This window comes from Apteryx mantelli, chromosome 1 (assembly GCF_036417845.1).
Source record: "Apteryx mantelli isolate bAptMan1 chromosome 1, bAptMan1.hap1, whole genome shotgun sequence".
In the NCBI taxonomy this organism is placed as follows: Eukaryota; Metazoa; Chordata; class Aves; order Apterygiformes; family Apterygidae; genus Apteryx; species Apteryx mantelli.
The window spans coordinates 20,368,651-20,440,739 of NC_089978.1; the positions used below are offsets into that span (position 1 = coordinate 20,368,651).

A 72,089-nucleotide genomic window follows, 5' to 3' on the forward strand; every position below is an offset into this window, starting at 1 on the left:
CTGGGCTGCCAAGAGCAGTCACCTCATCTCTGTGCTGGTCACTGGTCACTGGCACGGCCCTGGCCAGCCTCAGACTAGCTGCTTTGCAATCCAGCCCCTGCTGTGGCCACGTGCAAAGACCACTGGTGAAATGAGTGAAAAGACCCTTGCTGAACTGCCATGAGGACCAGGAGAAGACACTGAATTTGGGAGCTTGCTCCAGGCCTGCCACCGAGTGTGACAATAGTCTGGATTTGAGAGATGGGGAATACAATGAAGTAAAATATCACTTTTGATAAAAAGTTGTTTTCAACCTTACTGACCAGGCGTGGCTGTTTCACGATGGTTGAGCAGACGTATGATTGAATTCTTGGTTTCCTTCCTTGCAGTACAGCATTTTTGATTATACAACTCTCAAAAATTCCCCTACAAAGATACTTCAGCCAGAACTTTAGCTATGAATAATTCCTAATCTGCTATTTCAGCAGTAATACAAACCTCACCAGGGTAAAATCCTGACCCCACTGGAGTGATTGACAAACCTTCACTACAGGCAGGATTTTTACCTCCATGGAAGAATTTGTATTTTTCAGCCATGAGGGTTTACAAAAGCCTGCTACTGACAGGAAGGAGGTGATTTTCCAGGGACAGACTCTCCCAGCAGCCTGCTCAGGAGGTCTCTACACCTTTCCCATCTACTGGTGGCCATCAGCAGTGGATGTGAACGTGTTCGCTCTAGCTAATGAGCTGCTGATCTGATCTGTTATAACTACTTCTGAGCTACTGCATTTTAAACAAAGCTATGATCAGCAGTAAGAAGCTTTCATTATGTTGAAATCTCTTTTGTTCAAGTTTCTTTTTTAAATCAAGCTGTTAAAATATATCATACTTCACCTAGCTCAGTTCCCACCCTGCAGCCCAACCACCAGAGAACTTGAACACTGACAACAGAAGCCAAAAACCATTGTGGGCACCCATCAGCAGAGGCAATATAACAGTAGATAAAATCCTTGGGAACATTTTGCAGTTGTACTGAAGATGTATTTGCATGAAAGTGTTCTATTACCTTTTACTGTTTGAAACTTGAAGTAAACAACTTCTTAGGGAAGGCTGCTTGAAGCTACAGCTGTTGAAGAAATGCTTTACTGTAAGTCTGGTGAAAGATAAATTCACGGAGAACAGAAAGCAGAGGTTCAACAAGAATCATCCATCACACTGTGCTATGCACATGTATTATTACCCCCATCACCACACACACACGCACCCTTCACTCTTTTGCACCCACCTGTTGCTGGGGCTCACGCGCAGGAAAGAGCAGTGGCATCCTATAGTTGAGAAGATCAGGTACCACAGGAAATAATAAAAATTCTGCCGTTATTGCTGATAATACAGACTCAGACTATGAGCGTAAGGGAAAGCTGGGAGAACTGCAAGCTGCTTGAATGGCAGAGCATTGCAAAGAGCTGCAGCGGAGCAGCCAGGGGTAGCAGCCCTGAACACGGTGTAGTGACACAAGAGTTGTTACACCTGGGTTTGAGCAGTGCTCACTCGCATAACGTTTACCAGCCACTCGCAAACACAATACTCCTTTAATTCAGGTTTCACTGTCAAAGTGACCCCCCTCCTCCCTCTTCTGACCACCGCTTCTGACACAACCTAGGTTTTGTAGCTGATCCCAATAAGGCCTTTGCTTCTCTCAGCTTGGCTGCTACAATGCCTTGGGCCCTGGAAGAGTCCCCAAAACCCACACGGGCACAGGGAAGGGGCCGCTTCTCTTAAGGAAAATGAACAAAACTCTCAAAGCAACTCTCAGCGCTGAGCAAGCAGGTCGCGAACCCCTGTGCTGGCCTAACCTGAACCCCTGGTTTCCCATTGCCCGAGATCCAGGGCCCGACCCATGTCCCCCCAGGGCTGAGCAGGGCCCTGCCGAAACAGCCGCTGGGGCCCCAGCGCAGGGGCTGCTGCCTGCAGCGGGGCTCCCTCTGCCCCACTGCCCCAGCCAGCACAGCGCGCTGTAACCCCAGCGGATGCTATTTCAGCCTGGCAGTACTTCAGGTGTCCGTCTGTCTACTCCATTACCAGGTCCCATCCTTCCCTTCAGGAGCCATTTACTTTTCTGAGTTCCAGTTTCATATCGCTCATCTGATCACAGCGTAAGACATAGACATGGAAACACCACTTTTTTTGGAACTACAGAATGAATTATAATTTTCAGAGAAATGAAAAAAATGGTACAGTCTAACAGTGAGAAATGCTGGTCATCAAATGAACAGTGATTCTTTGGATTAACGTTAAAACTGATTTATTTAGGCTTTTGTGCTTGGTGCACAATTCAATGCAATTATGTATACACAGTATGCACATTCTAATAGCATACAAAAAGGCAAGTAGCAATAGTTTCTTACACTGCAAATATATATACAGACATATTAAATTGGTGGTTTTACATAGAAAAATTATCTGATACCATTCATATATCATCAAGGCTATTAGAAACTGTGTATAAAACCAATAAAACTTGGAAAGTATGTATTCTTATTTCCTCTAACCCAGGCTGGATATAGTCAGGCTTCCTATACAACAGCAGTTGTGGTCAAAGCCTCAAAGATCCCCAAATGTTTTGAAGGATCATGTCACTGTTCACTCTAACACATTCCATTACACATTTTAAATTAAAATTAGTAATTCCTGGTTTTGGGGAGGAGAACAACAGCTTAAATAGTTCTAAAAGCTAATTTTCTCCTGGGAAAAGGCAACAAAGAAAAGCTTTAGAGAGACCACGAGAAAACTAAACATTAATGAAAAGAAATGTTCTAACAGCACTTTGGTCCAGAAAGTTCTTGATGGACCAAGAAGCACCTAATTTAAAGCGCTGTAAACTGTCCAGATTGACAGAAGCACAAAAGCAGGCCTTGGTAGACCCCAGGTCCTCTGCTGATCTTTACCATGTTTCTATCCTAAGGGCTGCAAGAGATCGTATTTTTGTAACCTGCACAAAAAGACACAGAAAAACCAAGCAGATTTAGCAAAAGATACTAAACAAACATAATAATTAGAACTATGAAGCAAAGCCATACAAAGAGCCATAATCCACTCCCTGTAGTTATTTTGAGGTATCAAACTCCTGAACTTATTTTCTGATTGAACTGTGTTTTCAAAACGTCATCAGAGTGAGGTAGTGTCAGAAAAGAGTGATTTAAAAAATAAGTTATTCTTGGAGCCAAGGATCCTACAGATAGTGAGAACCTGCCTTCCCTGAATTTCAGCCATGCTTGAAAAACAGGTCTAAATCTGTGTAACAGCTCTTCTATGCCCGAGTCAGATCATCTTTTCCACATATCAGTAAATTTTTCATGGCAGATTTTAGCATTGTAAAAAGTACCTAAAATCCACCTGGGGAATAGTTTTAAAAGACAAATTTGCTAATGCAAATTACACAAACCACAGCTGAGTGCGGCATAGGTAAGATAGTGTTAAAAGTGCTTTCAAATGTGGCTGAAATAGGATGCATTGTGCGTAAACACACTGAATATGGGACATATTTGTAGAACATTCAATCACAGCCAGTATTATTTCAGACGACTCTTCTTTTTAGCATAGCATGTGTGCTGTTCGCTGTACAAGCTCTTTGTTTGAGTTTTTTCAGTTCATTACCTCGCACGAGCCCTTTGGAGAAAATGTTTAGTATTGTTGAGCGTAACAGAACCTCTCTCAAACTTACTTCTCTCCAAAAGTTTGAAGTTCTCTGATGCAAACGTTACCATGAGCCAAAATTTGTTGTTTTCTGCTGTGTTTTCAGAGGGAAGATATATTTGATTGAAAAACATATTTTCAATTTTGATTTTTGTGAAAATTCCTTGTTGAAACTGCTTTAAATTGTTTTCCTTTTCAACATTTTCTTAAATATATACTGAATATGCAAAGAATAGGAATGCTGAATTTAAAATATTGATTAGAATGCTAATGTCTCATTCTGATATTTATTAAGAAATGGTTCATCAGTAAGTATTAATAGATTCAATTTTTATTCAAAAGGAACCAAGAATATTTTAATTACCAGATTCTCTTCATCATTCAGTAAGCGTGGGGCATAAGTTATTATTTAAATGTACAAAACCCTCAATAGCACTTTTTCATGTTTACTAGTGCAGCCATAGGTTACAGCACGTAGGAATGTCACATCAAAGTTTATACAACAGCCTGTTTCCCATACAGATCATTTTTTGGCATAGAAAGTCAGTGGGAACTTCCAGGGCTAGAGCATACGGAAATAAAATGCAACGGTGATGCTTTTACTCCAAATGATACAATGCTTTATCCATTAGTTCACATGAATTCTAAATGAAGGACTCAACACAAATCTGGTTGGGCAAAACGTCCAAATAAAATTCTGACCAGAAATGGAAGAAGCGTGAACTCTGTTCCCAGAATCAAGTCAGAAATGGGTGATTAAGACTTAGAGGTAGTAAAAACACAGTGCTGGTTTAAAAAAAAATCTTAGAGGAATTCCTGGCAGGGAGGGGGAAGAGATTTCTGGCACTTTTCCTCTGGAGCCAAGCGAGTGACACTCTAGATTATGAAGGTAGCACTGAAACCAATAAAAAGTTTCCTGGCAGTAATAGATGCCCAGAAACAACTGGCTTTTGCAGAAGGATAAAAATAAAACATCGAGATAGACATATCTGATTTTGATATCAAGGATAAAATTGAACCATATACACTCTGCATGATGTAATATTTTTTAAAATATGACTTAAGCACAGTTAGGAATAGCTTTAAAAAGCTTATTTTCTACCACATATATTACTAAACCTATTCAAGATCAAAATTTATATAAAAAAGTAAGTAGCAACTTTTTTGTGTAGCTCACCTTGATGCAGTCACTATAAGGCTTGATGCCACATATCATATTAGAAATCTCCACTTTAACCATACTATATATATTTTATATGTGTGTGAATGTGTATATATATACACATGCACACATATACATATATATATATGCATATGTGTATATATAAAATCAAGCTCAGTTAAATGCAAAGCAAATGACAGTACATGCCCCTCAGAAAATACTTTCCTTTCATCCATTAGGCTCCAGATTGCAAAACAAGTTTTAGTGTCATTGGCAAATATAACTTTACAAAACCACTGGGGAGGAAAAAGGCATTTTTATCCTTAAATTGATTGAATAAGCCACAATAGAACTAATGAAAGGAGATATGACTAAATAAAGAGAAAAACGTGGTATTATTTTCTCCAATGCTCTTTAAATAATCCAGCAAGTGACAAATAAATTAAAAAAAAAAAGGGAAAAAAAGAGAGAGACTGGTGAATATTAATAAAGCACTTTGCTATCATAAATTTAGTTTGAGAAAACAAGGTTTACCTTGCTATATGCAGCGGCTTGTCTCCAGTCATTTCACATTAGCTGACTAACAAACTACAACATATTTCTTTGGGTGAGTCTTAAGGCTTAAACTTTCTTTTCTCCACAGTTTGTTTTTAAACTAATAATTATGCGGCACCTTCCCTGTCTTAATTTGCATCCTCATACTAAAACAAAATTATTCAATTGTATTAAAGTTACTGATGATCTAAACTGAAATTATACATCAGATGTAATAAATGGCATGATGCACTAGCAAGGGGAAAAAAACATCACCAGTAGAACCAGGTGAGAAGTGGGGATCAGTTCAAAGACTAGGAGAAAGTTGTATAAAAAGAGCCACCCAAAGCCTAGAGAATTCCCCCTCCCCCCATACTTGTTACTGCTTCTTAAAGTCAGGATGGGCTGAAGAGCCATAGGATAACTCCTTAAAGATACCAGCACTTAAGCCATAGACGACTTCAGCTTTTGCCAGGGTGACCTGCAGAAGAGTTTCAAAGCCAGGCAGGAGCTTAATTAACCTTGACTCTTACAGAAGAGTCCACAGGAAAAAAACCAACTATGTCATGTCTCTTCTTTTTAGTGTTTTTACAGCCATGTTGTGCTGAAGCGCAAAGCCACAGCACCATGCAAGTGTGCCTGCCTGCCTGCCCTCCTGTCCGAGCAGGCATAACCATCGTGTCCCAGTTCCTTCTCTGGCACAGTCTAGCCATGCAGTTAGGCTAGGCAGTGAAATTAGGGAATTTTTCTTTCCCACATGCTCCCTTTTATGCATGACTAGGGGTAGGCTCAAAGTTGAACCTCATGGGTGTAAACACTGTGATTCATATCTTCCCCAGTTTTCTGCATACATTAACAGACTTGTTTTCTGAGCTTGTCTGATCTCCAGAATGCTACTAGCAATTATTAACTAACCAATATTGCTATCATCTCTTCTATATGGTGTCATATACCAGTTTGCCATGCATGCTTGATAAGGGAACATGTAGCCAAAATTAATCCAGAGATTGTTCCAAGAAGTAGCAGTAACAGTCCTAAATTTAAATCTGAGTTAGTCTATTTTGTTGAAAACAACAATGTAAGATCCCAAACGCAAAAGAAAAACCAGGAAGAGTTGTGTGTTTTCAAATGGTACAGAGAAGCAAAACAACTGCCATCCATCTGAGCAGCAAGAGAGAGATGCCTGAAACAGTGTTCACAAAAGAGGAGATCCAATAATTCCAGACTGAAGAAAACTATAAAGAACAGGAAAAATACAGCAGAAGTGCAGATTCCTGATATAAAGACAGACTTCTTACTATTGTTTTTAGATTTTTTTTTTTTTTTAATATGAACAAGCTTGCTATCCCTTCTCAAATGCCTAAACACTGAGTCTGCTAACTCAAACATAAATGAATTTGTACTCAATAATAAGCAAGAAGGCAGGATTGACTGGTCTGTGTGTTCTGGATGTCGCCTATGCATTCTAAACTTATTTCGTTGGAGATTGAAGTGCATGTCACAGAAAACTTTTCAGCTTCAGTTCAGATGCAAATGAACCTTTTTCTGGGAATACGACTGCAATTACCATATTCATTGAGATCATTCATTAATCAGAAGTGTCATTTAAATACAAGCAAAGCTAGACTATTTCAACCCATCAAGATAAAGTATTTCAAGAAAACATCTAACATAGTAGCCAACCATTTACATACTACTGGAAGCTAAGTTTAGTAGAAAATCGTAAAAATTGCAGATTAAGAAGTTAAATAATGTATCAAACAAATATAATGAAGAAGAAATCAGGCGTTAATAATAAGTGTGAAAGCTGAGGCCACAGAGAGCTGTAGACTTGATATGAGATCCAGCAGAGTTCTGCATATGTGGTCACTGAGCCTGTCGTGAGATTACTGTTTCACATGGGTACACATGGGTTTCACATTGCTCGAACAAGCAATGGGATAGCTAGAACTATGCTTGTACACAGCTCCTATCTTGCAAAGGCAGAAATGCCCTAAGGCAAAATCACCAGACTTCAGGTGTATTTTGCTGAAATTCAACAAGCTATAGGATAGAGGTCAGTCTAGGTGCTCATGACCTTAAGCTCCAAGATTTCCTGGTGTTAGGCAGCAAGCTTTCTAAAAGCCTTCATCTAAAAATTCAGATTATAGCAAGTTCTCTGGTGTTAATAGGATAGCAGAAAAAAAAAAAAAAAAAAAGCAGCAATGTAGTTGTCCTACCTCTGAACTTGATCTCTTTTCATCTGATCCATTCATCCAGGGCAGAAGGGACACTAACTCTTTTGCACACATGCTTTAGGAATATTCACACCAACCAGGCCTCTTTTGATGTAAATTTCCATTTCCCCTCATTTCTTCTGTGGCCTACAATCTACTGCTGTGAACAGAAACACTCTGACATATTATTTACAAAAGCTAATATAAACATCTAAAGGAATGCCAACAACTCAAAATGTTCCATTTCCCTTTGCTAACTTTGTCTTTCCTTACACTGTGAGCTATGTGGGCATAAATCTATCCCTTCCTGAATATCTAGAAAATTGCTGGCACTGCCACAAACGATACAGACTCTTATTCTTATATTAAATGTAATGGTTTGAGGACTAGAGTTTGGGGGGTGGGGTGTGAGTCATCTTCATCCACATTAAATGAAACATCGACATTTGATACTTCAGCAATCTCTGCTCAGGGAAGGGAGAAAAAGCAAAACAAGTCAAAGGCAGTTTCTCTAACTTCACTCCAAAGGAGCAATTTATCAACTCAGAATCTGCAAATAGCAGAACGAACACAAGTGATAGACTCCATCAATCCAAACAAAAATCAGGCAGCCGGTCCACACCGACAGATGAGGAAAAGTATTTCTGGGCTCAGCTCTATGAAATAAAAGCCCAGCTCCCTCTAATGAATCAGCTGCTGAATTTGTTAAACATATAACTTCTGGCTGTTGCATGAATTCACAGATAAGAGGTCCTCAACTTAAGTAAGTGAACAAATGGGCTGAATAAGGATTCTAGCTTAACACATAATAATTCTTTTCTAATATTCCCCTATCGTTACTCTTCATGATTATGCTGTCCCTTCCGTCCCCTAGCCCCTTGCTGCTGACTGCTTCCCCAAACGGGGAAAGGGACCGGCTGTGTAAACCTCGCATGCTTGCAAGCTAGGGAAAGAAAAGGGAAGACGCTTGGCAAGTGCGGGACCAGGGCAGGGGCACACAGTGCCCAGCAGGTGCCAACGGCCGCCAGCTAGAGACATCTCTGCCATCCCTGCGGCTGACCAGCTATCATGGACATTTTGTCCGGGAGGCAGGTACTCTCCATCTCTAAGCAGCAGAAACAGAATATGCTCTGAAGGGTCAGAAATTATCCTAGTTTATATGCTGATCCAGTGACAATTATTACATTTTTCAGGAAAATCTTATCACCAAGTCAGATACATTAAGCAATGGATATGGGACAATTTCTAACAACAAATGAGCTTTGCATTAGGCCCTTTTGTAAGAAAGGTTTCGATTTTATGTTGATATTTTTCTGCAGAACTTGCTCTTTATGAAGACTAGCATCAACTACCTCATTTCACTCAGTTTATCATCTTTGGTAAAAATCCTCTACTCTTGAAACTAATCCAGTGTCTAGGGGAGAACAAGACTTTTTAGGATGACCATGGAAAAATGCTTGCATGAAAGTTTTTTCAAAAGTAAGAAGTTTTAATTTATTTTAATCTCTATATTGCCTTTATTAAAGAGAAAGAAAATATATTTGAGGTACTTTCTCTGCAGAAGTTTAAAATATTTCATTTAGAAAAGACTTCGTTTTTCCTCAGAAATGCCTAAGCAAGTAACTTGAACAGCCCTAGAGAACATATTCTAAGAAAAAGGGAAAAGCACAATAATGCTTTCCAAACTGGTTGGGTTTAAATAGGCAGATATTTAGGCCACAGTCTGACAAGAGTTTTGTTCCGTTTTGGATAAGCTAAGCAAGAGTATGTAAGAAACATGTACTTAAATAAGATAGAACCAACAGAAAATACAGGTTTTTATGTGCAGAGAGAACTGCTTTCAAAAAACTGAATCTCTTCCTTCACACAAAGGCAGTCTAAGTGATTGTATTAGTCTGTCCTACAAAGTATGGCACTATTTTCTATCCTTTTCTCTCCACCTCAACAGCATATATATTAAAAAAAAGCACCCTTCAAAGCACTTACCTCCCCTTTCAAGCACAATATTCTGAAATCACATACATATGCAGAACCTCTCTAATAAATGAGACACTGGAATCTAACACTTCAGCAGGAGGGGCTCTGAGAAGAGGGAAGAATAAAACTAAAAACATGCACACTAAGGATATCAAGTACATGTGTTTTAATTCATCTTAGGCAATTCTGCCACATGGAGTAACAAAAAGAAAGATTATGTGCTTGCCCTTGAGTGCAAGGCCAAACAAATAAAGAGATAGAATGGCATGTCAACTGAGAGGAGACCTAATTTATGTGAAAACTGCTTAGCACATTAATTTGTATACCTATTTATATGGGACTGTTCCTGTCTTCTTCGAGTGCACTAGATAGGTTTAAAAAAAAAAAAAAAAGCTTGCTATTATATAAAATATGTATTTGAGAGCACTGTTCACTATAATGTGTAGTATCAAAAAGTTAAACAAATGCCAAGATTTCTTAATGTTTAAGACAAGCCAATGACCTATTGAACTAAATTTCACTTATCCTAAGGCTATGCAATGTGTAGGCAGTGATTGAAAGTTCCTTCATTACCCTTACAGCTCTTACATGGCCAAATTACCCTCTGTTCTCAACAGAGCCAATTTGCTCTGATGATTCATATCCTGTTTTGAATCGACAATCACCAGTGCTTCTTCCCAACTGTATGTGGTTATTTCTTTGGCAGAGTACTATTCTCTAGGGATATAATTTTTTTTTTTTTTGACCACAGTGTGAAACAAAGACTGATGATCAAGATTTGTTCACAGCTCTGGAAAAAGGCTATTACAATGCATTTAGCAGATCTGTCAGAAAAAAAGTGCATTAAATAACAACAACGGACCTCAGAAATTAACTGTATCTCTTTATTGTTAACCAATGAATGTTATCCAAAATAGTAGATGTAATTGTAGCTTAATTGTACAACACAAAAAATGATGCTAAAGGAAAAAGCATGTGGAAAATTACTTCACCAAGTAATCATTAAATGTATTCTTAGTATTTCTGCACCAGTAATTGTTCCCAACTGCTGGTGACAGCAGTTATTACCACTTTGTTCATTGTGAAAATCCATATTACAAATGGTTGTTCCTGGTTGTTTAGAAAAAAAAAAAATCACACAGCTTTATAAATGGATCTAATCCATTTAGCCCTACTCTATATACTGTAGATTTATGAACAGCAAACTTTACTGGTACTTTTCCCCAACACTGAAACTGATGTATCAATGTTAGTGCACACTTTCCAGGGAAAAATGTAAGGACTCATTGGAAGCACAGTATTTCACCTGCTATGGCAAGCTGTTCAAATACTTCAGAAATTTGCTCATGCTTCGGTGTATGAAGCCTGTGAAACAGTGTTCTCACAATGCACTGCAAGTAGAAACACCAACTTCCACCAAGCAGCATTTTGAAGTGTGTGCACACCATTTGCACATCAGTCTTCAAGGTTAACCAGATATGTATAGCCCCACAAACCAAAAATATATTAATGTATCTTTATTTTATTTTCATGATGTGACCCCACATAGCCAACCTCTAACTCTGCAAAAAAAAACCCCACCCTTAGTTGGACTGTTCATAAGAAATTTAAACCTGTTGTGCATGAAAAAATGCTTAATAAAATGGCAAATTTTAATAGATAAGTGTAAATTTATGAGTGCATAATATCAAACAGAAGAGAGCTGAACCATCCTCAGAGAAAGCAGGGCTCTTCCCTTATAGATATTTACCAGGGTACTATAAAAGAAGGAATAATTGCAGTCCACATTAACTGCAAAGTTATTTCCCAAAACTCAATTTCTAAGCTGAGTCCTCAAAAAAAAAAAAAAAAAAAATTGCAAGTCTCCTTTTCAAGACGGGAAGTACTTAACAACAGTGATCTGACATCAGATACAACAATTACAATACTAGCTTCACTGTGAACTGAAGCTACAAATGCTTTTTCCTCCAATTATGTGAACTTTCATTTGGAAACCCCAAAACAAGCTAACACACACACATTCCACACCCCTCGCAGAAGATAGTATACCAGTGACAGGTTACAGCTTTAACAAACACAAGATGCTTTTACAATTTAAACTCAACAAAAAGGCAGTTAAACAGTATTTAGCACTATAAACCCATCTTGAAGTAAAACAAAACCTTAGGAGTAAGGACTCCTAGCTTCCTGTGGTATCACTGTACAGTGATAATCAATTTAAATAGTTTTTTCATGGTGTTTGAAGGACCAGTCATCATGTATTTAGAAGTGAGGTAGGATACTGTCCCCTCCCTGGGACTGATGTTTTCATATGCTCCCTTGCCAGAAAGGTCCAGGTTTCCCTACTGCAAATAAAATAATTACAAGCAAACAGCATACAGAGCTTTGTGGGTTTTTTTCTTTGCTGCATTAGAACATTTTGTGCATCTAAAATAATCATCTATGAAAAGCAATATTTATTCAAGCCTATCAGCAGACATGCTGCCCACAGGTAGCGTTCCATTTAAACAACATCTCCTGGAACTACCACCTGCAATCCAGACCTTTGTGAACAGGTAGGCAAAGAAAACCATCAATGATGACAGGACATGAAACACCAAAGAATTTCACTTATGAGGAAAAAACAAAAACAAAAAACACTAAAAGTCAGTAATATCAAACTCCTAATGGTGTGGTTACATTGAAAAATGTAAATCCAAACTTCATCATACCACAATAGTACCTATTCATTTTAGGTTCAGCTCCATTACTCTTTCTATTTCTTAAAGTTTAAATAATACGTACACTTGTCAGTCATTATATACTTCACATCAGTTTTCAAAGAAAAAAAATGAAACAATGAAAATGAAAACATAATAGGGAAAAAAATTGACATCATTCTCCACACCCTCCCTCCAAAAAAGCCAGGGATGACAGACTGCCTTATTGTTGAATGGCTTCCCCAAATTTTTCTTTAAACCATCGCAGTCAAACTGGTATTAAGTGCTTTGGCAAAGTGGGGTGCAATCCATCAAATCTGCAAAGGCCTGCTTTTTTCTCTGTTGGTGGTTCAGCTTTACGAGGAACATATATGCAAAATAACAGCTCTCACATTGCTTCAAACTCATCAATACGTTGTTTTGTATTGCCTTGTCGGATTTGTCGAAGAGTCTTGTACTTATCACGGCCTGCTTTAACATTCTCAGCATGAAGAACATCATTTTGTGTTTTCTTGGTTTCATCTCTGGCTTGAGCCAACTCAGAACTTAAAGCCTGTTGAATAAAATATTTGTATTTAAGTGTTTTGACTACTCTTTTTGTGATTTTGGAATTTCTGATAATATATGTTCTGCAATATGGATAGGGATTTCTTGAATGCCACCCTATGAAATGCTTTTTGTGCTGTTCAGCAACTCAAAAGACCTGGCTGTACTGAAGTTGTGAAGTTGTGAGGCCTATCACAAGGATCGCAGAGGGGAGGGAGGAGACTGTAGAATTCTTTCCTTCTAGCAGTGCAGGTATCAAGCTACCAAGAAAGGCCCCATACCCTAATATCCAAGACCAGAAGGATAAAGCAGGAGAATGACCGTATTTCAATTTCTACTTGACTAAAAAGACATCACACTTATCTCTCTGCTTCTGTTCAGTGACTGGCAAAGCAGAAGAAATGAATATGTTACACACACACACTTACTACCAAGATATTGCTGCCAGAAAAGTACATGACATTCCATTTCTTTCATTTCTTTCCCAAATACACATTGTGTAACACAGTAAAAGGCTACCACTAACATTAGATTATCACGCTTTGAGTGGCAAGGCTCTTGGTAGACATAATCTGTTTCATGGAAGTAAGATTCATCCTAAATGGGTATCTTTCTATTTTTGCATTTACAAAGTTTGCAAATAACTACAAATAAACCCAAATACTATTAAACAATCATCTGTTTATGCCATACAATACATTTCAGTATTCAAAAAGGAAAGCATTGTGTTTTAACATTCAGTATCCTGGACATTACATAATTACTAGAAATGTTTACTGGCCAATGTGACAACATACTAACATTTTTTTAATCTATAAAGTATAACCTAACATCCAGTGTTTTTATTTTGCTTCTAGAACACCATGAATAATATCAGTTGGTAAATTAGTAACACATCTAGTAAGTGATAAGAAAGTTGTTTCCTTGGCATACTATAATTTCACTGAGATTTTTGACAAATAAAGAATGAAAATCTAAAGCCTTAATTATGTTGATAAAACTGTAAGTCTTCATTACCTGGAGCTGTTTCTTAACACGTTCATTTTTCTGTGTTTCTGTTACCCGTTCTTCCTCACTCCTGTGATTCATGACACCATCAGAAGACAGTTCTGCACTGGCTTCAGCATTGTTCTCATCATGTTCGTCATGTTCATTCTCTGTTGGAGGAATAACTGGTGGGGGAGGAGGTGGAGGAGGAGCAGACATTACAGATTTCAATTCTTCTTTGGTCTTTTCCAAGTCCTCCTGGGCTGCAAAAGCCTAAATATAATAAACAATACTCAGATACTCAGCATTTTAAAATTGATGTACAAATAATGAGAGAATTTGAAACAAATATTTGAGATGTTTTAGACACAAGGAAACTATCCTCTCTATAAATGAACCAGGATTAGCTTAGAGGCTGAGAACTGTTGAACAGAAATACAGGGTAAAAGGCCTATGAATGTAAGAACAGCTGTACCAGCTGTCCATCCAGTCCCCCTATTTTCAGCAGTAGCCAAGAATAACAACAGAACAGAGCAATCAATGATTGTTCTCCAACTTTTCTATCCTCCAGAGATTTGAGGCTCAGGGACTACCTGAACCAAAGGTGAGGTCTTTGAATTTAATATCCAACCAGGACTTTTTATATGCATTTGTTCAATCATTTTTTGAACCTATGGAAAGAATTAGTATTAACATCCCATAGCTAACTATATTTTCTGTGAATAAATGTCATTTTGCTTTAAGTGACCACATTTAGTTTCATTTGATGTGCCTTAGTTCCTGTTTATCTCTTCACCACCACTCATGATTTCATGCATCTTTATTATATGGCTCCTGAGGTGTTTATTTTCCAGCATGAAGCTCCCATCTATTTCATCACTGTACATACAGAAGCCATTTTAGATCTTTGACCATACCTTTGTGATGAGAATTTTTTCCTTTATGTCAATCTACAATTTAGAAACAAATTAAGTAGAAATATAGCTTGGCATTAGAAGACTAGGGGACTAAAACATCTAAGAAAGGCTTCTCTGAAGCCTAAGGGAGTAAGATTCAAACTCATGGAATTCCAGTGGGATTTCTGCACTCATCTCCCTTAGCTTCTTTGAAGTTTGGACTTCGCACAACATGAGGTCATTACTTTGTGCTGCCATTCTGAGGCTTCCTCTTCTTTCTTTTTCTTGGCCTCCTCTAGAAGTGCAATCTTGGCAGTGAATTCAGCAAGTTCTGCTGCCTGAAACAGAAAATGAAGTAGAAATTTTAATTTGATACCATTTTGGCTCTGCAATGGAAGAGAGGAGAGCCTTTTGCTGTGATCTGACTTGGAAAGACTCAGTTATCATCCATCATTTCTGCTTATTAAAAATAGAAATTTAAAATAGGATAGAGGGACAGAATCAGTACTCTGCCTGATAGGAATAAGTCAAGAGAAAAATCTGTCTTCTGCACTTCCAAAGCTTGCGGCAGGGGGGGAGCTGCAGATACAAATCAACATTTGGGTCTGTTTCAATTTAATACAGCTTTAATAACTCCACCAATATGTTGATGATTCTGGACCATAATCTCAGTACCATAAGACTAAATCTCACCTTCAGCATTGTCTGTCATGCTGAGGTTGCAGAAGACCAAAAGCTGTTCTGTAGTCAAGAAATTCTTTCCTAGACAGTTATGGTGCCCTTCTCAGTACGTTTAAGTCTTGAATTAGAATTGGTTTAGCACAGAATGCAAGAAAGCACTGTATATGTAGGAGATGGAAAAATCACAGTAATAGTCACCAACTCCCTCCCACCCCAAAACACACCTTCAAGCTTCAGAATGGAATTGCTGCAACAGAGAACAGGCTTCCCAGTGGACTGCAGAAGGAAGCATTTCTCATTCTCAACTGGATAAACTTGACACTATTAGAAAAAGAACTTAACAGGTGTGGTCAGCCTGAAATGTCTCCTCCATCATGTTTCCTACACATCTCAAAAGGTGTTTTTTGTTTGTTTTTTGCATGTAGTGGCAAATGTAATGTTTTCTAATAAAGCGCCACAACAATCTGTAACATATGATAGTTCACATACTTGTACCTGTGTTTTAACACACTTGTTCATCTGACAAAATAGATGTAACCAAACCCCAAAGCTATAATTTTCAGCCATATTTTTCAATTTGTTTCAAAACAAGGTTAAGGCTTCTTACTAGTTGCTCCTGGTTCTTCATTTGATCAGCTGCCTGCTTGGCTAGAGCAGCTTTAGCTTCTTCAGCTGCTCGACGTTCCTTTTCCAGGCGCTCTGCTTCCTCCTTTGCACGCTTCCGTTCTTGATCCAGTTCTAGAGCTCTTCTAGTCTGTTCTTCTAGCTCTGCCCAAAGGAAAATTTGCAGATAAGATATCACTACCTACCTCCTACTCACACATAACACAGAAATTACAGCTATAACATGCTCGAAATAATGTGACCTGGAAAACTGACCAAGATTCACTAGGCTGGCTCAAGTTAGCCTGACTTAAGCCAAGAAGAGCTGTCGAGCATGTGGTCTGAAGCTACACCCCTCCTCTGTGGTTTTTGGTTTTTTTTCCCCCCTCCTCCTCCTCTCTAAGACATATTTTGGATATTCTTCACCTCACCTGGCAGTTGACTGATGGCCTAGCATTACAGAAAACGATCACCTCACCAAAAAAAGTACACAAATATACATATATAAACATGCATACACACCCTCTCTTAACGTATATAAAATCTCTTTAGAAGTCAGTCATACTCTCTTATGGTAAAGAAGCCAAAAACTCTTATACTGTATTGAAGTGCCTGACAAAGATTCCTTAATCACAACTGACTTCAGTTTTGCCTCTAGCAAAATGACCTAAGACCCACTGAAAGGTTCAGAAACTTTCTCCAGAGAACAGAGCCAACTTCTAAAGGGTACAAACAGGACAACTTGAAATCAAGGGAGGGATAAGAGTTGTCTAGCTGCCTGGTTAGCAAAATATTGCAATCCACAGGACAAGTCAGATACGAGTGAAATAGGAAGAAACAATCCACCAGTAAGGTAAGATTTGAATAGGCAAAATATTTCTCTGATGTGCAAAAAGAAAGCAACTATGACAAAGTCTTTCTGTAGCTCCTTCCTGGTTCTAAGGAGAAATGTTCTTGTACATTTTTTGCCTAGGCATTAACAAAAATATTTTTTCATTTTTCATTTTACAGGAAGGAAAACAAAGTGAATCGTTTTAAAATGTCCATAAAACTTGTTGGACACCTTATTCAAATGGGTAAGACAGACTGTTAAACTATTAGCAATGTCTCTTGTAATTGCACAGACAAGGGAATTGGTAAATACAAGAATTTATTTCTGTTCACAAAATAAGTGGCTGCCAGTTAGCAAAACATACAAAGACACACCTGTGGAAGCAAAGAGTAAAAGCGTAAGTGAGAAGCAGAGTGCCCTTTGGATCAGATTTGCCATTATTCTCTGACTTAACATGTAAGTGAACAGCACAGGACTTGTATAAAATACAATGAATAAATTTATTTTTAAGTGTTAGACTCCAAGTAAAGATTCTCTTGTTTAGTAGGATTATTTTTGGTAATCCAAATTTGGAGGACAAAAGCAGGGACAGATCATTACAGGCATGTGGATTTACTTGTAGAAACGCAGTACTTATAAAATTAAGTAAAATGAATAAATATTTAAAAACACTATTCAAACACGAAAAAAACTTCATAGGAAGATGGAGAACACTTATGTCAGCTACAAAGCACAGACACCATATATATAAACGCTGTTTTATATGTGAACAATAGAAGGCTACAACATGGGAACATGTTGTTTCATATATTGTGTCAGAAATTAGACTATATTGTTTATAAGAGCCACTGGAAGATGAAAAATCTGTTGGGAGTTGAGCATTTGTTTTCTTTCCATTTTGCTAATTTTTGATGGTTTTATATTTTTCTTTCCTTTAGAACAGATTTCTTAGAGTATATGTAGTATGTCAACTTATAAGAAACAGTTATAAACAAGACTTCTATCACAAAGTAATTCATGCTTTAGAAAAAGATACTTCATTATGAAATACAGATGCACTCAGAATAAGTTACCAGCTGTGTCACCACACAAAACTTAAGAACACTAAAATATAATTCCTGTCAATTTCTCCAACATTTAATTTCTATGACATAGTTAACATTCATCCTGTTCCCTAATCTTTAGAAATGCATCAACAGGAACACTATCACCAAATTAGAGTAGCTTTGGAGACACTGCTTATTTTTAAATTCCCTGACATCTCTGTATATTCAGGTGCTTATACTTCCACAAAAAGGTTTGAACTGACTTTCTTCCTAGTGAGTGTTCTGCCTTAGATTGCTTTTTTGTTCATTTATTTAAAATAGCTTACTTGTTTGGGCCAGAATTTAAAACAGGAAACTTGTTCACCCGATTTTTTAAAAAACCCAAAACACAACAACCCACAGAAGAAAAATGCTTTAATCTTTTCTCAGAGAAGCTTTAGCATACCCACGATTTTAAGCAAGGGCTGGAATTTGCAGAGAAGTTTGTGTCAAGAAAGTGTCTTTTCCACTGTCTGACAAAATATTGCCCAAGTTCAGTCAAATTACAACCATATACACATCTTTCAAAGGCTTGTGCGAGATCTGCTAGTGATTCACTGTTGCTTCCAGAAAACGCACCTGTGTTTTGCCTGTCCTAGCCCAGAGCTGGGGAAGCAGAGCCTTCCCTAACAGCCGATCTGACCTGTGCAGCTGCCTTAGGCAAGGAGATGCAGGAATGTGATAGTCAGGGGAACTGCTCACAGTGCTCTTGACAGCTACTTCTATGGCATCAAGTGAAACAGCACCAGGAGAAGCTCCTGAGCACTGGAGCTCCCTGTCCACACCATTAAACCTCTAGAATCACGCCAGCACTGCTTTGGCCCAGGCCAAATAACTCTCCCTTACCGAATTCCAAGGTTTGGGAGTCAGCTGTCTGGCTGCGTTCAACCTGTTATGGGTGGTAAGATTTTAAAAGTATGAAGGTAGAGCTAGAAATCTGTCCCAGGTTTATGCAATTTATTTAGCACAAATATAGTCAAGGATTCTCTATATCACGCCTGAAGCCAAGAATTATGAACAAAACAGAGGAACTGAACTTTCAAGAATGTGAACCAATACTCAAGCGAAGAAAAAAAACACAACAATAAAAAACACATGGACAGGAGGGACTGGGTACAGCAGTGGAGGCTCAACAGGGTGGTCCAACACAAAAATAGAACTGTGTTTTGGGAATAGACAGGAGCCCGTGGCCAAATTTGACAAGCAAGCAAAATGAAGGGAAAGAGTCTGGGACAAGGAACTTGCAACAGAAAAGCTAAATTCAATAAAATCCTAGAGGAAATACTTTGAATCTTTTTCTCCAACTCCAGGTTTTCAGCACTTCAAGCATTTCATAATATTGAGTTAAATAGCATACTCATTAATTTCCATTTTATTAAAGAAAATTAAAGCTCTTGCCATATTAGAATTTGTTAAAATATATATACCATCTATTATCTCTCAATTAAACACTACTTTAATTAAGTCATAAATATGTCATTTTTTTTGTTATTTTTAAATAAAAAAAATCCCTCTTCCTCCTCCCCCAAAAACATGAGAAAATTGTGGATCTGAACCAGCCAAGTGAACAAACCATTGTCACCACATATAACACCACCAGAAATAGCAAGAACTCACCTTTCTGAGCTTTCATTGTTTGTTCTTCAATTTGTCTTAAGCGTTCCATTAATTCTTCCTTTTCACGCTCTATTCTTTCCTTTTCCTTTTCTGCTATCTCCCTTTTTTTCTTCTCATTTTCTAATTGTGCCCTAAAAATAAAAGTTTTTAGGCCTCAAATGGATTAAATTTTGCTCTCTCAGGATTCTGACAGTCCATTTCTCAGTTTAACTTGGTTAGTAAAGAAGCTAAATGTTTCAATTCAGTTTACAATGCAAATTAAAGAACCAAATTTCTGGATTTCAAAATATTGTACAAAAAAATTTATGACTGGGATTGTAACAGACAAGCAGCCTTGGTTATAGTTTAACCAAGTCAAATCCACAATTATAGTTGCATTTCAGAAAAGGTTTACATTTTATCTAGGCTAGAAAAAGCACCTGTATTTTTTAATATACAAAAGATAAATTATGTTATTCTTCACTGAATTTGTTTTAAAGGTTCTCGGGTAGATTGTACAAGTTCTTAGGAATCAGGTAACAGAGAATTAAGACTATTTAACAAAAGCACCTTAATGAGAAACAACTGTACAGGTATCATTAGTATTGCTGAAAGCTCAAAACAGATACGGCTTTCTATTAAGACAGTTTAGTCACGCCAGTCTACAAACCTGCTTACAGATTACAGAAAGAAAAGGAGACTTCTCTTTTCTAGAATGCTAGAATGTTTAACATACTATGATTTTGTTTTCTCAAAGGGTAGAAGAATTTTTTTTTCTGTTTCATGAAAGTTTGTTATTTACCTTTCCAATTGTTTCTGATGTTTCTCCTCTCTAGCCTGGGCCTTCATCTGTTGCACTTCAATTGTATCAGGTTTTCTCCTCCTCATGTACAATTCATGATTTCCCATACACAGTGCCAAAATTCGCTTATTAATTCTCAGACGGGGTGCATAAAAAACAAAATCCTAGCAAAAATAATTGCAGCATATCCATTAATCTAAAAAATGCAGTTGTGATAACACTCAAAGCATTACTGCATGCTTGCATTTGTTAAATTTATTCTTACAAATATTTTAACCTTCTTTCTCTGACCAATCCAATACCACAAATCCATAAATGCAGTTATTGGAAAGAACTTGCAGAACAAATTCAAAATCACATCTGGATTCCTCTGTGTAGAGGTTAGCTATTCTGCACAAGTTTACTTAAACTTCCAAAAAAGCGAGACTATATTCCACTCTATTTCAATACATAAGCTAATTCAGTGTTCTGCCCCAGAAAGTCTCATGAAAAATGCTGTAGTACAAACAAAAGAGAACAAAAGTGGAAAAAGATCTAACATATTATACCACAGCTTTTCAACTCATCACAAAATATTAGTTGACTGTTTAAAATAATAAAAAAGGAAAAAAAAACCTTAACAGAATATCAACCAGAATGAGAAGTTGAACATACCATACTTGAAAATAAATATTTCTTTTTGAATACTGGCTATTCTACCAATATGAAAAATTAGTGGCACAAAATATTTACTTGTGCCATAGTGCAAGAGCAGGTCCCTTCATGTTTAAAACTTTTCATACAGAGGCATACTATCCTACAGACTACTTACAGGGGCCTTTTTGTCAATTGGCTTTATGACAAATTTTTTGTCATTAAAAGAGATGTTTCTTATTTCACTCCAAGGAAAACCAATCTTGGGTGTCAACCTTCAAAGAGAAAAAGTTCTCATTAGAAGAAGCACAAATATGTGTATTTTAAGTCCAATAATCATAAGTCTACCAATTTTGCACCATTTTCACTATCGCACTTTAAAGTTACATTTACTAAACATGACAACAGTTCAAGTATATTTTAGTAGGCAACTTTTATGCATTAATACAGGCTCAGCAAATGAATAAATTACATATGACAATGGCACTACAATAGAAGGCATTAAGAGATTTCAATCTGTGACTTACCTACTCATTAAGTATATACTAAACATCACGATCATGTACTGATTCTTTATAAGCAACTGATAATTGTAACTTTAGTGAAAAGGATGGCTATTTCAATGAGTATATAATTTGAAAAAAGTCTGTCATTTGAAAAACTGAAATTAAATTAACCTTTAGTAATGCTGTATTATGGTTTAACTTAACAGTAAAATACATATTCCTGCATTCCTAAAGTTTAAGTTAAATTTCATTCCCATTGCATTTTAAGCTGAATAAATTAAGATCAGAAACAATTAAAGTTACGCACCAACTGCATAATTGTAAGTATTTTTTTTTCCATAGGCCTAGCAAGTTTTTCTATTTACATTATCTTAAGTATGAGCATTAGAAAAATATTTTAAGTATTTGATTGCTAACTATCAGGAATGAAGGAATACCAAAAAGACGTAGTTCTTTAGGTCTGATTCTCTGAATATTTCCTCCATCTTTTAAGAGTTATATTGCCATCTAATGGCAATTAAAGCTTACAGAATTTTGTTAGGGAGTATAAACATAAGTAGAGAGCATGAAATTTCAGTTCAGTTAATAACAGCTATCTGGTGTTTGACTTGTGTTTAACTTCATCACTGTGAAAGTACTGTTAACATCAAATACTAATAACAGAGGTGTCTGGAAAGAAACAAAACAGCAAGTCTGTTCTTCTGTTTTTATGATTCTTCAAACTTTGCACATTTCAGCTCTATCACTTCTCAAGTAGGACAGATTCTTTGATCTCTTTACCAGGACACAAGAACCATCAATTTTCTTTGATGTCTAAAAGGTTTAGTTTTTGGTTACCAAAGTTTTTCATGCTCTAACAGCTATAATTCTAATTGCTGCTCTTAAAATATGTTTCTCATTAAATATGTTGCCCAGCTTCTCAATGTCCTTTTCATCCTGACTAAAGAGGAGGTCTTAAGGGAGTGAAAAGTACAAAAAGAAATCACACAAGAAATGGTTTAACTATCAAACATCCATATTTAGCAATGCAAATTTAAATTCATATAGAACTGCTCTTCCATTCCCCTACTTTGCATCCCTATTTAACCTTTAAAATTCAAATATTCTAGTATTTAACTTCTATCACTTTTTCCTGTCTTTTATGTAGATTAGAAGGTCTTTGAGAACTTGTTTTGCTAGATGTTATAGAAACATGCAATAAGGTGGGTTTTGTACAAATCTTGGATAGGGTCTCCTAGGACAGAATTCCAACAGAAATATTAGCCACTTACTTATCATCATGCTCATAAATATTCAGACCCAAAGCATCAACTCCTAGCCACAATTCAGTTCCTTTTTTATTCTTTATTTCAAAATAGTTGACTCCATACATCTCCAAATCTTGTGCAATCTTAAGGTATTCCATCATAGAATCTTCCCTGATGAAAGAAAATAACATAATTAAGTCAAATCAAAAGTAAATTGTATGAGTAAGGGAATCACAGAATAACTAATTGACACATCATCTAGTTAGGAATGTAACCTCTTCGTTGAAATTCATTTGTACATTGATTCAGATACTTATATAGCTCATTATGTTAATAACCAAATTCAGTTCAAACATTACATTTTGTCTTTTCACCCTGGGACCTAAGGAAATATTAAATATATTTTAGAGGTAGGTAGGCAAATACAAAAAAAGGCAGATGACAAGCTTGCCTAAAAATGACACAGGTAACCAATAACTGAACTGGAAACTCATCAACCCTCACCTCTTGTTTCACAGAAGATTGGTAACTCTCTACCCTGGCCTGAATAAAAAAAGAAAGCATTTTCCAAACAAAAATAACCCCTCCTCACGAAATTCCTACTAAACCCAAAAGTTCCAAACCCCCAAAAATGTAAAGATCATGAAATGTTTTCTACACAATTACCTTAACATCCCCCTGTGTTCTTCATGCCAGTTCTGTATTCTTTCTTCCCACTGTTCTTTTGTCAGTTTGTGCTGTTCTAACACACTGTTAACAGAAGAAGCTACTATTAAATGAAAGTGACAAAAAATTTAATCTGAAGTTATAAAAATAAGTTTGGTATGCAGCATAACTTGCTTTAGTGGGAGAGGTTTAAACACGACTTCTTATAAACTGCTCACCTTTTTAACCCAGACACAGTAAAAACTGAATTTCAACAAATACATTTTGGAACATTGTGAAACCTTCTTTTTTCATGGTATTTTATACACTTAGTATAGTAAAAGCCATGCCATGCCATATCTCAACTCTCAGTAAAGTCAAAAAATGTAATGTTTGAAAATGCCTAAAAATGGAGACCTATAAAGTCCTCACACAAAAATCTTGTAAATTAATCTCTGTCTCTACAGATACATTCAAGTTTTCATTTTGCTGTAATTTGGAAGAATATGTAACACATTAAGACAAGTTAGCAGACTATGCTTCCCCCCCCCCCCCCCCATTTTTTTTTTAATAAACCAGTAATTAAGCAGCTTAAGAAAACTGGTTTGGGCTTACTTATACTGGCCTGCAATGATGGACATATGTTTTGACCTATTTAGAACTGTCAATGTATTACAGCAGTTAGAGGAGTCAGATGCATAAGATAACTTTATTATGCTTTTTTCCATGTATTTTCCATTTCAAGCATTCCTAGAGAAAGCATTTTAGAGAGCAATTAAACAAAGATAAGACCGTGAGAGGAAATTATACTGAAGAAATCATCTCAGATGCCTTTCCTTTCTTTCCCTTTACTCAGGAAAAGAAGGATTTTCCATTCAGCCTAGTATTTTTCTGCTATATATTTTATTTGCAACACTTTTCATAATGAATTTCAGGAAGTTATTATCATTTACCCAAAGTGTAGGAAAATATCAAGAACTGAAGAAAAAGAATGGGTATTAAGGAAACTTACTGGCTTAGAAGATTTTGATTTTAATTCAACAGAGGGAAAACTGCAGAAATATCAGATCATTTTATGTATTTTGTAATGCAAAACATGCATTCCTTTGAGAAAACGACCATTAAATGCACATTAGCACTTAATACTTCAATTATAAGAAGTGCACTGCAATCAAGTTTATATATAGCAGATGATGCAAAAGCACGCGTAGTCTCACTCACCGTTGAGGGAGAAGTCTGTCATTGGCTAGGTAACCTAGTTTATGTATCTCTTTATTGTAATCTCCATACTTGGACTGAACAGCATAAGAAGCCAGAAGAACTGCAGTTTCTGGTGGACAATATATTTCATCATTTAGTATAGCTTCCTTCACTTGCAGGAAGAAAAGTCTCTGAGTTATTTCCTGAATTAATTCCTCTGATACATCCTCTGGAAAAAACTTGGCCCTGAACTTAAACTGCAAAGGATTTTCTTTCCTTACATCTTGCTGTGTTACCTGAGGGAGAGCAATATAGAAATAAAAATTAAAAGGAGCACTAAATAGTATATTAAATACAGTTAGTTTAATAGTAATAATCTCTTCAGCCACTGCACTGAAATCCAATGCTCCCTGACAAGTCCCCTTTGAAACTGACTCATGATTCACATGGCACTGAATCAAGTACACCAATTTAGATAAATCAGATGATTTTGCTGTACTACTTAAAGACCCATTTAAGTTTCTTGTAGTCTTGCGTGAATTTGTATTTATCACAGTAAAATCTGAAAAAAAAGTTGTGAAACAAAAAACAAAGCTATACTCGAGGATGAATTACAGGAAGTAAAAAAATAAGGTATTTAAAAAGGTTTCTTTAGCAAGAACTATTTCTTTAACACAGCTGGAAAGCTGGATTCTTTTTAAAGTCTTTGAACTATTGCACTAAATACACGTGATTTTTTCCTGTGTAAAAAGTTAACTTAGTTCTAGTAAACACAATATTTTTCTATAATGGATAAGCATTATCATCATAATTTCCTGTGTAAATTTTCTGAGATTAACGCGGCCATTTTGCAAGTTTTAAACAGCTGTCTACTCAGACTTTCAAAAGTTTATTTTATTTCATTTGGGCTCAACTTTCAGCCCTGATTGTCTGGGAGCAAAAACATCCAAAAATTAAACTCATTTTAACATCAAATAATAGTGATTGGCAGAAGGTACATTCAGAATAAAAAACAACCACTCTCATAGACTCCAATGCTACAAGCACTTTTGTATAGATTTTTGATTTTACGTGCATGAACAGTCTATCTAAAACTTCAAGTGCTGCATGAAGTCATGCATCTGTTTGCTTGACTGGTAAGAAGTATCAAAAATCACAAATATAATGCAACCATTTAATCATATACCCAGGGCACCATGATTACTATAGTCAACATTTCCAGTGTGAATTTTAATAAATATTTGCTCATTTTCATTATTGTCCACCTGCTTCCGATTTACATATTCCATATTTCACTTTAACCTCACCAGTGAACCAGTGAAATGGTTCAGATGGTGGGGGGGGGGTGTTTGTTTTTGTTTTTTTTTGGGGGGGGGGGATAATGATGATTTGTATTCTTGCCATAATAAAGCTGTATTTTCTGCATCTATTCTATGATTTTATCAATCCTAACTGTATTTGATACAAATGTTTAAATAGTAACTTACAAGTTAAACCCAGTTTATGTTGTTTTGTATTTAAGAACCATTGTTATCTTATAACCTTTTTCTAAATAAACAAACATTTTTTGGATATCAAGAACTGCCTTAATCAAAGTTAAGGAAATTAGCATACGCTTGCTGGTCCTCAACTCTATAAGCAACTTAATTTGCTAAAGGCTTTATAAAGCAACTTTTATATATTTCTGCCAAATGATGTACCCAATCCTGTATTCAGAAGTCCTACAAACTACCTATTAGATACCTAAATAAAAGGTTAGGACCCTATTAACAGATAACTTGTTCAAAAATCTATGGCTACATACAGGCAAATTTCTGAATCTCTACTAATACTACTTTTTTTTTTTTTTTGAAACTCTTATTCTATCATATTTTACTACATGAAAACAGGATCATATGAATTGAAGTTTTATTAATGCACACATTACCAGAGTATTGGAAATACAGAACCTATGTCTCTTTCGCAGTCAAATTAAATGTTGATGCAACTTTGCAACGCGATTATGCTCCTTTACAGTTAACCAAGCTGAAGACTGTATTTTGTCATTTGAAACAGACAATAAGAAGCAACTTTTCAACTGAATTTGAAATCAGACACATCTCACCTATAACATTAAAGTAGCAAGCCTTATGTATTTTTAAAACATACACTTTTCTAAATGTAAGGGAATCATTACCTTTTTATTTAGCTTTAGCCAAGTTGAGTAGCCTTTGCTGTCCACATACTGCAGCCCAAAAAACCAGACTTCACGAAGACCAACAGTTTTCACCACCTAAAAATAAACAATCCACAGTTACCTGTAATCACTAAACAGAATCTTTTATGATAGTTAACTTACAGAAACCATCTCAAACTGAAATAAGAATAATGTTTTAGAACAAAAAAATATAAAATAGTAACATCAGGTCCAGGGGAGAATTCACCTAAAAGTTCTAAATAAATTCAAACACAGTATTGCCAAACTTTCAATTGGATGTGCAACTTACTGCATAAATCAAACTCAGCACCTGAGGAATACGAGGTAAGAAGCATGATGTTGATCTTTAAAATTAGGTCCGGGAACTGTCTGAAGACCTACAGACAAGTAAGTCCACTTTAACAAAAGACAACCAGTAAAGCTATAATGAAGGATAATATTTGTGGACTCATGGATAAATATGATGCAATGAGGAAGAATCACCTCCTTCAAATATTTTAGACTTCTTCTAAGAGTTAGTGATAAAAAGGATAAGGATGATCCAGCTGATAAATTGTACAAGGATTTCCTACGGAATTACTGGTCAGGTCCATCACCAAAGGCTTTTAACAAAACAAAATTGTCCTTGAATAGAGATAGAGTCTTTTTTTATGGATAAACCAGTTAAAAAGCAAGAAAATAGGAGAACACGTTTCTCACAACAGAGTGGTTACCTGCAGTGTAACCACTAGGGAAGTCCCACAGGACTTCATAAATGCTCTGGAAAAAAAGGATGAAACTGATGTGACAAAATCTACTGTAGAAAACCTTTCAGAAAGATCTCTGAATGAACAATAAAAAGGAAGATTAACTTCAATAAAAGATGAAATTTGCTAAAAACAAAATACTGTACTTAACAGAAAAAAATCTTAATTATGTAAACAGAAAGACCTTGTAGTAGAGGAAAAAAGTAACAATGCTGTTGTATTACTGTACAAATCTATGGTATTCCCAGATCTCTAACACTACACACAGACTGGCCATATCACCTTAAAAGGATGCTGTAGCACTGGAAGTGGTTGAGAAATGTTAAAAAGAATGATCAGCAGTATAAAACATCTTCTGCATAGATAAGACCAGAATTAAGGCTACTGACAGAAATGAAGAGGGAAAAACATGATATAGAGCTACAAAACCTGCATGTCATATTCAAGGAAAATAGAGAATGATTAATCATTATTTCTCAAAATGTAAGTATTAAGAGAATCAATTGAAATCATTAGACAGCAAGTTCAAAACAAGCAGTTTTACGACACAGAATATAATGAAACTGTGGAACTATCTTATAAGACCTTTGCATAGTAAAAGTACATGTGGATTCAATAAGCAATTAATCAGAAAGGTCCAATGAGGATTATTAAACAATTGTAAATTTTGGCTCTGAAAGATCCAGTACGGCAGTACTTACGTATGGGCTCAGGTTGAACCATGCTGGCAAGCTGGTTATTCAGATGCATGTGAGGTAAATAGAATTTTACACATAGATCCTCCTCCACTTTAAAGTAGTACTATCGGGTTGCAAAATTAAGATTTTGAAAATTAGAAAATGTCACAATTAAGAAAGCTCTGCAAACTTATTTCTGATCCCTTGCGTATGTGTATTATGTCTTAACAATCACACAGGCACACCTTTTTCTCCTCCTCTCCCCTTTCACTCACAGCTTTAGTAGCCGATTCTGAGAATGCTCTCTACTTTGTGGTTGTACAAGTCGAGCCCTGGTACTTAACCAGCACTCCGAGCTGCAGCTGAAGTCAGTTAGAACTGCAGATGCTCAGCTGCTCTGTCCATAAGGCATAACTTGAAATAAAGGAGAGAACCCTCACATTTTTCCAGAATGGGAACTACACCAAACCAGGAGTTCTGACGCTCACTGCTAAGACCTTGTCAAAAACAAACAACCCCCGCCCCCTCCAAATTGTGGTAAAATACCATCACGGGATTCTTTCCCCCTCCTAGGAAAGAGTTATAGATGAGAAACCGGTCGACTAAAAGAGCAAAGATCCCCACTCACACATTCTGATCAACAACAGGATGGACCAAGGGGACTAATGACAGATATGTTAAAAGACACCCTCTAAAATAAAAGGAGTCATTTAAAAAAAAAAAAATGGTTTTGTGCAATAAACAAGAACTTTATCAAGTTTCACAATGGAAGAGAAAACAAAGCCACAGACATCAGAAGTATGTCTTGTCTGCTAGGAGATGAAAAGGATGAAAACACACTCTGACCAGGAAACAAATCAACTTCAGAAAATATCAGTTAAAAGCTGAAAACACCCATTGACTGCAAAAAGGAAGAACTGTTCGCAAAACAGTAGAGAAACACTAGATAACAGCTAAAATAATGGAGAGGTTATTTTCTGTAAGCAATAACTAACAACGTACTGTCATGTCCACCATCTCTGCACTAACCTTGAAGACCAACGCACTCAGTAACAGTGCTATTCAACTTTCTTACCATAGAGAAATGGTATAACTTTTGTCTGAAAATTTCATGCTGGTTTTGCAATACAGTTCAGCTCTTAATGTTAGTCTATGGAACTCGCGCACAGATTTAAGGTCAGGCTGAAAATGTTTCTCCCCTCACACACGACTATGCTGGCTGATTTTGTCTGACCTAATAACTTTTCAGTTTAAATCTTTCAGAAGTTGATTACAAGAGCTGCTGAGATGTCAAAAGCCACATAGTGAATTGAGGAACATAGGCGAAGAGAGCATGAAACATGCCAGGACACAGAAAGAATTCAAAACTGTATCTTTATTCCCTGTTTGTGAAAGCCCCGGTTTGGATGAAACTGATTACTTGGGCACAAGACATCACACAGCAGAATGTCACCCCACCCAAGACTGCATGGATAAAGATAGCAAAGGTTGGCAAGAGAGAAGTAACAGCTCGAGGCTTTGATGCCACAGAATACATGCTTTTTACCTGATGGTGCCATTGGTTAGACAAAAAGCAGGACCATTGCCCTGTTCCCCCAAATTGTCCACATTACTACACTTCAAAGCTATCTGCTCCCCTTTCTTCAAGAAGTCTTTGTAGTAGTCACGAAGGATCAACACATCACTATGCATCCACCTGTAAGTGACAGCCTCTACTCCTATGTAGAGGCTGAAGACATACTGCTACTGATGTGGGTGGGTAGGGGTACAAATCAGACAGTCATTTCCAAAAAAAATTTGGAAATGAGGTTTCTTTCCTCTAAAAGAAAAAGCTCAGTGTTACAAAAAACAAGGGAAGAGATTATCTCTTTCAGCTTACATACTAAAGGCATTTAAATGACCCATTAAAGTCTCTTTAAGTATGTCATCTTCTTTAAATATTCAGCATTACATACTTTGAGGATCTACAGCAGGGTGGACAAATGACAGTTCTACACAAAAGAATTGTTGATGATATAGTTAAACTGTTTTTGAAGAGTAGTTTGGAATACTTCCACATTTTTAACTAAATACATGCATCTCAGACCTATATAATATTAAGTATTTATTAGTTATTTGAGGAAAAGAGAAATGGCACATTGACAAGCCTTTGCCCTTTACCTTTTCTAGAACACTGCACAACCTGGATCAAATAAAATTATTTCAAGATTCTGATTTCTAATATCACATGGAATTAATTGGAAAACAACCTTTTACAAGAAATTACTCATTCAGCCCATTTAAGTGAAGTAAGATGAAGACACCGCCAAGTGAGAACATGTAGCTCTGATAGGTCTGCAACCCATAAGCACATTAAAATACATAATTTTCACTTTTTCCCTCTGGAATTTAACTAAAAAAAAAAAAGATCCTAGCACAACATTACTTTTCAAATATTTAGGAATAGAAGTAATATCTGTGGTTTCTATTCTTGGACAAAGAAGATAGCAGCTCTCTTCACTGAATTTTCTGCCTTACATTCGTTATTTGACAATACTGAAGGCTACAGGAATTTCTCATACATGCACTTCTTACAGTTATGTTGCAGTTAAGTACACTGTGATTAGACATAAAAAAACAAAACAAAACATTACTTTCAAAGCAGTTCCACACACGATTCAACTGGAACCTCACTGTTCATCTTTCTACACAGAGTTGTTATTGAGTTTAACACATTCCATTAGAATTAATGATGAAGTTCAAACAAAATGACTGCATACTCAGATAATGTAATGGAAACAATGGAAATCTAGACATGAGAAGCCTTCTACTTTATCAGACTATGCCTTAATGCCCATAATAGGTTTGTATGTGTATACATATAAATATACACATATATAAAAACTATATTGCACACACACAAGTTACCTGATCAAAGAGCTGCTTGCCTGTTGTATTGGGCTGGATGGCAAATTCCAACTCTGCATCCATTGTGGTAACTCTCACATTGATCTACAAAAAATAAAAAAATATTTAGATCATACTGTTACAGTGTAATCCCTTCATATATTGTGATTATCTTGTAAGAAACAATATATGATAGGTAACTTCAACTGTGATGGTCTTGAACATGTAGAGAAGACAACAGATATAAAAAGAAATGTGAATCTGTAAAAAAAAAAAAATCATTTCTTCTATTTAGTAGTATAGAAGTATATTCAGAATAACATTTAACATTAGTTTTGAAAGTCAAGCCATGAAACAAAGCTTAGAATTGATTTAATGGGCTGGCTAACATGACTACTGAAGACTCAAAGAACATCACAGTGTTCAGCTACTGGGCACTATAGTTGGATGTGCTTCCCAAACCTGTGTAAAAGGAAAGTTGAAGTCACATGCATTATCATTTCAAGGTATTTATACTTGGCAATAAAAAAGCCAAACAGCCTGTTGCCCTGGCATTTCCAAGATTTGGAGGTCCAGCTTTCTTGAAGGAAATGGGACAGAGCCTATAGACCTTGGGACAGACTAACAGCAGATTTTCACCATTGGAGAGACTACAGAAGTTAGCTCCACTTATACTGATCCCATTCAATTCCTTTACTACAAGGCCGGAAAAGTCACTGTCATTCAATGGACTTACCCACTCTTGTGAAATAAAGAATCATTTTCCAGATGATTCCCGATAGTCACGGTTTCTGTTTGTTCCAAAACAAGCAGTCAGATGCTCCAAGTGGTATCTGGAGGCCTACCTTACTGTTCCAAAATTGCTACAATTGGTACACACAGAAGTGAGAATTGTGATGAAAGAGAACCAAGTACTAAATACATAATACTGCCTTCTCACTTCTAGAATGGTCCTCCATTCCTATTGCCGGGCTATCATATTTTATTTATCTTTAGTGAAGAAGAATATAAAGTATTAAACATCAAATTTACTTTGCTGTAAATGCAAAATCAGAAACATGAAACTTAAGCAAATTTAAGGCACATGCAAATATACTGTAAGTTCTCTGTGTACCATAAAATATGGAACGGGAATAAATTAGGACTTGGATTAAAAGTACTTCTACCACTTCACCTGCTTCTCTATAAACCATTTCCATTAACTATTCCCTAATTTTTCTACTTAGTGAAATACTTTGAGAAGCAAGCCTGGAAAAGTCTCAGTAAGACAGAATACAGATCAAAGGTGTGAAAGACAAAACCGGATGAAAGTTTGTGCCTGTATAACAGTTAAAGCTTGTTCACTCCTTTATTTAGTGTCAAAGTAAACAACTTTGGGCATGAGCTGGATATATGAGACAAGAGTAGCAGGAGCTGGAGGACCTCTGGGTTATAGACCTGCAAACAAGGATGACAGTGGGGGTTTAGCAAACTGTTTTTGTGTGCAAATGTGTGCGCAAATACTGATAAAGAACAAGAGTTTAAGCCTTTGGAGGAAAAGATAGTGAACTTCTATTGGAAAGAAAAATTTAAAGGGTATGTGTCAGGAGGATGGAAAGGAGCTGTTTTCTTTAGATTCACCCCCTTCCCTTTCAAGGGATAAAATTGCTTATTCTCTAATGCAACAGCTCATTTAAAATTTTAAGTCTAATTCATTGAGCTGGACTGGTTTAGAGGGCAGTTGTCCTTTAATTACAAATTTTTAAGCAGTTTTTCAATATTTAACTTTAATAAAATCTGCCTTACAACAGCTACAGATAAGTTAAAAAGGAGTAAGGCTAAAATGTAACTTTACTAAATGCCAAAGCACTCTTATGTAACAACAGCATTGCCAAAGCACAGCAAGTGCCACAGAGGCACTATAAAGCACAACAAGTTAAACTAGTAGCAACAGACTTTTTAAGGTTGCAGCAAAGATTTTACATAGAAAACCTAATTTCAAATGTCATCTTCTAGAAATGAACTAAGAACTAAAATACTCAAATGAATAATAAAATAATAGATGTAATACGGAGGCAAAACTAAACACAGCCTCTAGATTCTGTCAGCTTCTGGATGTTCCTGGTTCAAATACAGGCAGAGTGCTCTAACAGCTACAACTGGGACAGATACAAACACATACTAAGAGTACCTGGTCACTTGCATGCATTACAGTAACTGCTAAAGACTTCAGCTATTTTGTCTTTGAACTTCTGAAAATGTAAATGCTAATTAGTAGTTGGGTGATTATTAATCAGTTCTACTAAGAAAGTCTCAAATAAAGGGATAACATCAAAATGTTACCCTTTATGATAAGACTTTTTTAAGAAAAGACTCAAAAAGGTAAAACTGCTCTTGATTAAAATATATCATTTACCTCCTGAAGATATTTGGACAGATTTAGATTGTGACATACCAATACTGAGCTTTTAAAGCTTTATAACATATTGTTATAAAGCTTCAGTTATTTCTGGGCATGAAAAATGAGAAAGTTACTTTTGACAGAACCTGGGATTGAACCCAGAAGGTTTACTTATCTAACCCAAATCTTGCTCTCACAGTTCTCAAACCTATGTTCTCAGTTACATTGTCTGCAAAATAAAGCTAACAATATGCTTTAAGGAAAGTGATGGGGGATGCACTGAGTTGTCTAGAAAACAGTCACACAAGAAGCTCCTGCATAGTAAATAAGGCAGGGAATTGAGAAAGTGCAGGAAGAGAAAGATGGCCCACATGGGCAGTGGACAGAAACTAGTGTAATCTGCTGCTGGGCATCCAGCTACTTTCAACAGCCCTCCTAACACAGTACTGGTGGCAGGGGGAAATCATCTGAACCAGAAATTACAAAGACTGACACTGATCTGGACCTACTTACTCTGTGCTAACTATACCACATAAATACGGAAACAGGAAGGATCCCTCTTATAATGGTGACAAAACAAAAGTATGAATGTTTCCTCTAGCAAATATTGGAAGGCTACCACCACTCATACCACAAGACTCATGTCAACTTTTCAATCTTACCCTTCCTTCAGTCTTCAGAAGTTACCACGAAACATTAAATAAGACTTAGTCAACTACTGCAGCTCCTCAGCCACTTGACAAATCCAGCTCAGCTGCACACAGGCTCAGGGTAAGAGCTGCAACAAGGCACATTCATACATAACTTTGATCCCAGACACTTTGATCCCAGAGCAGATGCCTTCTAAGGATCGTACTCTGGTAAGCTAATCAACTCTCTAGGAGGTTCTACAAATTCATGAGTATGTCTGAGCAAATATTATTTTTTAACCTTTAAAAAAACTGACCATACCCAAACAATATTTTTGGTTCCACAATCAAATAATTTATTGCATTTATTACTGATCTAGAAATCAGTGTCATGGCGGTTGCGGCTGGGGAATACCTAAAAATGCTATAGGTTTAGAAACTGGGCAACTTTGACCTTGCCAGATGATTCACAAAGACAACATGGTGAGAAACCCCCTTCTCCATCACAGAACAGTCAATGTCATACTTGAATCACAGCTCAGCAACGGCAGACAGAATTGGGACCTGGCAATATGAAACCTTCTAGACTAGCCCTTGCATCTCTAAAATAGTAAATTGCTAACTTGGGTCCCTTACTTTACAGAGTAAAGTCCAGTGCTGTTAAAACCCATGCAGCTATATATAATTTTAATGTAAGGATAAGAGAGCATCTCGGCTCTCACTTTAGACATACAGCTAGACCGATCTTCATCATGTAGAAACAGGGTGTGAACTGCAGTCTTGTGCTAAAGATAGGGTGGCATAAAAAAAACGAACCAACAAAAAAAAAAAAGAAAAAAAGAAAAGCCACCACACCACACCAATCCATAGCCAATATGTCAGCCTCTTTCAGGGCTTATCTCTTTTTGGCAGAATTTCATCTCAGATGTACTGCCTCTATGTAATTATATGTTAAATCATATGAACAAATCATTTAGAAATGCATGGGCTGCATTAAAAGGCCATGATGAAGAAGATAAAAGGGGGAATAAATGAGTTATTCTACACAATTTTAAAAAAAGTCTATATTCTAACAGAAAGAAAATCCTTAGCACTATAAATTTTCTTTAGCTGGCTACTTTTAAGAGTCAATTTTATAAACAAGGTACTGTAAGAATGTATAAAGCATACAATGAAGCTTAGTATAGCATAAATTCTGCTGGACATTTAGGAAAATGATATTGCAAAGCTCTGTGTTAGAACACTAAATCTATGTAGCTCATGGTTTTTAAAGTAACCAATCAGCTTGGCTCATTTGCCTATCCTTAATAGCAACACTATATAAACAAGCGACCGGGGACAAGAACCTCTCTCCCTCACTCACACACACACACACACACACACACACACACACACACACACAGAATCACAAGAATTTTTGTGAAGAATTGCTACAGCAAGTAATTTTGCCTTATTCTGACAAGACTGCTTTGTCCCAATTTCTGGATACATTTTTTTTTAAATCTATTTATTATAAACTCTTCCCAAATAACAGTGGTTTACCTTTCAAATGCATGAAACCCTTGCCTGATAGTTATATTTTGCCTCTTAGCATCAGAAATAGTGGTCTGAGTCTATCTTTGTTCTACCAAACCTGCTTGAGAATGAGCAGAAGGGGAGAATGTGTATATACATATATGTTGATTATTCTTTGTGAAGGAAACAACTGATGTTTTGATGACAGAGGCTGATGATGGGATATAAGGAGGTTTGCCACAGCTCACAAAATATTTACTCCAAATATTTATAAATTGCTTAGATGGATTGCTTTTATCAAAAACAATGAAGAATAAGGCAGAGCAGGTTGATGAACATACCTGGAACAGTAACTTCCATACACACTTATTAAAACATATTTATACAGCAATTGTATTTTTGTTGTATATTTTCAGTGCTTTAGGGACTTTAAAAATATTTCTACACTTCCTTGTAGTATCTAACTTCAACCTTGCACAATTTAATGGGACATTACACATTCATCACATTAACTTTTGGGCCTCTCCTCAATCTTAGATATGTTCCTTAGAATATGCACAAAAGCATTGTTTAGCTTAATAGTCTAATATTAAACATTTTCATCCTACTAAAGAGAAACAGGTTACTGTAGTTTAGCCATCATTTGCTGAGATTGAGGCACTTCAGTTTTCATTAGGAAGCCCTAATGTAAAACTGAGTAGGTACCAATATTTAGGAAAACAAATAAATAAATTACCTGAAAAAGGGTTTCAGTGGTTTTGCTTTGTTTTAATAAATGCAGTATCAATTGCTCACTTGTAAAAGCCACAGGAACCAGTCCAATTCTAACTTACAATAAAACTGCATATAGCAAAAAAAGTTTCTTCCGAGAGCTTCCTCACACTAATTCAGCTGATTACTGCCTATATCATGTTTGCATATTAAACTATTTGTGTTAAGGAATAGCAGTATATTGCGCTCACTACTCTACACACTGTACAGACATGCACAGTACACTCTGTATCAGCCTCAGAGCACACATGCGAAGAAATGCAATGAAGGAAAAAAAGAACAAGATAAGGTAAAAAGGTAAGGATTAAACAGGATTAGGAACAGAAGGCTACAGAAGTAACAGCACATGCATTTTGCTAGTAGTCAAGTCAAAAAAAAACCACACACCACAGTCCTCAAAACTGGTATCAGTTTTCCATTTATACTGTACAAATAAATCATATATTCAAAGTGTAATTCACATATTGCACTATATATCTCAAAGATTTTTCTGTAAAACAATAACATTTCAGTGAATTTATAGTGTATACAATTCCACTTTCACTACTTTCAAAATTATTATTTACAAAATTAACTTCTGTAATGTCCATATTGTTCTACAACTACTCCTTCTGGATACACAATATCCCCCAAAAATGCTGAAAAAGTCAAAAAAGATTTTTATTTTTTTTTAATCTCAGTAACTTTGACATTTTAACCCTGTTACTACCTAGCGTAATGGTTTCTCTTTCATGCTTTTGAGTATGGTATGAAAACACTCCAAACTATCAGCAAAAATAGCTGATAACTCCTCTTACACCCCGTAAATGCAAGTAACATTTCAGTCAATTAAACCTAATCTTCTTAGCCTATGAAATGATTAACAGTTAGGTAACTAATGATGTCTAATTTTAGCTCCCATGTTTCTATTTTTGGTGATGATCTGAGAGAACAGCATACATCTGAGAAACATTTTGTATCAGCTCGTTTAGGAAGAAAGCACTGAAAACAAGACTCACCAAATACTCTGTTCTTCAGTAAGCAGAGAACTAAACACTTCAAAAAATCCTATTAGTAGCTCCAGCTTTGATTACAGCAATAAAGACCTAATTAAAAACACTTTTTTTTTTTTTTTTTTTTTTAAAGAGGGATCACAACAGAAGCTAAATGAAACTTAATTTTGTACTGCCAGGCAGAACTGAGAATAGTAAAGTCTCAGAACTATTTTGTTTTAAAAGTAGGGGAGATAGTGAGTGAATTGCTCAAGAATGGAAAGTCACTTTGTTCTTAATACAGAAAAAACAGACTTTTCTACTGAAGCAATCAAACTAGGAGATGCTTCAAAAATAGATTTTTTTCTGACGTTTTTTATTACATTAATGTCTCAGGACAATATATTAAAGTCACTTTGACTCTTTTCAAAACAGCCTTTTCACTCAAGCTATGTAACCTAATAGCCTGTAAGAGACAAAATCCCAAACACTTATGTAAGAACGATGAACTTTTACTACCACTCACAAGATATCATTCATAGTGCCACGAACCCTATTTCAGAAGGGGACTTAACTTCTGGGAAATGTGAAAGATCTTTACTTTCAAATTCAGTAATGGTAAGACCCTTTACCAGTCTCTATTTACTTAGCTTTTGCCTGGAATACTACAAAGTTTCAAAGTAAAAATAGTGAAACTAAAATCTATTCCATTGATTTTCCTGTGATTTAGTGTCAATTTAAACCAATCTATAACTTCATTATTTGTTATGCATATCAAAATAAAGCTTTATTCTAAAATGTGGAGATACTACTTACAGTTATACTGCTCAGATTCACATATTTACAAGAACAACAGATTTTCTAAGAACTATCAATAGGATCATTTCAACAGGATTTGGAAAACAAAACAAAATACTTAAATAGGTCGCAGTAATACAGGGGAAGAGAGCGATAAAAAGTGCCAAAATTCTGAATTATGTTGAGTTTTCTCAGTTATATATGATACAACTGCATAGCCATGATTTTGTAGTTAGCTTTCAGGTTAAAGACCTCTAAAAATAAAACTATAGAACACAGACTGTTTTATTGCACAGCTGTCAAAAAAAAATTTTTTTTCAAGAAAAAGGAACTGAAATGCAGTTTCTGGACCAGAATTACATTTGGCTTTTATAGATTGTCTTTAAAGACAATTAGCAAGAGCTGAAATGAGTGACCAGAGCAAGAGATCTTCTATGGCCCAGTTCTATCAAACCCTAGCAGAACTGCAAGACCTAAAGAACGATATCAATTCATTAAAACATAACCAATGACTTGGCTCTTACTGTCACCAAAAAAATGGGAAAAAGCTTCAAAACAGTCTACCATTTAAAAAGCAACCAGAGCAAAACCTGACTTTTGATTTCATAGGTAAGGTTAATGAATCATTTGGCATGTATGCTACTACTTCATTCACTGATTACAAATTATAAGTACAACAACTTGGAGTTTGCAGGGGAAAAAATGCATATGGCATTTTCCAGGAAAAAAAAAACAATTTAATTTCATTTCTTAATGGCTCCTTTCACCTGTTTTTTTTTCCTGAATCCCACACGTCGCTAGGTCACCAGGAAGAAAAGCCCAATGCATGAAAACTCTTATATAAAGCCCCTCATAAAAGAAACAACATTCTCTCACGTTTGGCATGAGTCCAGCTTCTTTCCTGAGATCTGGTAGCTAATTTCCATTCCTAGGGTAGATTGTGACCACCTCCAACACTTTCTGCAATCTCAATTCTGAGAATATTGCTTCTCTTCTGAGCCATTCTACAACTATATTTTCTATGATTGTCTCAGGTGCCTGAAGTAGAGGGAACCCTGCCTGCCTGAAATTTCAAGCTTCTAACCCCACAGTCTAAGAAGAGGTAGCCTAAGGCTCCCTTTTCCTCTAGTGATCACTTCTGTGGTTTCATTAGTCTGTATATGCGGGGGTGGTTTTAGGGGTCTCAGAACTACATGGCCTCCCAGTGACTTTCCTTCTTATTCTTAAAATACAGTTTTCCTGTTGGGAAGCCCTATTAAAAGCACTACTCAATTAACATAGCCAGGACTCAAAAAGGTCAGAAAATAGTATGCTGCTAATTTGTTTCCCTACCTTTAAGAGTCCAGCTTTCTTTAGGAAGGGGGCAGGATATGAATAACTAGTTCTAATTTCATGAAATGCTATTGTATTGCCCCCATTCAGGAAGGAAAAACATGAAATCACAGAAAAAGTGATATGGTCAGTGTCAGCCAACAGACCAACAGCAAAGCCCAGAACAGAACTTAGTCCTTGGATAGTCCAACACTCACATTATTCATTAAATTGCACCATTTCTGAATATTGGCATGGGATATGGCCTATTTACACTGGTAATTTTTGATTAATAGCAAAAACCTTTTATATGTCTATGTGTCCATACAGCTATGTGTACACACACACACACACACACACACTTATGATTAGGAACAGGGCAGACCTATTACTAAGCTGCAAGCTCACTGAAACACCAGTAAACAACGAAAGCCTGATGGCTACTCCATAAGTCAATTGAACTGTATAGAAATAATCTCCACTGACAATTCAGTTCCCCCCCTTTCACATCTTTCACTCACTGTATTTAGGGGGAAGAGACAACCAAAAGTCATTTAACACATGGCAGATGAAATCCTAAGCTTCCCATATTACATCAACAGCAAAAGAATCAAGTGGCAGAATAACAATCTCCTTAAAGAATTTCAGAACAAATGTTGAAACAAAAGTCAGAGAATTAATTATTATTTTTCTGGATAGAAAGTGGATAAACCCTTATCTCAGCTGAGGGGTGAATAGGAGATAACAAAAATTGCTTGTTTCCTCCCTCCTGCATGTACCCTCTAGGTACTAACATGGTTAAACTACCACCTAAATTAGCCCTGTTGCTATCACTAACTCATTACACATGTGCTGCCTTTCCCTGCCAAATCCTACAGCAAATCCTTCCATTGATTCTACCAGACATTGAGTCAGGCTCAAAGTATGCCTCCATTAACCACTGTATGTCATCTCATCTCAAAGTCGACAATTCCTGAAAAGCCATTCTTCCTGCCAGTGAAATGGTGACCATTATGGTCAGGAAGTACTGCCCACATCTCCAAATGCACTGCACACAACTCCTTGCAGAACCAATATTTTTTGACCTTTTCTTCATATGTTGGTATTAAACTACCTGAACTCCAGATACATGCACTTTAGCAGACCTTATGAAATCTACTAATGACAGAATCAAAACTATTAGAGCTGATCACCTCTAAAGGGAGAAAATCTTGTTAAATTCTAGATGAGTAAGAAAACAGCTACTTACTGGTTTCGGCATTTTTTTTGTTGCTTTCTTTACAGTCTCTAGTCCAATTAAGCCTTCTACAAACTCTTTGTCCCGTTCTGTCAAAAACAAATATAAAAGGGTTGTTTTTAAATTAATCATAACAGAGTTCATGTACATCACAGCAAATAGTACAAATTCCAAAGCAGATAAACAAGTGCTCTACATGTGCAAAATACACCCCTCAGTAGATAACATCAATATAAAACAAGTGAGTAACCCAGTACCAGAAGCTACAGGTATCTAGAAAGTACCATCCTCTCTAGTTTTCCTAGAATACTAATCCACTAATGTTAGAATAAAGAGACAAGTTCCCCAAATGCCACACATTCCTTTAAAAACTTTCGTATCAGACATCTTATACTAAAAACTATTACCATTACTTGAGAGAAAGTAAAATTTGCACAAGGAACTACAAAGCTGCAACTTAATCTGTCAACTCTACTCAAACTTGGAACATCATGAAAATGAAGAAATAACCTAACATGATCTTTAAAATCTAAATTGTATTTCATGCCTGTTAAAGCATCCGTTTCACTTAGTGAATGAACAATGTGCTATTTTTTTCCCAAAGAGAAGAGAAATGCAAGTGCACCATTAGAGTAAAAAAAAGACAGAAAATTTGCTTTGCTTAATAAATAGAACTATTTGTTTCTTCCCCTCCCCACACACCCTTTTTTTCCCCTCCTTTTTTTTATGAAAGGTTACAACCTATGGCTGCATGGTAACAGCAGTATTTACTGTTGTGTTCTGGAAGTTCAAAATAGTTCTTATACATTGAAAAAATATGTTTGCAATTTCGTTGGTAGACAGCATCCTCCCTCCATGCAATTCACTCTAACTGAGAAAGAATATGCAGCTAATCACCTTCTTGGGCACTTTTAAAGTAAAGATTTTTATGACTCAGACCTGCTGCTGGTCTGCAAAGAGCACCAAAGGTGGCATTACCTGCAAAAATAATATTGACCGGAAAGGGTTACACTAGGAAAAATGAGAAAAAGTCATCATAATCTGAGATTCCAACATTATAATTCCATGGCCACCTTGGACAGATAAAGTTTTCAGAAATGCTGAAGGAAAAAGTTTAAGGAATAAAAAAAAATGGAGTAATTTATACAAAAGTTTGATTTTTGATAAGTACATTATTTTTCATTATTAAAGAAACAAGCAAGTATATTGTTAGATATATTTGAACAAGTTATTTTCTCTTTACTTCTAGGCAATAAAAAACTATGCTAAATATCAGAAAGATCTGCACAGCAACCTACGGTGCAATAGCAGGGAGGGTTATTTTTTTCTGATCTGCAGAGCTACATTTGAAAAGAGAGACTGGAGAAAACAGACAATGGATGAAAAAGGAATTTAAAAAATATCAACGTTGCTGGCTGGTAAAGAAAAACGAATGTTAAGACTCTAAAAATCATATAAAGAGAGATATAATGTTGTAATGCAGATACAGAGCAAATTTTATTTAAGGAAGAAACAGCCTGAAAAATTAACACAATATCCTTAAGGTATATTCATTATGACAAAATTAATATAGCACAACTATAAAGGTATAATAGTAAATTTGGCTAGCATAAGGTCAATTACATTCCTGTACATTTTGAAATAGTTTGTAGTTACAGAAGATATTCTTTGGAAAGAATCAGCAAGACTGCTTCACTATTCTAAGACATAGTTCAATATATTCTTGAAAAATACAAACTACTTCTACACTTTTCTGCAACTTATTTTCAAAACATTTCAATTTTACCATGAAACGTTTCAGGAAAAAAAGGTAAGAGAAACAAATTTTTCTATAAGGTCTTCTGTATCCTTATAACACTGTCCTTTGATAAAATTTAACAGCATATTTTCACTTCACAGAATAGATTCCTTGCTCTTCTCCCCACTTTCTCTAATGCACTCCTCAGAAAATTTCTGGAAACTAATAAAAAGCAAAACAACCTTGGCTCTAACTTTTGCTATCAGTAAGTAGGATTCTGATCTGTAGTAATCCCTGTGTTCACCTTTTTGCCAGTAGAGTCTCATTGCTAGTAAAACTAAAGGCAGATTGAAGCCCTAGAGTTAAACTCAGTTAATTAACAATGCAAAAGCTAAATTAGATTCTCATCCACCATTTTATAAGTGTGCAAACTCTACAGCACAAAAAGGAATAAAAAGTAGCACAATTATTTTCAATGCAAATCTAACTACAGGCACACAAAAAGGAAGAGATATGGTAAGGTAAATCCTTCTCTTTAAATGCAGAGTTAGTATTTCTCACTAGAAGTTCTCTGAAACCTTTAGTAAGCCCAAAAGACCATGATCTATTCTTCAATACAGCAGCAAAAAAGATTTATAGAGCAGTCTCACTGACAGTAAATCAGTATCTTTTCATGCTATTGCTCTAACATTAAATTTTCTCAATTTAATACAATGATCACAAATAACTTGACATACAAATCAATTAGCTTATTGTATTCTATTGTAATCGCATACAAATATAACACCACAGAGGAGAATTCAGTGCGATCCATGCAAAACAGAGACAAAAGGGAAGTTAAGACTACTAGTATTAGTTAAGTTCGGTCTCCAGGAAACAAACAGCAGCATACAGCACAAAGATGAGATCTCCGTTACCAACCAATTACTTTCTGAAGTCTTTCCAAAAGAGAACATGTCTATCACTTTCTAAGAAGACTCTGTCAGATCCTCATACGTTTTAGCATTGTAGGTTCTTCCACAAATATGTCCTGATTTTTTGCTTTTGGTTTTACCCAAACATTTTGTAAGACTACTACCAACCAATCCTAAATTACTTATTTGAAAATGTATTTTAAAACTGCAAGGCAATATTTTTTTAATCAGAAATGTGACTACAAAATTTTATAGGCTAATTCTACATTATCAAATCACAATTAGTAGACACATAATTTAACTGAGTTTACAGAATAAATATTTATCATTTATATGCAGCAAAACAAAGCACTAACTAAAATAAGAATCTTCTTGTGCAAAACCCAGTACAAATAAATAACATCACTGCCAGCCCCACAGACCTTATGAATCTAGTTAATTATAACAGTAAAGAAGCAATAGAATAAATCTATCAATCAAATTATAGCTCAGGTATTTTTCTTTGAAGTGTTTACTGTAATATCTTTCGATAAAGGGTAAAAAAAACAACTGTCATTGCATTTATTTAAAAAAATAAACAAATTTCATAAATTTATAGTCAACCATGCTGCAGCTTATTTCTTTTTCAGATCATAAAGACCTTGCGCTAAATTATGAGAAGAATCAAACTAAACATAATTCAGATACTAGTGTAAAACTTAAATCATTAGATGGAAATAACAGTCTGGACATAGCACAACAGCCTGAGTCTACATGTTTTCACACTCAAAGTGTTATGCAATTTCAAAACAGTATATTCACGTAGTTGCAATGTTCTTATGTATTATCTCCATATAAAATTAAGAATTTTGCAAATCTTAAGACTATGCAAAAATTGAAATCAAATAAGCAGTGAATAGAAAAACAATATCTATCTTTCCCAATTATTGGCACCAGCTACCATTCAAATAAAACAAATACCAGGAAATTATTTGGCTTAAAAGAAACTGAAAATCACTGCCAGGCAAAACACTGTGCATCTCCACTATTATTACTGAAGCGGGAGTTCACTTCTGCCACTTACCTGTTTCCAGTGCATTTATATTTAGTGAATGCAAGCATTTCAGTTTTACCAGATGTCAAACTTTGAAACAATTACTTACATATACTTGCTTTTATCTTAACACCAATGTCAAATTGCACTGCAAATAGAAGAAAAAATGGCCAGCCAGGATTGGGAACTATCCTCTTATCACTTCCTGTGTTCTGAAAATGGCTTGTGACCTACTGTACACAAAGGCTCATCACTTGGGCATTTCTGCTCCTAAAGGTGCCTCTTTCAAGTCAGGATTTAGCAGAGTTTTGACTTTGCAGAGTTCCTACTGCTATGGCACTCCAGTCCTCGGGACCTTTGTAGCATATGCTAGTGATTCAGACTCTGAGCCAAACCGCCAAAATGTGACCTGGCTCCACATGACATGCAAACAAAAAAAGAGTCACCCAGAACTCCAAAAATTCTCTTAAAATGCAGAATTGTGATTTTAATTGATTTCACTACAAGTCAGTTAGTTTTTTAAATCTTTATCATTCATGTTTCTAGTTATGCCACAGAAGCCAAGAAATAAAGCAATTGTTGAAAGATGACAAAGAAAGCTTTCTTTGTAAAATGATGGTGCATAATACGCTTGATGCCAAAATTCTGTCAATATATACAGCAGCTGTTTTCAAAAGAAACATTCTTACACAGACATCGGACTGAGGTCAGGTGAGAAAGGGATAGGAGGAAGAAGGCTTGAGCAGGATGTCTGCCTGGCAGAGAACGAACCTTCAAAAGCAGGCTCCATCTGACAGCTTAGGAGCTCCTCCAAGAAGCAGGCTCCTCAGTAGTGTGCCTCCTAAGCTCTCTAAAAAGGATGCTCATCATCTGTTTTTCTACATACAGATGGTGGGAATGACAGGGTTTTGGGTACAGCAGTATAACCCTCTCACCCATTTATTTGCAGGACCTTATTTAAAATAAATATACTATTTTCCCCCTCAGATTCTTATGCCATTCCAATTTCCGCAATACCTAAAAGTTTTAGATTTTGGGGGAGGCAGCAACAGGAAACTCGCAGGTTCACCGTACCTGACTAACTGGTTGCAGCTTTCTGCAAAAAAGTCTCTTCTCCAAAGCAGCCTTTGAGTACCTGCAGGGCAATTATCTTTTCCACTACTCTTAACAGCTCCCTAGTGACACATTTTCTGAAGTCCAATAGAGAAGTTCATGTATGCAGACCTAAAGTCTGTTCCACACCTCTTTCAAAGAGATGAGGGAAGGTGGTCTACACAAATGTCTGAGACAGAGACAAACCATGGAAGAAACCAAAATAAGCTATCTCATTATAAAAAAAGTTGAGTTCTACAACAAACCAATAATAACCAAGATGTGACCGGTGCTGGATATCTTATGTAGAATTTTACATACCCATCTTTTTTGAGTTCTATATCTTTACCTTCTTAAAACCATTTCCCCTAACTCTCCCCCCTGCCCAGAAATACTTGAGAGAGGATTGCCATCTCTCTGAAAAATAATTACAGTATAACTAATACAATTATTATGCATTAAATGTATTTCAGTAGCTAAATAGCTAACTATATGCCGAAGAGTATGAAGCGTTTTGTCTAAACTGGAGTTCTCAAGCACTTCAGAAGTACAAATGAAAACCTGGCATTTGCCACACAGTAGTTAAATGAAAACCAGTACAGACTAGCCAAAGAATATTCATGTGATACTTACAATTTTACTAGTTAATAACAGATATTCCATATAATTTACATAAAGTTTATTTTTATCGGTTTTAGCAATCTTAACTTCAAAGTTTAGCTTCAAAAATACCCACAACTGTACAATTCGAAATAGTTGCAGGATTTGGAAGTGTTATACAATGGCAAATTGTCCAATCTTCCCATGTACATTTGAAATAAAAGTAAAAATGGAAATTAAGATATGTGACTGATGCAAGTACTCTGTTTCAATGAAAAGCAAATTTTTCTTCTAAAAACACAGTTGGAAAAAAATATGACATAACCAAAATCTTGGACATATCCCATTTCAGAAGCAGGCATTTTTTTATTATATTTTATTTTTCTGAATAATCTGGTTAAGTCTCTTAGAACTAAATTCATAAAATAAAGGAAACGTACGAACGTGAACTTGCCATTCATATTAGTCTCCAAATACATTAGTTAGAGTTCTTAAATCAAAATGTTCTGGTGTGAAGATTAACAACCCTCTTTTTGGGCCAATGAAATATTTTTGTTCCTTTTATTACATGACTTGAGGATTTCACTTCAGAGATTAATAAATGTCTAAAGATGAAAGGAAAAAAAGCTTCTGAATTTGAAGCATGATTAAGAATTAGTCTACTGGTAAAGCTACCTTGAGGATGCAGCCCTTCAGTGTTGAAAGGAAAGAGTTTACGTAGGTCTATTCAGGTCTATTACTCTATTCTAAACTCACTAAGCATGCAAGACACTGATATATTAAAACAGCACTGAATGTATCTTTCAACAATCAGGACTGAAGTTTGTATAAAGCTTTGTTTACATTTACAGACTTGAAAATCCTCCCTTTCCTGTATTCCCACACACTTCTAATGCAATACAAAGTGATATTACAGCTTTGATGCATTTAACACATCCAATACAAAGAAGTAATGCCACAAACAACTCCCCTCTCAATCTCTGCCAACAGAAGTACTCCTTCTTAAAAAGCTGAGCAAAAGTTAAAGATTGTGGAAGAAAAAAAAAATCCTTATACCTATTTAGACAATGGTTAAAGTAACTTGCTTTATTTACCAGAAACTGTCTTTTGTTGTCATAATCAGCTAGATTTCTCACCCCACTAATCTTGCATCTTGCAGATAAACCCATACTCTCACTCTCTTTATGGCTTTGCCTAATTTCCTGTGAATCAACTTTATCCTGGCAGCTCTGAATATTACCAAGCTCTGCAATTTTCTCTATTGCATGTCAGAAGTAGTCACCGACCAAAACTCTTTGTGCCCTCCCTACAGACACTCGTACAAGGTTTCTCACAGTCAGCACTCAAGGAAAACTTTCTGGACAGCTCCGGACATGTCACTGCATTTCCATTTCTGTGTTTGTCTGCTTTTTTAAACTGTTTATTGTACTTTTGCTCTCTAGTCTCCCAACCTGACAGAAGAGCTGTGTCACTTTGGCACAAAACTTGGAAACAAGCCATTGTCCTACAATTGCCATTTGCTTGGGGGGAGGGGGGGTTGCTTATCTGGGAACATTACATTGCCTTACAGTTTATTTTTCTCACGGCCTCTCTTATGTTAAATCAATAAATCCATAAAGACAAGTCTTATAATCCAATAAGGATGAGAGAAAACTAGTAACAGTTTAAGAATGACAAAATTACTTCATCACAGCTGCTTTAATATTACTGTATGTCAAAGCCATGTCTTCCCTTTCAATGCACATTGCCCAGCAACATTGTGCCAATGCACTACATAAGAGCTGACGGCAACAATGGTATTTCTACGGTCTTCTCAATATGTGAAGTGCTGCACAAGCAGATGCATCCTCAAAACATTTGTGACAAACAGGATGACAAATACCTCTGATGAGAACTTGACAGAATAAGATGCAGAGACTTGTCTGAGGCCTGACACAAAGCACTCACAAAGAACTAAAACTCTGAAGTGCAACTTCCATAACTTAATCAAATAAATGTTTTTTAAAAGTATGTACCAGATTTAGGAATGTGAAACACTTCTCTAGGACATTACATAGACTGGAAAAGACAGCTTCATAGTACTTCACAACTGATATAATCAGTTGCATTGGCACAGAGTCCAAAGGGAAATTTTTCTGTGTTCAAATTAAGAAAACTCAAAAACAAATGAATTCCACAAAGTTTAATAAGCTCAGGTTCCTTATCTCTGCTAGCCTTTAAGCGGCAAGGTTAATAACGAATGCCCACGACTTGCACAAAACATTAATCCATTCAAAAACAATGCACAATGGCTCATTCAGGGCCGCTGCGCCCATTACATCGACCAGTACTTAAGGACTCTAAAATGTACATTTGTTGAAAACAATAGACAGCAACAGATGCTCCACAGCACTTGTTTATGAAGTAATTCCTTATTATTCCGCCACACCGCCACGGTCAGCTGGCCGAGCCGACTGCCACATGTCTGCAGCGGCCCCGCGAGCCGCGCAGCCCGGCCGTATGAATAATGCAGGCGCCGCGCCGCGGCCGCGCTCCGGGGCTCCCCCACGCAGCGCCCGCCCCGCGGCGGCAGCGGCGGCGGCGGGGCAGCCCGGCCCGGCCCGGCCGCTGCTGCGGTTCCGAGACGCGGCGCGTTATGCCGCCACGACAAGTCGGCCCCGAGCGCGCCGCTGCCCACTGCCCGCCGCCCCCCGCCGCCGCTCCGGAGGGCCGCGCCTCGGCGCCGGCCCCTGCGCCGCCGCCCCCTCCCCCGCGCCGCCCGCCGGGGCGCCGCGAGCCGCCGAGACCCCGCCCCGCCCGCTGACAGCCGCCCGCGCCCCCGGCCCCGGCCCCTCCGCGCCCCGCGGGGCCAGCGCGGCCCGGCCCGGCCGCGCCCCCCCCTCACCTGAGGCTCCGCGCCGCGGCTACAGGGGTGGGCGCTCCGCGGCGTCGGGCGGGGGGGGGGGAAACGCCGGGGTGGGCTGCTGGGCGCTCCGCTCTCCGCTCCGCGTCGGCCAGGGCAGTCCCCCCCCCCCGCCGCCGCGCAGCTCCCCCCTCGCACCGGGACAGGCGGCGCTGCGGGGCCGCCCGTGCTGCTCGCGGCGCCGCCGGCGAAGAGGCGCAAAGCGCGGCTACCGCTGACAGCTCCGCAATATGGCGGCAGCGGCCGCCGTTCAGATTTCCCACCCCCCCGCAGTGGATTCTGCTCTGCGCTGCCGCTGCGCATGCGCGGCCCGGAGGGGCGGGGCATGCGCGCGAGGCGGGGCGAAGCTGCTGCCTGGAGTGCTGGCTCCGCCTCCGCCTCCGGCGGCGGCGCGCGGGGGCGGCGGGGGGCGGGGCGCGCGGGGGCGCCGCGGCAGCGCTACGGGCTGCCCGCGCCCGTGAGGGGAGGGCGGCGGCGGCGGGCGCTCCCGTGAGGGGTGTCCGGGGCCCTGAGGCGCGCGGCCCGCCAGGCGGCCGCGGTGCTGCCCGCAGTGCCGCTCGCGCGTAACGGCCTCTCCAACGGCGCCGCCGAGGTCGCGCGGGTCGAGCTGTGAGTGCACGGGGTCCCTAGTAGGAACGGTTGAGCGGCGAGGCTGCCGTGAAAAAACTCGGGAAACTCTTTACTCCTGTTAAGCGAGGAAAAGGCGAGCTCTAAAACCTCTTAGGTTAACCCCTGGTGAAATATTAAAACTGAGAAGTGAGTTCTAAGGGCATATGAGAAAAGAAAATGTCAGTAATGCCAAAGCCGGGTGCTGTGCAGTGGAAAGCGCTGACCCTGTCCCCCTGTCTGTCTCCTTGCAGAGAGGAGCAGAGCTGGACCCTCACTCCTCTTTCATCACTCAGGTGGGGGAAAGAAAAACAGTGCAGGGTGGGATCACACATTTCTCTTCATATACATATTTTTGTGTATATATTTTCATTTTCTCACATACAATCTCAGTGGGGATGGAGAAGAAAACAGTAGCAAGGAGAACTCCTCTGCAGGAAAGAGAGGCCGAGGCAGCCCCAGCCCCCTCTGTGCTTTGGCAGTTTATTTGTGATTGCAAGAAAGCAAAGGTGCTCCCTGCTCAGGGACAGCAGAGCTCAGTGCAAAGGGATCCACTTGAGCTACCAACTCTGAGTCATGCTACTGCTATTAATACACCTCACCCTCTGGCTGTCTGATAAAGAAGGAAAGGTTGGGGGAAGAACTGAAAGGAATTTCCAATTAAAGCTGCTTCAAAAAGAATAATAAGAACATTTTAGGATGAATCGGGGGTGGGGAGAGGGGGAAGACAAGGAGAGTAGCCTGGCAAACCACCAGAAATAATCTAGGGAATCTATGGGAGCCTCATTGATTAATTCTTTTTAAAGTTGTTTGAACAAAATGTAAAGAATGCTCCCATAAACTAGATGCACTGCATAATGCAATCTATGACAGAAATTATATTGAACTATATAATCTGAGTTTAATTGTCTCTTCTAGAGGCATTTAATGAGTTTAATCTATGATGATTTTATGCATTTTATTGTATATTTCAAACAGGCATTTCTCTCACAGTCATCACAGAACATGAACCTCTCAGTCTATTAAATATATTCACTTTCCTTCCACAGGCTAAAATTTCTTTTACAGCTTTGTTTATGCCATTTTGTTCCAATGAAGAAGTTAACAAGTGGTTAATTTTTCCATCTCTGTGCTGTCATTGCTCACCTTTGAGATCATCCCAGTTTAAACCAGAATGTTTTGCAGTACATTGAACCTCTAAAGTGTCTTAGAGCTTCTGCAGATACACAATTCCATTGATCTGCCCTCATTAGTTCGAAACATACCCTTCCCCATTCTGATGGCTTTTTCCTGTAGGGCAAAGCAAGACCCAAGGGGAATGAAAAAACACACTTCCAAAGATAACCAGACCCTACTCCATTCAAGGATCTAAAGGGAAGAACTTCAAATCAGACAAAACACTGTCTATGATTCAATGCAGAGCACAGATTTTACCTTAGCTGACTGAATTACAGACTGGCTTTGCTTCCAAAACAGTCAACTGCAAACTGGCTTTGGTATAGAATTGTTGCACTAGGTAATGGTTTCTTTACAAGTGTTGACAGCAAGTGGAATAAAGTTCCTTTTCATTTGTTAACTACTATCATCTTAGGATATGCTTTATCTCTTATCCTGTTACATGAAGAATACTATTCGTCAAAAAAAAGTCAAGGTAAATAATAGTCTTATCTACCTTGTCAACAGTATAATATGTTTTTCTTCTCACTTTGCTTCCTTAACAAGGTGCAAGATTGCAGTTTGTCTGATAAAATGGGCAGTAAAAACAAAAGTGCAGTTAGAGATTAGCCATGAAACCGAAACTACAGAAGGAACTACAGCTGATAAAGTAAGCTTTCAGGTATGCATATCAGCTTAAATTACACAGTTCTTTAAGAGGTAGGTTATAAAATTAATGATAAGAATACTGTAACTGAAAGATATAAAAGTTTGCTTTCCAATAGGAATGCCAAATTACAGCTCTTCATTAAAAAAGTAGATTTTGAACCTTCTTTACCCTATTTGAGGAATGAATCCTAGAATCACATCTAACAGTAAAAATTTTAGGCCAATGCATTGCTTTTTTTTCAGTGTGCCTGCATAGACATAAAGCATTGGTAAGTGAAGATGCAGTTGTGTGCTATACTTTTATTAAAGCTAACTACATTCAAGTGCAATCCAAGGGGCAGTTAATTGACAAGGCATTTTGGAAAGGAGAACTGAAAATAAATCACTTGGAGGAATTTCCCTTTTTGGGGGTGGGGGCGCTGTTAAATGGTATGCAACACATCTTTATCCTGTAATTTAATTAAGATTTTTGCCATCAGCTAGGATGGAAATGTAGTTCTGTCTATACTCTGCCACTAACATGAAAAGTTATACATGGACTTAGTCTTTGCAAGCCTGGAACCTAGACACTCTTTCTGGGAATATTTATGCACATGACTCAATATACATGTTCATTTATTAATATGTTTACAGAAGCAGACCTCACATCATCTAAAGTTATTGCAGGATAATTTTAGGCTATTACTAATTGTATGGTCTAAACCCAAACTGTTTATTCTTTTGTTGGCATTTGAATAACAATCATAAAATATGTTACCTTAATGACATTAATCTTATTTCTGTTTCCAACAAGGATGTTAGATTGCCTTTAAAAGACTTTGCTAGAAACAAATGGAATTCAAAGAATCTTGTGGTCATTAGATGAATCCAATTTGTAGATATTTCAAATATTTGCTGAAATTACAATAAATGTTTTAGGTAATAGTTGATTTTTATGTTGGTTATTAAATTTGTTTGTAGTTTAATATTAAATGTATTTCCAAGCGTAATTCCCAAAAGTATTTTCAGGCATTATTAAAATACCAGATTTCAGTAAAAATATAAGGGTTCCAGCAGCAATACCAGCCATTCCAAGTTGCATTTATTGAGTGCAAATACATGGTCTCAGCTTTGAGCAAGTTCAAAAAGGCAAAATATGGTATGACTCTGGGAAGGATTAGTCCTTTTCCTTTTTGAAATATCATAGGTGTGTGAAGCTCATTTTGATGTTCTTCAGTTCAATTAATAGCACCTCCACAAACCTTCATTACTGTTTGCCTCAGCTCCCGGAAAGTTGTTAGGGAGTCCAGTTCAAGGTTTCTTCAGCTGGATATAGCCCTGCATGAGCAATGCAACCAGGGAGGGCAGCCCCAACCTGCAAAAAGCTGCAGGAAGAAGGATTCTCCCTCCTCTTGAGGAAGAAATGGAAAGTAGAAAGGATAAATGAGGACCCCAAAGTGTGATCAAGAAGTCCAAAAACAGCAGTCAGATAATCTACTACTGAACTGCTGTGTTGGCAGCTGGCTAGGTGTCAGGCAGTTTTACTTTGGTTTTAACCTAGCTAAAGAGGCTTAGACATTAACATTCACACTGCAACTTGGCTGGCCAGCAGCCATCTTCACAGCTGAAGATCAGCAAGGTTGTTTGCAGCAAAGTTTTGTTTTATGGCCAAGTGAAGTCATGTTGGAAGTGAGAGATTTAAGGAAAATGTTGGTTCTCTTGTTCCTACCAGAAGCAGAAGCATTATACTGGCTTGGGCCTGGGAGAGGGGGTAGCAATCTGAGACATGGAGTAGACCTAAGGTTTTATCACTGACCCTTCTCTCACATATGATTGTTCTCTTCCAATGGCATATCTTTATTCTTCTCCTAGGTATTTGGTCTCTGCTGCTACAAGAGCTGTCCCAGAGTGGTGTCAATCTGTCTCAGGGTCAAATTTGGATACATTTTCTGCTCAAGACTGAAAGCAGTAAAATCATTTGTGGAGGAGTGTTTATTTAATAAAATGTCAAATATGGATCTTATTTCATTTTAAATGAATCTCAATACTATATCTTTGTGATAACAATTTAATAATAATTTAATTTCCACACACAAAATATGGATTACCCAGTCTTTATGTTCCATCTATTATTTCCTCTGTTGTCATTTTATGATTTTTTTGTAACTGTTGGTAATTGCACAAAAGGTAAGCTAACAAATTAGGATGCTTTGCAGTTAAGGTTGGGGCAGCTGTCTGATTTCCTGTATCCCAGATGGGACATATCTGCTCATGTCGCTGCTCTTGTGTCATTTCACCCAGACATGCCTTCATTGATATGTAAGGTTGTTGTCATTTAACAGCTGACACTTAGCTGCAGTTCCTGCTTCTGGCCACTTAACATTTTTATCTCATTCATAGTTATAATTATTATGACAAGTGCAAGTTGTTCCATAGTGACAGCACTGTTGCTGTTTTAGTGACAGTTTAACTATAATATGGCTGTAGCTAGATCATGTCCATAGCACTGAAAATTAAAGCCACTGGTTTACAAACATGGTAATTCTGAGGGCATTCACTTCAGCTAGATAATTTTAAGCATTTATAAGGAAATAAAATAGGAGGAAAGGGGAAAGTGAGAATTAAAGTTACTAATTCAGACAACTTTTTTTGATGAAACTATTTCTATGGGTAAAAAAAAGAATATGGTTACCAAGGAACTGGATGCAGGTATTCCAGAGACTGAAAAATATATACAGTGCTTAGAGCCAAAGCAAATGTTTTTCTCTTAAGGCACATGTATTAGAATAAACTGTTCTGAGATACAGCCATAGAACTTTGTGAATAAAATCATATTAAAACATACAGGATTTTTACTAGGAATCAGTCAGTGAAGTATTTCACTGAAGCATTTTTAGGTCCAGACCCCTCCTAATTTTACTCCAATAATTGCTTCCTTATTAACAAGCAGAAATAAGCAGGGTTATAAAAGGAGTGTTACAACTTTACAGCCAAAATATATTCTTAAGACTTTGTGTCATTTCCATGTTCTACCAAAATGGGTGTGCCAGACCTCAAAACAGAAGTCCACCTTTCCCCTCAACTCTTTCAAGTAGAGTCTTTAAAACTGGCATTTCCTGGAATGTTTATATATATTAAGAGAAAAAGAGAGATAGAGTGAAAAGTTGAGGTAGACTGTACATTTTTGATGGCATGCCAGTAGCATCCCCCAAAGTGGAAAAATGCCTGCAGAACCAAAGGAAATATACTCTATCACCTCTTTAAAGGTGATACATCTCCACAACAATCTTACCACCCACTTTAATTAAGAAAACGTTTTATTAGGAAAAAAAACAGACATTTTTGTCAAGTTTTGTCCAAGTTGTTCCCAGCTAAACCATGATCCTTGATCATGAAACTTTGCTGAAAAGGAGGGGAAAAAAGTCCCAGCATGAACTTCCTATAAAGAAGCAGAGATTTAATCCAATTCCTCTCTTATTGTAAATTTTCTACCTCCATTGAAATTAATGACATACTTCAGAGTTAATCGGCTAGTACATAGCAAAAAGTAGTAAGTCAGCAAGATATTCAGGACTTCTGAAAGAATTTAAAACAGAAAGGCTCAGCTGCTACTAGCAAAAGCATCTGTCATTAAAACTAGTTACAACTCTATTGCTGAAGGGAATATCCCAATGGATTTCTTTTCTTCACCTCACAAAAATAGCAAGGAATAAATCAAGACACTTCTTTTGCAGAAGCTAGATTAATCTCAAGGCTTTATTATTACCACACCTACAAACAATCCAATTTTGAGTCTGGAAGATAATTTAACCTTAAGAGAGCACGTGCTTATGCACCAGTTATTATGTTGCAATTTAATGTTATCAGAACAAATCATTGCTGATTAAAGTTCAGCAAAGAGAAACAAAAGGAAGGAAAGCAAGAATGGTAAGCTAATGGTAGGATACTAAAAACTTCAGTATGCTGATTCTCAAAGTATATTTTTAAAAGCTGCTCCTTTTTAATTTCACCATGTGTAAAGATGGACTGAAAGATTTAGAGGTATTTATTTGCTTTAAAAATTTTTTTTAATTCAGACTTTGACTATCCTTGAGGAATGCTGACAGTTGAAGAACCAGGTGGATTAGGATATTGCAAGAGTTTTAAAGCAATGAAATATGATTAAGTTGAAATAGGAAACTAGTTTTATTTAGTTGTTAATGACTTTCTACTACAAGGCATTCATGAAGTTCAGAGGTGAACAGAAAGTGAAAAGGTGGCACAGGACAGATTTGGTAATTCAGATGCTGCTTACATTGAAACTACAAGCACCTCCATGAAACGAGATTGCCTGAAGTTGAGTATCCTTGGAAACTGAGTCATATGACTGACTTTGTTTAGCCGTAATTCTTTCCTGTGCTGAGGCAAACCTGTGTGGCGCTTCCTGGTGTGGATTCTCTGCTGTGTAAGAAGTTTTGACATCATTCAGTCAACCCTCCCCACAGCTGGGGGCACCTCACTTGTCTTTTTCTTCTTTATTGCTGGCAATTTATGTGAAACCTGTAGGATATTAATTTTTTCCAAGGCCCCTAATCTTGTTGCATTTGGTTGAAGTTGGCTAATAGGCTAAAAATTATCAGGCAGACTCACAGAGGCAGCTAGTCTGATGACAAAAGCTAAGCTAAAAATATTTATAAAACTATATAGTCTACTATGAAGGCAGAAGTGCAATCCAAATCATTTACCATGTTAAACAATGAACAATTTTTTCTATAACCTGAACTAGTGTTCTTTTAGTAATATCTGTAGATAATATATTTTAAAGTCAGACATTTGACAATAAATGCTACTCACGGACTATGCAGAAACCATCAGGTTTGGTTGTTATTTTTTCCATCTGAATGTTAAAATTTTTTCTTATGTTCTTGAGTTGATGGATATTAGAGTAGTTTGAACATCTGTCTTTGCTGCACGTGTATGCTATACCTCAGATGTTCATCTTCAACAGTTCAACAACACGAGATGAAGTTTTCATCCTGCTAAGACCTCTGTTTTGGTCATTTTGTGTTTCTTTTTTAAAAAGCACATACTTACCTGTTTCTTGCCTTCCTCCTTGCTCCCACTGAAATGATCAAGAGGAGGGTTACCCTGGTTACCCTGCTGATCATCAGTTTCTTCTACATGGAACCAATCAAAACTACTGAGGCTTTGCATGGAGATAGAGGTTTGGCAGCTTGAAGGACTGCCCTTTCTTGCTTCTTTACATCATTTCCTAACATGTAAATATAGTTTTCCTCATCAATTCAGATGAGCCCTACACATTCCATTTCTACTGTCAATCTACAAGATTCAGGGAATTTTCTTAGCATTGATGTACAGGGAGCACAACAGCAAATGAGGTTTACACAAGATAGAGAAGGGAAAAATGAATTACATCTTGTCCATTATATCTTAAAAATACTATTTCCCCAAAAAAGACAGAGCTGTCAATGTAGGCAGTACAGTATGTGGCTATGATCAACAAAATGTTTGAGATTCATATATGTACAAATCACACAACCTTAGCTGAAATAGTGTGTAACTGATCATTGCAGTCTAAAAGACTACAGAAGTAGGAGGCATTTGGAGATAGTGAAAGAGCATGAAAAAAAAAAGGCATCTAATTGAATAGGAGATTTTTGCCTAAGAAATGAAATAAATAGGAAGAGATTCAAACAGGCAAGTCTGGAGCTTAGCAGAAAAAAGGCAGCCCTTTCCTAGGCACCACAGAGGAATGGGAAGTCAAGAGGGGGCAAGTTTTCTGTTGGCATCTGGTGGATAGAAAAGGAGCTGAACAGAAATCAGCAGGCTTGAAACACATTCTGTTGGTAGGTTATGCTGTTATATTTCACACCACAAGGAAATCAACCACTAAGAAAAATCATGTCACAAAGTTGAAGCAATGGTGTAATTACAAGAATGTGTGAAAAGCCTGGGCAAACTAAAGAGGCATAAACGTGTTTGGAGTTAGCAGTCACCCTAATCTAAACCCATCACTTTCAGCCCAGGGATGCCGAGGTCCTAGAAAGGGAATGGAAAGCTCTGTAAAAATTTTTCCTTGGGCAACAAGGATTATTTGTATCTTTATATGCTGTGATGCTCCTAATGAAAACACAAAATCACTAACAAGTGGCTAACAAAAAGAAACAGCCAGCAGGATTGTTAGTAGAAAAGGACAGCAAGTGACTGGAAGCTCAAACAAATTACACAGTGATACTTTGCTATGCAGTAACCTAAATTGAGTTAGGTAGTCAATTCACTGGACTTGATACCAATTACATGCCAATAAAGTATTACCTAAGGAGATAAGTAGCTGTCACCTGCCCTAAAAAGTCAGAGGACAACTTTAAATTATTAGTACTGTACTTTGGGGAAAGTGTGGTTGCTATCCCATTTCCCTTCCTTTACTTCTCTCCTTCCAAAGTCCTGCTCTGTTAAACAATTTGATTTGCTATTTGTAAATGGGAGGTATGGTACTGTTTAGGTCACTTTTTAATAAATATTTCCTAGAAATTCTGGGTCAAGATCTAGCAAAACAGTTGCAAGCATAAAAATAGAATAGAAAGCACGGTTCATGAGCTTGGAATTCTCTTAGTTTTGTAGTACAAGAAAGGGCAGACTGTATGCAACAGTTGGCAAACAGTGTATTTGAAACTGAGAGTTGTCTTTTAATCAAATAACAAAATAGACTGTGAAAGTCACTGCTCCAGGATGCCACTGAAGTCAAAATACACAGCAAGTTTCAAAGAGGGAATACAACATTCTTTTGTACTGAATTTACTAATTTCTGGATATTCTTGCTATTTATTTAAGAGGTATTGAGAGGAAAAAAAACAGCTTGAAACAAAAAGTTTAAACAAGTTAGAAATCAGGATGAACTCCCCATCACCCCAATTCTGTCTAAAATATTTTTGGGTTTGTTTTGTTTTTGCATCTTCTGAGAAGCACTGGGAATTGACAAGTTAGATATATGCAACTGGCCTAAATGAATGTGATAGAGCATGGCAAGTTATATGCTCCAAAGAGCTCAACTTTTTTTTTAGAAATATAACTAGGTTTAGCCCACAGAGAGAGCATGTCTGTGATCAAACTATATATGCCCTGAGGAAAAACAGGAAAGAATCTCTAAGGTTTAATTTTGTAAAGCAAAGTTTCAAAGATACTACTGAAGAGCAGGTAATTGCTCCAAACTCTCTCTCTTTCTGAAAGGTCAGTTTTTTTAGTTCACTTCAGGAGAATGTAAGAAATATAAGTTATACAACTGTTCAGAAAATCCTTTGTTTCTGTAGAAAGGCAGTTCTTCTAGACAGCTTAGACTTTTGGGAAATTTATGCAGAGAGAAGTTTCAAGAGTTTGAGAGGTTTTTTACAGCTGTTAGGGCTCAGAAAACCTTGTTAGGGCTCAGAAAATCTTATTCCCAAATGAAATAGACCTTGAAAATGTTGGTTTAGGTTTGTGCTTATAGCTCTGCTTAGTTATTAATATTTCTAACTCACTAATGCAATTGCTAACTGTTAAGATCCACAAAAGTGCTACCATTCTTTGTGGACATGTCTGTCATGGTTCCATGCAAGATTCTTTAAAGTTCACTGTACTTAAAAGACTGTTTTTAGTATTCATCCTCCCATATATACAAAATATGACAGCCAAAGTCCTACTATACAGCTGCATACAGAAGAACAGAATTCAGTTTTTAATGTAGCTTGCTTATTGTTCAATAGCAGTCTAGTCACACTACTACTACAAATGGTAGCGGGGCAGACTAACAAATTTTTGCTTTAGTGTCTTTTTCATTAGTAGGATTACACCTGAAACACCATAGTCTGCTAGATATAGTATAGACACTGTAAAATACAGCAAAGAAGGCTGTATTATTAAGGTGTTTTTAAAAGCAAAACAAAAACACACCCAAAGTCTGCATAGTACTTTTAATCTAGATATTGTGAGCAAAAATAACAGGTGTTGCATTGTCACCTGCACTGAGATGCAGACCCATGCAGTATTCGCTTCTTCACTTTGCCACATGGACATAAGCTAACTCATTTCACTTTTTCTGTTCAAAGTGGGTTTTAAATGGTAGAATACCTCTACTTTAGTCTCTACTAGAGCTCAGGCCCCTAAGTTACTACTGCAGTTGCATAGCTGAGAACTGCTGCTGAAATTTCTTCATCAAGACAAGAGCCTTCAGAGTAATTTTATATAAAAAGGTTCAGGCCTTCTTCAAGATGTTAGTATAACCAGATGTCATTTGTTTCTCATCATTTTTTCAAAAACTCTGACAGAGATTTTTAATTGCTGACATTTTTCTTCATCAGTTTAAGACACCGGACCTCCTGATTTATATCAAAATATATTCAGAAATCAGTTACAAAAATATTTTTGTAGTACCTAACATAAGCTATTACTTGAAGGCTCATTACATTCTATCACAATACAGTTAAAATAGACAGTGAGGTTAAACTCTCACAAGACCTATAAGTCTCACAAGCAGTCTTAATCATTTTAGTCATGTACTCAAAGAACAGCTCATATGCATTTTGATTTGCAGAACTGGCAATATAGATTCTTCCAGATTCAGTGAAATCTAAACCACTGAACTGGCATTTTTCTTCTTCTTCCTGTACAGTGGGCAAAGACACTAACAAATCTGTGGGACAAGAAGGACAAACAATTCAGCAAATCAAGCAAAGATGGAGTACAACATATTTTTTACCCTAAATTAAGATGGGACTATTCTACTTCTTTGCACAAGAGGTCAAAGCTCTAGCAAAAGACTGAGAAGAGAACACAGGATTTCCTTCAGAAAATTTTCTTGCAAAACAGAGCAAGATGCACTTGAAACACTATTCAGTGGAGAAGAATGGTGGGTAATTTTGGTCTCATCTGTGCTCTGAAGGAGTATATCTCAGTTGCCTTTTGATGGATGCTCCACACTCTTCCTCTAGAACAGATTCACTCTGTCAGACAAAAACGCAGCTGCGCAACCTCTGGCCACCCTCTAGAGCATGGGAGTCTGAGAGCGAGCAAGCACACCCCAGAGAGCAGTTCACAGTAAATATGGTTCACTGCTTTGAGTATGCTGAGCCAGGCTGTCCATGGGTTGCCTCTCAGCATTTCTGCAGTTGTCAGACAGACTGCTTGAGAAGCCCACATCTGCATGAGAGACAGGCAGACCTTGACACAGGTTGTGCTTCACTGCTTACGGATGGTACAGTTACAACTGCTAACTCCTGTTCTACTTCTATCAAAATAAAATCCACTAAAATGAAAGCGTGGCATTCTATCTTCTTTTGCTTGAATATAAGTATTTTTGCTTCAGTAACATTTGATTATTTTTGTAATAATACAGACATAAAAATCTGAGCATTTTTGCTTCAGTTGTTATGTGATGACATCTTGGTTTTCCATGCAGTGGGATTAGTCTTTTGAAAAAAATTGTTCATGTGTTTATTTGGAGTGCCAGAGACTTTAGTCTTTTCAAACACACCCTCTAAATTACTAACCTAGCATGGAAACAAATAAATAAATAAAATAAACAAAATGAAACATAATAAATACACATTCCTAATAAAAATTTCTAATAAAAATATATATTCCTAATAAAAGGAAACAAATAAATAAAAGGAACCCAATTAATTAGATTGAATTTGTTGTCTCAGCTAACAAATGGCAAAGGCTCTTTAGACAAGCTGGTCTGAGATTACAATAATAGTGCTGACTCAGGAACTGCCCCCTTCCCACAAAAAAATAGTAATTTCTGAAAAAGCATTTACTTCTCCATTATGTAACTGAATAGTTCAAGTTCCTTTCATCTTAGTAAGACAGCAGTCTATCAAAAAAGCTATCAAGCGCAACAAACACCAATGCTAAAAATCTCAACTGCAGCCAGGTCAGTGAGACCAGGACTTTACAAAAAAACTCTAAAAGACATTTGTTTTTAAGGGGATTACTGAAAGAAGTATCAGACTTAATTGCATAGGCCATAAACACTGTAGCTATAAATTAATTTATCTGTGCTTGTACAACGCCTCTGCACAGTGATGGCTAGCCAAGTTCTGTGCTGATGTAACGTGGCAGGAATCAGTCACTAGCATCGCAGCTGTGCCAGTTTAAAACAACAAATTTGGCCTGTTTTAGGATTTGAAAGCTGCATGATTCTGTTACCAGCACTCTGTACAAAAACCAGAAGCGTATAAAAAAGTAATAGGCTAGAGTGCTGCCTCAGCAGTTTGTGACCACAATGGTACTGCTGTGGCTCACTAACTTCAGTGTTGTGCCAGTAGTTTGGCAAAGAGCCCTATGAGCAGTGCAAGGAAGACCTACTATATGATATGTATACACCAACACAGTGTTCTGCCTTGAAATAAGAGCTGACCAGCAAAGCCAGTGCAATACATTGGAAGCATTGTTTTACTGCTGTTTTACTGCTGAGATTGCTGAACAGTCACAAAAATTGCTGCTGCTGTTGTTGCTGCTGCGGTGTTTCAGCAGGACGTGACCTGCTGCAGGAGATGATCACACACTGTGTCTGCTTGGTGAACAGCAGCAGCTCATGTAAATGTGAAGGAACTAGAAATATCAGATGAGTTCTCTCCAAGCAACTGTTTCCAGCAGCTAAATTATTGCCAGCTAAACTAGTGCAATTTAAAATGAAATAGAACTTCAACACCAGTCACGGTGCACTGTCAGATGCACTAAATCCACACAAAGACTAGTCCTTGGGAGCAGAGCAGGCTCTTTGGCTCCTCTCCCTTGGCCCCCAGCAGCCTGCACCACCCACTGGTGCTTAGGGCCTTCGGTCACTTTGTTCACTTCCTGTGCTGAAAGGCTCTTGACTGCACAGGGCAATCTGGGATTATGAAGGAGCACAGGCTACATCTCAACTGTTTTAAGTGATGCCAAGAAAAAAAGGGGCTTGGGTAAAGCCCAAATGAGCCAAGCACAGAATTGCCAAACCCAGGCTTTCAAAAATCAGTTCCCAGAAAGTCATGAGACTGGCATTAAAAGAAAAACATGAGATTTTAGTAGTAGTTTGGGATTCTCTTTACTTCCTTCTGGTGTTCTTATATTCAGGTTTCTCTGCAAACATGGGAAAGAGAACTTCTCGTTTGTTTTTACATTTTAGATTCTTAGCTGATTGCCTGATTTTTAAATGGGGGAAAGAAGGCTTTGATTAAAATACTTTAAAAGTTACAATAGTTAGCAGCATTGAAAACAGCACTATTCACATTCCAGATATGATATACATGCTCCTAGGGTATCAGAGAGAAGGATCATTGTTTCTAATTCCAGTTACATTGTTGGAGGAAACGCATAACTGACAAGCTTATTATAAACTATATTCCCATGCAATCCCAAATGCGCAGGTACTTACTGATAAGCCTATGGCTGGTTTTGTAATTTCTTTTATATTACTAACACAAAATAGATAAGATCATTCACATGCATAAATGTTTGCAGCATCAAACCTTTGCCCTTTTCCACAAGAACATCCTAACCTACAGGTATGGATGTATTTAATTTAGAAAGGCTTATGTACATCTTAGGAAACAGAACCCTTGTGTTGCTTTCTACAGTGATTAGCATTTTTATTTTCAGTCATACCAGTTATGACTTCCAACGACTGTGAACAATAGCAACAAAACTTGTTTATAGTTTTTGACCAGAAAACATTTTTGACATATATACATTTTATTACTTCAGTTTCTCAAGAGTTCTTCCCATTCCCATTTTTATTCTATGTAGTCATTAGAAATCTCTCCATTTCCTACTTTTGGATTTAAAAATGAGGTGAAAACTTTTGCATCCCTTCATTACTAGTATGTGTGGTGTGTTCAGTGCTGTGAGCAAAATAAAGCCCTAACTTGCTGCGCCTCCTGGTGGACACACAAACCTCCTTAAAAGCCCAAAGCCTTAAAACACTACCATTGTACATCGGACTTTCTCTAAGCATCTTATACTAAAATCTTTCTCATCTGTTACTGAGTTGCTTCTCATTACAAACTAATAGGCTATCATTAAAAATAAATGCATTCCTCCCTAGAGGGCTATGTGAGGATGTATTTTTCAAAGGTCAGTAAAGAACAGCATACAGAACCTCATACATCATTCACTCTGCTTGCTACTGACAGGGTGGCAAGACTTGCAGCATCTACAGCAACCAACCTCCTTGCTTAATGTAGACATTTTTCTTACTCTTTGCTGCATATATTTTTATGAGAGAACTGTAAAGACACCTGCAAAGAGAATAAAAATGTATTATTGATAATTATAACAGTATTATCTAGAGAAGAGTAGTGGGCACCAAAAGGTAACAGGAATGAGCATGGGGCTCTAATTCATTTTCAACATGAATCTTGTGCAGTCTGAAAATGACTTTCTTGTTTAAGTAGAACCTCTAATTAATGTCTTGATCAGGAGTTGTGACACTGGTAGTAGTGAAACAGATGGCCCCAGCCCAAATTAATTAGGGAAGGTGTGTTGGATTTTGGTCCTCAAAGTTCTCAAGTCTTGTCCTCCAGCAAAAGCTTCACTGCTGCCACTTCAAGGTGTCATTATATGCATGAAAATTAGGAAGGAATTAGACCAAATAAATGTCCATTTTGTGTTAGACCAAAGGTCCCTCAAGCCCAGTATTTTGTCTCCAACAACTGTGAAAGTGGACCCCTGGGAAAGAATGTAGGAATGGAGCAAGCATACACTTTCCCAGAATACCTTCCCACTTTCCAACAACTTGCAGATCAAGGATTTCAGACATGAGTTAGACACGGTGTTTTTGTATTTAATAGCTTGAAATGGATTTCTCTTTCATTAACTTGTTCAGTTGTATCTTGAACTTACTTAAAGATCCCCTACTAAAGGAGACAAATTTTTGCTATGGAAATATAGCTATAATTCTATGATGGCAAATTGTGGGTTGTTTTAAAAATTGCACATTAAACTGTCTACTGTAGTTTTCCAACTTATCACAGGAAGGAGCTGTTGCTATGAAATGTTACGAATAACAAAAAACAGAAGAATTTTAGGAATTCAAAAGAGTAAGAAAAGTTTTCCAGCAATGAACTTGCATATTTTTCCTATTTTAAAAGTATCAAGATTTTAAGACAACTAACTTTAAAATCCCCTGCTCAGAGATCAAAATTCTTACAAAGATTTTGCAGTCTTGTACATAGAACAGAATCAGAGCTTTGAAGCAATGAATTATTAACAGTTTAGCAGAATCCCATGGCAATAATTAACCTTCCTGTCATAAGACAGACCCACCTCCTCAGCTTTCCTCTCTGAGTGGATAATACTGCTCTCTGGCTTATTCCCAGAGCTCCACCTCTTTGAATGACAAAAGTCTAAATATTTCTGTGTTTACCACTGTCTTTCAGGTACTATAGTGAAACCAGCAAAGACAAAGCAATTACAAACAAAACACTCTCCTGCCCTGCTGCACTGCAGTTATCAGATCTTCACTGACAAACAGCCTGAAGTTCCCAAATCACTTTAACAGCAAAATTGCTTAGCCTGTAAACAGATTTTGATGGTACTCAAATTACCTACCTTTTATAGAAAGGTTTACAAACTACATTAATTCTCAAAATAAAAACAACCTTCTCATGAACATTTTCCTATCCATTAACACCTCACTGGTAAATGAGGACTCCGTTATATTTCTGCCTTGTTTCAAGCACGGATTACTTCAGACCTCACTGCTCCAAAGTCCTGTGCTCCTGGGCCAAAGGTGAAAACACAGCACCCAGCCTGTGTCCCACTATGTTACAAGCTGAATCTCTGCCAGTTGTTGACCGACTGGAGCTTTCTATGGTCAATGACTACATTTTTATTGCCAGCAGATGGTAAGTTTGGTTGCTTAAAATTAGATCGAGTTCTCAGGTACTGAACTGCCAGGGCCAGGTGGAAAGAAAGAACTTGGTCATTTATGTGGTCTCAAAATTAGAACAAGCAGGTTGAGGGAAAGCCATAGTTTTGAGAAACAAACATTAGAAAATATCAGTAGCTCACATGACCACTCCTGCCCCCAAACACACGTGATTGCCAAGATGAAATAATGTAGCCCTCTGCTCTCCTGTCTTTCTTGTGAAGGCTTAGTTGCACTGAACAATCTCTTGTAATCAAAGAGCAACTATAGCCAGAGGACTGAACTGAAGTAGTCATGCCAGAAATCAGAGGAGTAATCCTACAATATCACAGATCACTCTAGTTTAGACCAGAGGCCTTGGATGAGATGGTTCTGCTCCCACACAGGCTAACAGCAGACAATCACAAAAGGAAAGCCCCTCATGGAGTATGGATGTTTTCCCTTCTCTGGATCCTCCTGAGTATTTCAGCTGAATAATTTCCCTCAGTCTTGCTTCCAAGAAAGTCCAAGTTAAAACACATGTTCATACAGAACTTTGATAATGTCCAAGAAGAAGCTAATCATACACAGAAGTCTGATTACTTTGTGTTTTTGTTATTTTTAAATTTTCCTTTAAAAAGCTAGATTCAGATTTTGGAAATACACATTCATGACATGTCTCTTGTAGATACAAACCCAGGAGTCACAGAGGTCATCTTTAATAACTTAGAGAGATTATCTGACTGATAATTTATATACATTCATAAAGCTTTTATCACCCTGAACCCTGGAATTTTATGATAGATAGAAGAATAATATATGATAGCATGGCTCAACAGCATAAAACAATCTAAATGAGGTCTGCTGCTCTCCCTGGATATGTTTTCTTGTTTGTATAACAGGGCAGTGAGCTGACTGATGGAATTAATATGGCTGGAAACCGCTTGCTTTCTTCTTCTTCTTCTCTTTTTTTTTTTTTTTTTGCTAGGTTAGTTTTTGCATAGATCACCATCACCTCCATGAATCCACTCCACATCTAGCTACATGGCCCCATGAATACTAGCATAGCAAAATGGAGAGAGCGCGTGGGGAACTGGGCCGAAGGAGGACCATATCAGCTTCATCCTAGATTCCTATAAACTGTCATAGGACTACACCCCATGGTCTCACTGACACAGCTGGGGACAGAAGATTGTGCAAATACATGTGTATTATCTCACTGAAATTGTTTGCCATCTAGTGGCTTGTTGGCCTGTTACACATACAAACTTAGAAAAACAGTCAAAACTTGGAGAACATAATTATAAAAACATTTGCACTACATCTGTTTCCCAATGTGCAAGAACCTATACAAACACAAAGGAAAGATGCAATCTACACCCCAAAGGGTTTATCATTAGGATGAATATGACATGGAGACAAGCAATGTAAATTTGCAAACAGACCTATGTGAGATTCAAAGAGATGTTAGGTACAGATTGTTCAGAGTTTTTCTCTCCTTCACTCGCTATTTTACATCCAGGTGTCCTAACCTAACTGCTCCATCATCACTGCTTTTCTTCAACTTTTCCCATACAAAAGCATAGGTTATTTATAAATTATGAAGGAACTATGTAATAGGGGTCTCTGTTTGTGTGCCTGTGTTAGGGAGCAGCAAGGACTGTCTGCTCCCCAAGGGAAGGTGAGCCGGGAGCCAAGTGCAAAAACAAGGCAGGTGGAGCAGTCACCTCAAGCACAAGGAGCCAAGATGCGGAGTGACAAGTCAGGGTCAGGATCAGGTCCAGAGACACTGATCACAGTCAGGCACAGTCCAGTGATGACCCAGAAAGTCCGTAGCAACGAGGCAGGTCCATGATCAAGCCAGAAAGCCAAGCCAGCAGATCCGGGTCAGGATCAGGTGCAGACATACCTGCTGCACAGCTGCAAAGTAGCACAGGTAGGTAAAAGCTGGTGTTGATGGCCTCAGCCTAAAAGCTTTTCCCCAGGAAAAGGAGGGGCTGGGCCTTGCTTTTAGGCTTTTAAAAGGGAAGGAGCTGACCTTGGGTGCAGATGGCTAAACTCCTTAACTCACCAACTAAACTTCTAGAAAGCAGCTGTGATGCACTCATGGACCTGGCAGTCTCAGAGGTGGGAACAGGGCTATGGTACAGGCTGAACATGGTAACAAAGTAAAGTTGATTAATGGAAATGGCCTTATTCATGAAAATGATACATGAATGAAAATCCCACATACAAGGAGATGGAAGCAAAGTTCAAAGAGCTTACTGTGTTCAGCTTGGGGGAACCAAGAATTCTTATTGTTATCTATGGGTTCATTAATGAAAAGCAAGAGGGGACATCTGGTTTATTAACTGATCACAAAATGATTTTGGGACACTAATTTGATGTCTAGACAAAAGGAAATTAAATATAATCCTAGGATGTATCATGCTATGTGTTTCCATTAGAGACACTGTACAAGACCTGAAGTAATAGTACTAGTCCTGTAGTTTTTAGACTAGCAGTAGTCTAGATAAACTAGTCTAGTAGTCTAGTCATTTTTAATAAGGATTAATTCAAACTAGCATGTGCACAAAAGACTCAATAGGATAATCAGGAGAATAGTAAGAGCTTCCTATCTTATGAAAGGAGGCTAATAACAAGGGAGACTAAAACAAAAGAGCTGAGAGTGGATATAACAAACTATGGATGAACATCAGAAAAGGACAAAAACTATTTACACTCATGGACAGCATTAGTCAAGGACAAATCAGTAAAAATCAGTCTATACTTAAAAATTAAATTAATAAATAAATTAATTAGAAATTAGTAAATAAATAGGCTCTCTGCCCTTCCAAGGTGTGAAGTTTTAGGATTGCGTTTCAGTGGGATTAGTACAGGAGAGAAAACCTTATGAAACAGATAAATACTTCCACATTTAGTTACTTGAATTGCATATGGCAGCAGAGGTTCAGATGGTCCCTTTCAGATATATTTCCTACATTAATCATTAATTTATGACAAGCATCTTTCTGGTTAAAGTCAGACTAGATTATCTGATGCACTCTTTTGGCTTTACAATTTAGAAACCCAGATAAACCTGTATGTAGCTAGTTATATACTACCATACAAGTATGTATATGTGATCCTATACTGCAGTGATAATGCTCAAATAAACACATACTACATGGCCACATTCTCTGGTGTTGCAAAGTGAAACCTAATGAAACAGAGCTCTGTGTGGATGAGGAGATACCAATACAGGCATACCTTGTTTTATTGCGCTTCGCTTTATTGCGCTTCGCAGATACTGTGTTTTTTACAAATAGAAGGTTTGTGGCAACCCTGCATCAAGCAAGTCTATTGGCGCCATTTTTCCAACAGCATGTGCTCACTTTGTGTCTCTGTGTCACATTTTGGTAATTCTCGCAATATTTCAAACTTTTTCATTATTATTATATCTGTTATGATGATCTGTGATAAGTGATCTTTGATGTTACTATTGTAATTGTTTTGGGGCGCCATGAACCGTGCCCATAGAAGACGGTGAACTTAACCAATAAACGTGTGTGTTCTGACTGCTCCACCGACCAGCCGTTCCCCTGTCTCTCTCCCTCTCCTCAGGCCTCCCTATTCCCTGAGACACAACAATATTGAAATTAGGGCAATTAATAACCCTACAATGACCTCTAAGTGTTCAAGTGAAAGGAAGAGTCACACATCTCTCACTTTACATCAAAAGCTAGAAATGATGAAACTTAGTGAGGAAGGCATGTTGAAAGCTGAGACAGGCCGAAAGCGAGGCCTCTTGCGCCAAACAGCTAGCCAAATTGTGAATGCAAAGGAAAAGTCCTTGAAGGAAATTAAAAGTGCTGCTCCAGTGAACACATGAATAATAAGAAAGCAAAGCAGCCTTATTGCTGATATGGAGAAATTTTTAGTGGTCTGGATAGAAGATCAAACCAGCCACAACATTCCCTTAAGCCAAAGACTCATCCAGAGCAAGGCCCTAACTCTCTTTAATTCTGTGAAGGCTGAGAGAGGTGAGGAAGCTGCGGAAGAAAAGTTTGAAGCTAGCAAAGGTTGGTTCATGAGGTTTCAGGAAAGAAGCTGTCTCCATAACATAAAAGTGCAAGGTGAAGCAGCAAGTGCTGATGTAGAAGCTGCAGCAAGTTATCCAGAAGATCTAGCTAAGAGAATTGAGGAAGGCGGCTACACTAAACGACAGATTTTCAATGTAGATGAAACAGCCTTATATTGGAAGAAGAGGCCATCTAGGACTTTCATAGCTAGAGAGAAGTCAATGCCTGGCTTCAAAGCTTCAAAGGACAGGCTGACAGCAGAGAACTAGAACTGACAGCAGAGAACCAGAATTAGAAGTGGAATCTGAAGATGTGACTGAATTGCTGCAATCTCATGATAAAACTTTAACAGATGAGGAGCTGCTTCTTATGGATGAGCAAAGAAAGTGGTTTCCTGAGATGGAATCTACTCCTGGTGAAGATGCTGTGAACATTGTTGAAATGACAACAAAGGATTTAGAATATCACATAAACTTAGCTGATAAAACAGCGGCAGGGTTTGAGAGGATTGACTCCAATTTTGAAAGAAGTTCTATTGTGGGTAAAATGCTATCAAACAGCATCACGTGCTACAGAGAAATCCTTCATGAAAGGCAGAGTCAATCAATGCGGCAAACTTCATTGCTGTCTTATTTTAAGAAATTGCCACAAGCACCCCAACCTTCAGCAACCACCACCCTGATCAGTTAGCAGCCATCAACATCAAGGCAAGACCCTCCACCAGCAAAAAGATTACGACTCACTGAAGGCTCAGATGATGGTTAGCATTTTTTAGCAATAAAATATTTCTTAATTAAGGTATGTACATTGTTTTTTTAGATATAATTCTATTGCACACTTAATAGACTACAGTATAGTGTAAGCATAACTTTTATATGCACTGGGAAACCAAAAAATTTGTGTGACTCGCTTTATTGCGATATTTGCTTTATTGCGGTGGTCTGGAACCGAACCCGCAATATCTCTGAGGTGTGCCTGTATACTAGCTAAGCATCCAGCCCTCAGACTATTTATTTCAGTGACTGCTCTATGATATATTCAAGTGAGTATGTTAACTTCATTCTTATTAACTTATGATTGAATAAACACATTTAGTGCATTGATTTTAGTTACATTTAACACATGCAACTCTATAAACAGTATATTGGAACAAACGAAATTATTTTGCTAGTAATCAAAATAAAACAGGTGGAGATTCTGCCTGTACTACACAGTGGCAACCCTGCTGATTTCAGTTACTGAAGCCTCTGTGATAAATAAAGTTTTTAAAGAAACGCCCAGAAAAAAATGGTCAGTCTCAAGCAATTTGAAATTTAGAGATACTTTGTATCCAGATAATTTTAATAAATTTAAAACTCTGTGCTAAGTCTAGACAGGGAGACCAATAAATCTGCCTGTATGGAAAGAATATTGGATTGTAAAGGATGATGAGAAACAAATTTCAGGTGAGGGATATATACAGAGCAAGTGTTATAAAAGCTACTTTGACATAGCAACAATTGAAATAATGTTTAAAACAGAAGATTCAGATTATGCAAAATCTTACGTTGGCCCTCTTTGTAATAGGTAAAGGGATTTTGTCCAGTGATACAGAATCTAACTTACCTAGTTAGAGGGTAGGAGCTATGAACATAAAGCAGAGAATGCTGGCACATGTAGGTCACTTGGTTTACAGACGAACACTCTGGAGGCTCTTGACATTCCCACCACAACCTTCTCCCGTGCTTAAAGAAAATACACCAGTGTAAGCGAGCTATCTCCCTCCTTGACCTTACTCTGCAGCAACAAAAATACACTCCTGAAATCATAAGGCATGAGGAGCAATCTTGTCTACCTCATCAAGATCAGGGGTAAACAATTTCCTCCTTGCTCCCCATTTATTTTCACTCCTATTTGAATAAATTATTTAAAAGTAAATCCTGCATTTCTTCCTCATTCACACATCACTCTCCGGTCTAAGCGGGATGGGTGTAGGGGATCTATGTAACCATGTAATCAAAACCTGTATAGCTAAGCATACATTGCAGAGCCAAATTAAGTTTACGTGTACCATCTGTGATGGCTCAGGAAATCTCAAAATTTCCTGATATTATTCACTTATGCTCACCTCTTGTTAAAACCTCCAGTGGCACTGCTGTCCCTTGGCTGATGCCTGGGTCTTACAGGCTGGCTTTCTGCCAGAAGAAATGGTAACAAGGATGGGGGCACGTCTCGGTGCCCTGCCCGGACAGCCCACGGGCGCGCAGCACACACACCTGCGCTAACGTTACCTGCCCGGAGCCAACAACCCCAGAGCTTCACGGGCCAGGCTGCAGAGAAGCGTCCTTCGGGCTGGGTGAGGACTCCCTGCAGGCACTCTGTGGCGTTTTTGGGGCCCCTGCCCGTGAAGGGCCAGTGTGCCCCGAGGGTGCGCAGGCCGCTTGGCCCCTGCGTCGGGCACGGCCGCCACCACGACATCCCTTAGGGGCCCAGCGGGGAGGGCTGCAAGGCCCTCTGGGCCCCACGGACCGCCTCAGCCCGGAGAAAGGGGCTAGGGCCTCAGTTTGGGGATCACGGAGCTTTAACCGGGCTACGTTGTGATCTGGGGGAGCAACAGGGAGGCTCAGAGGGAGGCGGCGGGGACGGACAGCGGATCCGGGGCAGCAGCATGGCCCCTCAGGGCCGCGCCGCCCTACGCACCTTCCGTAACGCCGCGTCCCTGCCCGCAGCACAGCGCTGCGCACTTTGCGTAACCGCCGCCCTCCCCTTCGCGCGGACACGCCGCGGCCGAACCCGCGCGCCTCGCCGACCCGTCACCTCGCACCGCCGCCAGAAGGGGCGGGGACTGCGCTGCGTAGAC

General features: G+C 37.7%; 1 protein-coding gene across 1 annotated transcript; it reads right to left on the reverse strand.

The window, feature by feature from the left end:
• Positions 1–10,431: 10,431 nt before the first annotated feature.
• RDX (radixin) lies at positions 10,432–48,936 on the reverse strand. Its single transcript, XM_067289997.1, has 14 exons — positions 48,899–48,936; positions 40,650–40,726; positions 31,047–31,130; positions 26,696–26,791; positions 24,541–24,815; positions 23,341–23,424; positions 22,699–22,845; positions 21,100–21,196; positions 20,289–20,452; positions 19,508–19,638; positions 15,978–16,138; positions 14,935–15,027; positions 13,824–14,066; positions 10,432–12,813 (listed from the first exon to the last, which is right to left on the reverse strand). The coding sequence occupies exons 2-14, from the start codon at positions 40,659–40,661 to the stop codon at positions 12,649–12,651; spliced, it is 1,752 nt and encodes a 583-aa protein (XP_067146098.1). The 5' UTR covers positions 40,662–40,726; positions 48,899–48,936; the 3' UTR covers positions 10,432–12,648.
• Positions 48,937–72,089: the final 23,153 nt, after the last annotated feature.

What these genes read in the sequence shown, in the direction of transcription:
- RDX (XM_067289997.1), bottom strand. An exon ending in AACAATGAAAGCTCAGAAAG is followed by an intron (nt 16,139 to 19,507) that starts GTGAGTTCTTGC and finishes TCCTTTGGGCAG; the next exon opens with AGCTAGAAGAACAGACTAGA. An exon ending in TGAAGAACCAGGAGCAACTA is followed by an intron (nt 15,028 to 15,977) that starts GTAAGAAGCCTT and finishes TTTCTGTTTCAG; the next exon opens with GCAGCAGAACTTGCTGAATT.